Source organism: Gymnodraco acuticeps, unplaced genomic scaffold, assembly GCF_902827175.1.
Source record: "Gymnodraco acuticeps unplaced genomic scaffold, fGymAcu1.1, whole genome shotgun sequence".
Taxonomy (NCBI): Eukaryota; Metazoa; Chordata; class Actinopteri; order Perciformes; family Bathydraconidae; genus Gymnodraco; species Gymnodraco acuticeps.
In genome coordinates, this window is record NW_022989755.1 from 3,118,863 (window position 1) to 3,190,951 (window position 72,089).

The 72,089-nt window shown below is 39.3% G+C and overlaps 3 protein-coding genes across 3 annotated transcripts; all 3 read left to right on the plus strand.

Moving 5' to 3' along the window:
- Positions 1–1,430: 1,430 nt before the first annotated feature.
- On the plus strand, positions 1,431–7,535 carry six3b (SIX homeobox 3b). Its single transcript, XM_034214198.1, has 3 exons — positions 1,431–1,512; positions 5,296–6,151; positions 6,689–7,535. Exons 2-3 carry the CDS (start codon positions 5,457–5,459, stop codon positions 6,819–6,821), a joined length of 828 nt encoding a protein of 275 aa, XP_034070089.1. The 5' UTR covers positions 1,431–1,512; positions 5,296–5,456; the 3' UTR covers positions 6,822–7,535.
- Positions 7,536–16,517: 8,982 nt separating this feature from the next.
- prkcea (protein kinase C, epsilon a) lies at positions 16,518–52,378 on the plus strand. Its single transcript, XM_034213069.1, has 15 exons — positions 16,518–17,684; positions 35,251–35,314; positions 40,041–40,206; positions 40,297–40,331; positions 41,507–41,595; positions 41,898–42,027; positions 43,075–43,217; positions 44,171–44,273; positions 44,911–45,119; positions 45,921–46,094; positions 46,263–46,417; positions 46,764–46,902; positions 47,448–47,636; positions 48,921–49,067; positions 50,584–52,378. Exons 1-15 carry the CDS (start codon positions 17,340–17,342, stop codon positions 50,731–50,733), a joined length of 2,238 nt encoding a protein of 745 aa, XP_034068960.1. The 5' UTR covers positions 16,518–17,339; the 3' UTR covers positions 50,734–52,378.
- A 155-nt stretch (positions 52,379–52,533) lies between these two features.
- Positions 52,534–58,608, plus strand: epas1a (endothelial PAS domain protein 1a). Its single transcript, XM_034213080.1, has 9 exons — positions 52,534–52,836; positions 53,668–53,834; positions 54,730–54,980; positions 55,080–55,164; positions 55,289–55,389; positions 55,490–55,653; positions 56,392–56,498; positions 56,693–56,861; positions 58,211–58,608. Exons 1-9 carry the CDS (start codon positions 52,811–52,813, stop codon positions 58,263–58,265), a joined length of 1,125 nt encoding a protein of 374 aa, XP_034068971.1. The 5' UTR covers positions 52,534–52,810; the 3' UTR covers positions 58,266–58,608.
- The last annotated feature ends 13,481 nt before the right edge of the window (positions 58,609–72,089 follow it).

The following is a 72,089-nucleotide window of genomic DNA, read 5'->3' on the forward strand; positions in this document are numbered from 1 at the left end:
TTTCCCTCTTTTCTCATTTAAATTGACGGCGCCTTCTGAACGACAAAGCTTTTATTCAGCCCTCCACCTTACCTGGATCTGTCGGGAAAGCTGACAAAAACTCAATTTACAGAGTTTATACATGGTGACACAGAACCTGCCCTGCATTACAGGATCTTTATAATGTATCTGTATGTGACTGTTTAAGCATTCCTCTTGTGAAAGGCAGAGGAAGATGTTCAGTCCTCTTTATATCTTAAGGTCAGCTGACCCTGTTTGACCCCACAGGGGCTGAAGATGATGTGCCAATAGAAAAACCAACAGCTTTGTTAGCAGGATGAGAAACGCTTTTTAACTGCTCCCGTGCTATCCCTTGCGTTCTTCTTCCTCCCACTCCTTCTCTTTCACGGCGAAGGATGTAACCTTGCACAATTGAAATGTCAAACTGGGTGATTTTGCACGAGCATCACATTTCAACCGAGACTCCTTGTGTCTGAATTTGTTATCATGGCTCCAAATGAAAGTTTAAAAGGATTGTAATATCCATACATGATGAAATATAATATACTGATGGACCCCTGAAATATGTGTGTGTGTGTGTGTGTGTGTGTGTGTGTGTGTGTGTGTGTGTGTGTGTGTGTGTGTGTGTGTGTGTGTGTTGTGTTGTGTGTGTGTGTGTTGTGTTGTGTGCATCTCACCATATGATTTTGAGTGGAGTAATTTAGCAGATGAGCGTGTGGCCATTGTTAGAGGGATAATCTGGCTCTTGCTGCTCAGATAGGTTAACATGCAGCAGATTAGACCAGATTACCCCAAACCACACCAGACAGCACAGCTTCCCCCCCCCCCCCCTCCCTCCACTTCCCCTCTGAGCACCCCCCCCTTTTGCTTTCCTCCTCTTTTCACTCTTCATGACCTCGACTTTGCTTCACTTCATCCTCTTGGCTAAATTAAATTCTATATCCTTTCCCTACTTTTCCTCTACCCTTAGTCTTGCTTTTTCCACTTATTATTCCTACATCTTTTTTCTTTTTGTTACAAATATATACACTTCTATTTGTCCAAATCCACGTTTTGGAATCTAATCTTTCAAAGCCAAACAAAACATGCAGGTACAGAACAATCATTTAGGTTGGATTCATTTGGGTGGAAATGCTTTGGATCCGAGATCAGTGACTTTTTACCAAAGTGCAACCTATAATTAACATTTCATATTAAAAGTATTCCTCCTACTTGGGTTTAGTTAGAATTTTTTCTAAAGGCACATTTTTGCCCTTAAAACCTGAAAAAGGGGCATCATTTTGAAAAGGCATGAAAACAAAATGCGTAATAGTGAACTCAAAAAAGGATTTAATATAAAGTAGGATTATATCACAGCCTGGAGTGGACACTCTATAAACGTTACGTTAAATATGAATAATTGTATTTATTTTCTTTCTCTTCCAGATTTATATACCCAGTTTGGATTGAAAAGATTTTAAAATCGGGCTCATTCTCTTCATTTCCTTTTCTTTGGCATGTTTTCCCAACCTGGTGAGTTTTACAGGAATGTGTTTGATTGGAGGATGTTAATGTATGAGAGGCAGTATGTGTTTCCTTGCATCTGTATGTCTCTGCCAGACGTTTGTTCAGGTTCCAGCTGTTTGTATTTTTGGCCGCTTGCATTTGTTTGTCAGGCCGCTGCTGTGTTTGACTCACTTAAGCTACTGAGCGAGATGACACTAACAAAGCACTGGATAATGATGTAATCTCTGCCTTCACATCTGGCCCAGCTGTCATATGAGGAATTATTAGTCAAATTATCTGATTATTTTGTTTATTAATCTATTAGTAAGGTGTTAGTGCTTTAATGTCTCGCCTCCCATCTGCCATGTGTGGATGATTGTTTGTGAGCATCTGTGTGTCTGGTTAGGTGTTTACATGTGTATTTATGTTTCTCTTTATGTAAAAAAATAACATCTCTACTCCAGGGGTTTCAACTCACACAGCTGGAATATGACCTCGCCAATAAAAGCAGCAAGATTAACTTCCAGGTGCTGGGTTACAAATCAATCAGGGAGCAGGATTAGTTGCTCAGGTACAGTTACATGAATACCTGTCTTTCTCAGCTGTCTGTGCAAAGGGCGACATGGGGTCATATGGTGACCACACACACACACACACACACACACACACACACACACACACACACACACACACACACACACACACACACACACACACACACACACACACAACACATCCATCTGTTCGCATATGCCACATTTCATTTGACCAATATCCCATAACCCAAATATATTTTATTTACAGTGTATATAAAGCAACTAATTTTCATGGGGGCTGAAACCAGCATTTTCCTTCATTAATGACTTTAAAACAGCTTGTGTCCTAGTTGTGCCACACTGTACATAATTTCCTTTTTGGGTGGGTGTTATTGAAATAGTTTATGGTGCAGGGTCTTGTGCATTCAACCTGATTGCTGGCCTGTAGAAGAATGCATATGAGGCGTTGTATGAGGAAACATTAAATAATATAAAAATGCATTTGTTGTTGAGTTACTCCTTTAAATGAGAATGTATCATAATTTTACTTTTCTACCATCTACCTTATTGACAAACAGACTATCCGACACTAAATTAACCGTCACTCTTAGTAAAAACCTCCCGCTCTCTCCAAATCTTAATTTTCATCCTCCTTCACCCGCCACAATTTGCCCCCCTCCTTCCTGTTTTTCTGGGTACCATTGTGCACCGAACTCTCCTGGATCCCAGTAAGAGCACAAAAGCACAACAAAGACCCAGGAAGTGATTAGTGGCTTAACGAGGAGGAGGCTTTGCGGAGAGTTACGGGGGCAGCATGGCCTCTTCCATAAGAGGAGGTGAGGGGGTTAAAGTTTCAGGGCTTAAGAGGTCAGTGTTAAGTTTTGGAGGTCAGTGGAGGGGTTAATTAGGAGCAGGGCTTTTGTTTACGGTGGATAAGGAGACGCAGGAGGCGATTCACTGGGTATCCTCGCTGTGCTCCTCCAGCCACCCTGGAAGTGTCATCCAGCCCTGCTCTCCTTCCTCCTCCCTCATTGTCCCGCCACTGAATGGAGATGTAGCTGAATTAACTTAATTGTCACCATTACGACACACTCGCCCCCTCATCACCACAACACACCCATACACACCTCGATTATGTTTGGTTCGTCCTTCCTGCTTCAATTCGAAGAATGCATTTTCAACTTGGAAGAGCCCTGGCCATGACTGTCACTCTGTGTGTGTGTGTTTGTCCATTGTTTTCTGCTGTTTAAACACACACACAGAAACATGCTGCAATCCTCTGGAGACTCAAGCATCTCAAGTAGAGCCGAATGAACCACTCCATGTGAATGTGGTAACAAGAAGGAACTTAACTGACATTGAAACGTCTTCTTGGCTGCAACATTTTCCCATGGCGATCCCCAAAAAATCTCCTCTATCGGATTTACTGTCAGTCTAAGGTGCTAAAACGATTTTAGCACGTGCTCCTGTAACCAAGCATGACCTTTAGTTTAAAGAAAGGATCAACATTCATGCAGCAGAGCTGGAGATAACATATTTTTTATTTCATACATTCGTTGTCCAAACCTGGCACTATGTAACCCACAATGCAACTCAACCATCAAAGGTTTGGTTGGATATTCCGATGTGTGATGCGGCTAATGTAGCTTCGAGATGCTAGCCACAAGTAAAAATGAGGAGCGATCTTTTTAACCCCAGATTTTTTCCATTTTCAGATACTTAAACTGTTTGCGTTGGGCTGTTATTATTTTTAATTAATGTAAAGCCTATTTGATTATATTTAATGAAGGAGAGAGATTACCATGCATCATGGGGTAAAAACTGGCACACGTCTCCTCACTCCGCCATGCAGGGACATCTGTCTGTTGGAGTAATTGGCATTAACCCTTTAAAGCTGGGCGACCCCCTTTTTCACGCCCAACACATCTCCACTGGACCTCCCATTGGAGTTTTCATGTTTGTGACGACAACATTTAATGAGATGGTGCACAACGTATAAAAGCGTGTGTTTTGGTTTACTAAGGCCCTAAAAGAATCACCTTTTTATTCATATTTCACACTCATAGACGCAGTACATCTGCACTAAGGGTGCCACGCTCCAAAGCATATGGCCCAGGCCAACCCGATATGTGTTAATGCTGATTGAATATGCGGCTCTATTAGACTAATGTTAGCAGGCCCCATGCTAATCCAAGGTAAGAGAATGGAGCTGTGGCTTATCTCTGAATTTATGGATATTAGAGAATAGAAAAGTGATTAGAAAGTAATTAGAGTGGACGGAGACCACTTAGAGAAACGTATGCTTTCAGCTCAGGGTGAGAATTTCAATCACACTGTCCACATTATTGCTATTAATGGTGAGAGAGGCTTACCGCCAAAACCATAGAGGTTATGAGATTTAGACAATAGCAGACAGAGTTGTCAGCCTGTCTTCTTTTTTTTAACATGTCATACCACAATATATTTGTCTATGTTTAAAGGGCCTTCTTGTTTATTTATTTATTATTATTATTATTATTATTATAAAATATTCTCTAAAAGCTATTCAAGGTCAATATTCGTCTTGTGGTTGTCTTCACACAGGATTTACTGTTATGTTAGTCATTGCACTGCAAAACAGATGAAATATAAAATGTATTTAAATTTAAGAAGAAAAAAAACGACAGCAGTGTGGGTTTATTTAATAAATACATTTAAAAAAAAGCTTTTCATAATTCTTTGCACTTTTCAAAACAAGTTTCCAAATTCTTTACATGGATTAAAATAATTCAGGACGGAAAAAAGGCTATAATAAAATCAATAATGTGAGATATACAATACTAATAATAATAATTATAATAATAATTATAATAATAAAATACATGATTGAAATAAGATAGTGTGCTAACATACATTTATATTTTTGAGATAAAATAACAAAGAAAGTTTTAATATTTAACAAACACATTTGTTGAACAGACCTTGTTTTTAAAGTAAATACTATTCACTTATAGATGATATGAAGGCATGTGGATATCTTATCTCAAATATATCACTGCGACGGAATTTCATATATTTTTAAAATGTTTTTATGATGCCGTTTTACGTCCAATGGCACTGATTTTACTGACTGACTGACATGACTCGTTTTAATCTCCTTTAGAGTTCTGGAAAAAGCTAATAAGTGTTCGGTTTCCTGTTGAAATAGGTCACAATGAGAGTCAATTCAGAATAGACTCTATGTCCAGCTTGTGCTTAACAAGAGGGAGATAAATCCTCTGTGTTTGATTGACAGGGCTGCCATGACAACCCCGCATCAGCTCTAGGGTGTCCAATCAGGAGTCAGATCCAGGGTCCCTCCCTGACTCCCAGGTGAGCTAAAGAGTCAGACTTCAGCAGATTTCTGTCAGACTCTTTCCGAGACGCACTGCTCTCTGGTTTCATTCTGTCATCCAGATGGTGTTCAGGTCGCCACTCGACTTTTTCTCAGCCTCCCGGATCCTCCTGCCACACTTTGCAGATGGGCCACCTACCCTGGCCCGCTCCCGGTCCCCGGAGGACCCTCCCTCCGCCTGTCCTCCCCTGGCTCTCCCGGGAATGTGTTTCTCCGCGGCGCAGATCGCCAGCGTCTGCGAGACTCTGGAGGAGACCGGAGACATTGAGCGGCTGGCCCGCTTCCTCTGGTCCCTCCCGGTGACCGCAGACGGGCGCGACTCCATCTCTGAGCACGAGTCCGTGCAGCGGGCTCGCGCCGTGGTGGCCTACCACACGGGGAGTTTCGTCGAGCTTTATCACATCCTGGAGACGCACCGCTTTACGCGCGCATCGCACGGAAAACTTCAGGCGATGTGGCTTGAGGCTCACTACCGGGAGGCAGAGAAGCTCCGGGGGAGACCGCTTGGACCTGTTGACAAGTACCGCGTGAGAAAGAAGTTTCCGTTACCGAGGACAATCTGGGATGGTGAGCAAAAGACGCACTGTTTCAAAGAGCGCACACGGGGGCTGCTAAGAGAGTGGTACCTGCAGGACCCCTACCCAAACCCGGGGAAGAAGCGGGAGCTGGCCCATGCGACCGGACTCACACCGACTCAGGTTGGAAACTGGTTCAAGAACCGGAGACAGAGGGACCGGGCGGCAGCCGCCAAAAACAGGTCAGTGACTTTGACTTCTAATAAGTAACAGTTAGAGAAAACATATTGGGCTGAAAATCCACGCCATAGCAGCCAGAATAAAGTGTTACTAATGATTGTGTTGGTATAGGATTGAAATACTATTAAAGTCAAAGCAACTTTAATTTCCCCAAAAGCAGCCTCTTTATTGATTACTCTTACTCATTCTCTTGTTGAGGCAATTTCGTCTCCACAGGCAGCCAATGTTGTGCGTAAAAGAGGGCCATTCATGCGTAAACACGCACAGCCATTCAGCTTGTAGGTTTTTGTGTTCCTTCTGTCAGTCTGACCTGGACGATCTTTCCTCTTTCTGTCTCTCACTATAATTGGCTTCAGGATCAGTGTGTGGGTCATCCTGTTGATGAAGACAAAATGTTCACTAATGGGTGCAGATTGCCTGACATACATGCACTAATTTAGTTGGACAATGGCTTCATTTCTAACATTTCTATCAATTTTAACAATGTTATCACAAGCAGAGTTTCCCACTTTTGACACATCTTTATCACATGTTTTTAGGTTGCAGCATCACCGGATGTGTCCAGATGGTGTTCGGTCGCTCAGCGGAGGAGAGTGCAGTCCAGATGAAGAGCGAGCAGATGGAGAAACTCTTCTCTCAGTAACAGACAGTGACTCTGACTTGGATGTTTAAGACTTGAATGTACAATGGACCTTCGAGGGGCCTGTGATGGTCAGTTGTGGATTACCAGAGAGCGGAGGATGTGGACAAAAGGCTCTTCACGGTTTGGGTTGCAATAAATGTTCAGGGCTTATCCCCAGCCCATCAAACAGGTGATGTAACAAGTTGCATGAAGTTTCTTTTGTTTCCTGACAATGTGAAAAATGTTTCTCTATGCTGCTGGGTTTAAGTTTGTTTGATCACCAGACCCACATTTTAGATTTTTTAACTTCATCCATGCATGGATGGTGCATCTGTTGACCCAGCTTACCGTCACCCTGATTAAACAGACATCAAGCCGTGGACCCCCGTTGGACTTTAACCCATGGACCCCCCACTTGGGAGGACCTTTACAGACTGCCAGGGAGATAATCACTCTTATTTTCTCTAATTATGTGTCATTATGTTTTTTTTTGTTTTTTTTGAATGAAACGAGTTGTTTCTCTAAAAGACTCCAGGATGTCATGCTGTAGACAATCAATACGCACTAAAGCCTTACCTTCCTGTCTGGCTGTTTCTATGTTAATTAACTTTTATTTCTTCCTTTACCTTCACTTCTATTTAAAGTTCACAGAGTTCACTGTGCAGTCTGTGTGTGATACTATGTCAAACCTAATGTTACATTTTATGCTGAATAAATGTTTTTGGTATTTTATATAAATAAAAGTATTTAATATATCACTGTTATTGTGCCCAACACTCTTCTTTGATAACACCATCACTGTCAACAATTGTAAATGTTTTTTAAGTTACATTCATGTATAGACAATCAAAGTCAATACATAATAAGTACAAATATATGAATACAATGCAAAATGAAATTAATAATAATAATTGCCTAAAACAATGGTCTATACATCTATTTGTTAATAAAGGTTAATAATAGTTTTGGTAAATTATGTTTGTTAATCTGTCATATCTAAATTTGTTAAATAAAAAACTGAATAGAAGCATATGGTAATCATAAATAAAAAAGGTAACAAATATTTTTAAAACATCTCAATATGAAGCAAGCTATTAATACAAGTTGAAATGTCCATGCATTCTTGGTATTAACGGCAATCCATATGGCCATTCAGCTGTTTTTTTCTATTACCAAATTTGTTTATTTTTTTACAGATACCTACAATTTATGGATAGCTTTTTACTGCACTACATGTATTATATACCTTAAATAACCTTTAAGATGCAGATTAATAATGTAGAATACATCAAACATATGTGTTATAAATTAATGTATTATTATATGTTTTCCTAACATAAGACATTATTGTTTCCTTGGGGTGATTTTACAAGCCAGTGGAATTTAAACTAGTTAAAACCACCGTCACATCCTTATCGCTATTAATAATCCAGTTATATCATTATAAAATGGGCCATTCTGCATAATATACTTTATTGATGCTAACACTTAAATGTTTTTACATAAGGAACACTTTGAATGCAGGGCCTTTACTGTGGTTGTATTGCTAAACTGTATTGCTACTTTTAAAATAATACTTTCTCCACTGCTGTCTGATGGTTTCAATTACTTTCAAGCTTTCTCTGTTAAATTGTTAAAACGTTGCAATAGTTTCTAATATGTCTGCACTCAGAAGGCTCCCACATTAGGATATCCCACATTTTTTTCTTGCCATATTTTGATTGTCAAGTAAAAATTCACAAGACTACCCTCCATTGTTGGAAAAAAGAAATACAGATAAAAGAAACCGTATGAGTGGAAACACAGTCAGTCACTTTCATCAGGGCTGCCAACCCTCACGCATTGAGCGTGAGAGTCACGCAATCAACCCATATCTCACGCACTCACGCCACACATGTCTTTCCTCACGCTAAATTTGCGTCCAAAATAAATGTATATTATAAAAATAAAGTGAAGGAACAGCAAACCGAGCGGTCTACGAAATGAGACGGTCAACTGTCTTAGTTCAGTAAAGTTGGAACGATATTGGGAGATTCGGATTTCACGGATCAATAACTTGTGAACAAAACGTTATTCAGACACAAATGACGTCTCCTAAGTACCGTGGTAAGGTTGACAACGAACTACAATCACATTTTGATAAAAAAATAAAGCCAGTACGCGCCGTCCTCCGAGCTGGACACATCTCTATCCGCAGCCGGAGAAGAAACGAGTGCTCAGGGACCGTCTACAAAGTGCAACTCCGAAAAAAGATAATAGAATCATATTCAATCATTATACAGCTTATTACTACCAAACTCACTACACACATCAATAGTATCCTGTGTGTCATACTACAGCAAGGAGTTTGGAAGAATATGCTTTTGAATAATATTGGGGAATATTTATAATGTAAAATCTTCAATAAATATGGCATCATCTTAAATAACTTTACTATTATACAGTATATTTCTACCAAACTCACTACATTTGCATTATTGTTGTTAGGGTCTGGTTAGCTAGCTGCGCTAACGGATATTAGAAGCTGTTTCTAAAACAAGGAGAGGGAGAGCTCTCTCCTGTCAGACTGAGAGGCTCAGTGAGGTAAGGCCAGGGACTCTCTGAGTGTTTAGATAGTTAACTTTAGTCTAGTTATCTCAGTGGGTCTCAAACGTTTTGGTCACCATTTATGAGAATAAATGAAAAACAGTTATGAAATACTATATGACAGTAAAACAAGAATACAGTTTAAAAGGTGAGTGATTTGTAAAATATCCATAAAGAAAAATAAAATCTGTTTACAGTTCTGTTTCATATGGGTGTTGAGAGATGTATCGATCAATTAATTTTCCTCTCAAAATGCATGGTTAATGCATTTAACTTCAATATTTAAAAAACAAATCTGCTGAAAGCCCTGCTTTAATTAATCTGCTCAGCGGCTGACCAACACAGTGGCGCCCCCCCCGTGGTTAAAGTAAACACAGTCAAATAAAGATGTTAGCTTTTATTCATGAAATAAACAGTTCTAAATTACACTGAATTTGAATAGTGCACTCAACAGGTCAGATAGATTTTTTTTAACTTAAACGATGATATTAAACAGCGTTACATTCTCTTCAGATTCTTTATTTAACACTGTCCTTAGGATTTTACAGAATAAAATATTACTTAGTCCTTAGCAGCCTACCATAAGGTGATTGAAGGGCCTTCAGGGCATATAGTTAAATAGGACAGAAAAGCTTGACAGGGTTTATTTTCTTGTGAGTTAAAACTTTTTTTGCTGAGCTCCAAATCTTTCAAATAACTCAAGCTTGTGGGTGGGGCCAGCTTCAAACAGGAAGTTGAGCAACATCGCATGGAGGTCAGATGGAGGTGAGGACAGTAACATTTATGGGTTTTTGCTAGTTTTTGTCACAAGATCGTACAATTATTATACTGCACACACCTGTAATCGAAGCAAAACAGTCATGTACTACTGAAACCAAACCAGAAAAACTAAAAAAGGAACGATTTTCTTACTTTGGGAATGTTTTTCAAAGGCTTTGTAATGAAGATGTCGACCTTGCAATAGAGAACAGTTGAGTATATGATACACTACTTTTAATTTCTCCTTCTTTGCAGACCCCTAATCAACCGCAAAAATGTTCACAAACCAACACTAATGGTGCATTAACCTCCTAACCCTTCCCTTACTATGCCTGATTACTCTATAGCAGAGTAGGCCTACAAATAACAAATACCCAAGTCAAGGTTACTTGGTCAGGGCCTGGTATGCGCCAAATGAAATTCGGGAATTATACCTACACTAGCTCAAACCAATGATAAAATGTTTGGTCCCAATCACCTAAATGTTACAACAAATGATTTAGAGGGCAGTTTACTCAACAGTCTGTGCCACGCCTCCCTGGAATATGATGTAGGCCTACTCTTCTTTTACTTGAATGAAAAGCAAAACAACTTCAGTATTACTGAGATGTATCACTTGTTGTGTGGAAAAACTTACACAAGGCAGATATTCTAAAATGTTTACCTTTTTGCCACTGACTTATATTGTTACACAATGTCCTTCATTTTTTACAGAATGTAGCCAAATAATATACTTGGGTCTTTCTCGCTGCAGGGTGCCTTTTGGTGTCCTGTACATCGTCAAGTTGCTCAAAAAGGAAATATAAAAGTTGTTTGTCATATTAGTCTTACATTTCTATATTTACTAAAATGCCTTACTTGGCTCTTTAGACACATTTTCTAGATTTTTTTCATTTTTGTATCATTTGTATGCTATTTTGCTATGTCCCAAGCACCACCTATTAAATCAGTAAAATTATTCAAATCTTTAAGAAAAAGAATGTCTTCAAATGATTATTTTTGCTAATTAAGATATTACTCAACTTGAGTGCATTGATCATTTGGTGATAACAATCATATTTTGTTTATCAAAAGTTTCTTCTCTCTTCATTAGTAGGAAACTCAAAATCTAAAGTAAGTGAGTACCGGATTTTCTTTGGATAAATTAGATAACATGCTTTTCCTAAGCTGAAGATGTCCACCCTGTCGGCATAGAATATGCTGTAAGACATGTAAGTTTAACACTAAATTGTCTATAAAAACCAGAGTCAGCTAGTTGGAACCAACATGCTAACTGAAGGTCAAAATGTCCACCCTGTCGTTGTACCAAAATATCCAACCTTTCAACTCTGAGTAGTCAACAGGTTTCATGGTCTGTTTGAAAGGATGTCCAAGAGTTCTTACAGTAATGTTCAGAATTTAAGCTAGCCCCCCAAATGAAAACCAGTATGTTTCTTAAATCAGCCTGTCGTGAAAATGTCCAGCCCGTCGTTGTGTTTTTCAAGTTTTATGAAAATAAATAATCTATTTTTACAAGTTAGAAAAATAAGTTTTTGTTGGATTTCTATATAAACAAATGAGGACTTTATTTGTCGACATTTTGACCAGATAGTATTAGTTGCTGGATTTTATTTAGAAAAGTAAGTTAAACTTTTGCATATTTTAAAGAAAAACAAATGTTTTGCACTAAATTCATTATTACCAAAACACTTTTCCTATTATTTAACATCAATTGTTAAGAAAGGGATAACATATCTTTCTGAAAATGTCTCACTGTTTAATGAAAATGTATAATCTGTCCATGACAGGTTGGACATATTTTGGAAGTGCTCCTATATTGTCTGCTTACAGTTCATTAATGAAAAGCGCAGGAGCTTGGGAAACATGCATTTCTAACAGCCTGATATCTACATAATACAATGATTATGAAGTTAAAGGGAACATCTTCACAAATAATGAAGTCTCAAAGGCACCATACAGCGACAATGACCAACTGAGGTTTCATAATTTTGTTTAAATATTTAAATGTGTATACTTCTGAAAACTTAAACTCCACCATGCATGTTACAGGTATGAATATTCAAATGTCTTTCTACTGCTCAAATTGTATATGACAGATAACGATTTTAATTACAAAATATTATGCATTTTAGAGAAAAAATTATTGCACAACATCTTTAAAATGTTACATGTTATGTTACCCTATGTCAGGGGTGCCCAACCTTTTTTTAACCGAGAGCTACTTTTAAAGTTAGCCGAGATCTACCAGTCCAAATAGAGAGGCGTAGCCATTACTGACAGCCTACTACCAGGTAAATACACACTTCTACTTGTATAAAACTGACCTTTGTACGATTAATACTTCATAAAATACTGCAGATCCTTTATCTTACCTCTTTCTAATCTACACACATACAAGTATTTAAATGAAGTTACACAACAGTGTTGTTGATACAGAGTTAGAGTTTATTCACACGTCACTACAATGGTCATGTTTTCAAGAAACATTGAACAGTGCTGCCACATATGACACAGGGAAAAAGAAAAGACTCTGAACCCTTTCTTTGCCATTATATAAAAATAGTGTGGCTACAAAAGTATAAATTAAGCTTACTAATAAGACAACTCAGATCTGAAGCTACACAGGAATCTGCTGCCAAAGTGCAATACAAAAGAAAAAATTAATAGAATCAAACCCTTTTTTGTTGCATTTTAGTAGAGTATAAAAATAAATGCCTTTAAAATAGGATGCAAGCAACACTAGCTTCTTAACCTGAATTGATAATAGACTATAATCAATTTAAGTTTGAATTCTTATACCATGTTGTACAATATAATTATAATGAATAAGTTCAAACAGCTTACAGCTGATTAATAACGGTATCTAACTTGAGTTTTTATTATATCAAAAACCTGTTGAAATGCTTCTGTTATTTTTACTGTCCCCAAAAAGCGCGTCGCAGCCTCCAGGAATGCTTCTTTCACAACTTCGCCGTCTTTGAAAGACTTCATGTGTTTCTCAAGGACGTGACTGACACGATAAGATGCTATGGTAGCAGCCTTGCTCTTGTTGTTGGGCCTGGTGAAAATGGACTGCTGTGCATTTAGCTGTCCTTTCAGGCCCCTCCCCTTTTGGAGCGTAGGGCAGAATTAGGAGGGTAGCGTTTGCACTGTTTTGAAATGCCGCTCCTAAATGACCCTTCTTCGATAAAGCCACGCTCGCATCGCAGATGAGACAGATGGACTTTGAATTGGAATAGATACAAAAATAATCATCCTCCCACTCGGAGTGAAAATTATATATTTTGGGCTTTTTTGCTTCTGCCATAATTGCGGTCTTGTGTGTGTGCCGACTGTCACTCCTGTTGACACGGACAACGTTAGCGAAATAGTGCACTGCCCACCAGCCACGCCCCGACACATGGGGTGAGGCCGGCCAATCACAAAGCTTTGATGCGTTCAAATGCATTATTCTAGCAAAGGAAGATTATATAGGACGTTAACGATAAAACAGAATATTGTTGTTCTATTTTTAGACACATCTGGTGATCGACTGGGAATCTCCCCGCGATCGACCGGTCGATCGCGATCGACTGGTTGGGCACCCCTGCCCTATGTCTCTATTTATATCTATCCGCTTTTACATATATATATAAATACTCAAGTGTAGTGGAACTTTAAAAAAGTTTTCACTGTAGTTCCACCAAAAAAACATTTCCCCAGAAAACTTCTCAGACATTTTTATTTAAGTAATTGCTTTTGGTTTTGATACTCTAATTACATTTGGCTTATAACACTTGTGTAGGATTTTAATGCAAAAAATATTAACTTTTTTTGCAAAGATGTATTGGTACTATTACCAACTCTAATTAAAGGATTTTTGTGTCACAGAATTGATCACAGTCGAAACATGGAGCTACGAGTAGCACTTGAATACGGCGTACCGTGACGTCACGTCCTGGGAGCATCATCATCTCGGCGATACCACACACGAGCCAGCAGGGGGCGCCGCTGGACAGGCCTGATGTGCAGGTAGGATGTTCAATGTCTTTGTCGAATGTCCCCAACAAAAACGGTTTTATTAAGTGAGCACAAAGAAATATATGTTATATTTCATTTTATTATAAGATTATTATTTACTTATTGTTATTTTACTTATTACTAGTTGTAATAAAATACCCATTTTACTAATAATGACTATTATTTCTAATATTAACATTACTATTACTACTATAACATTACACTCCTAATACTTTATCTTACCTCATAATATCATGTACAATGTTAATATGCTATGCGATCTTGCCACATCATTTTATTATATTTCTATGTTATATTTCTACTTTGCTTAAACAGACAGCCCCTAACATCGTTATTTAATCCTATTATTTTATCTTATCTTTTCTAAAACACAGACATATGCAAGTACAGTATACGTTTTAAAGAAAAAAATGTTTTACTCCTGCATTAAGGTTTCTTTTAATCGCGACATTTACTGTAAGTGAGCAGGAAGATGTTCTGTTCTGTGATTGGTGTGTGAGTGAAACATCTGAGGGCAGTCCATGATAGAGAGTGACAGTTGCCATGGCAGCTCATTAATCACTCAATGTGACCAATCAACTGAAGCAACAAGACAACATTAGGGTGATTAGTGGCATGGATGTGATGTTTATGTTTGCAAGAACCATGTGATACTGAACTTAAACCATGACCTAGCTCTAAGTCTAAATACAGAATATAGTTTTTATAATAACAATAGCAAAAAAAGATAATCATTTGTAATGCATGTTTCAAGAATCATAATATTAAGCACTTCGCATGAGGGGAAATTGACCATAATTGTTATTTAAAGGTCCCATGACATGGCCATCTCTACTGATCATAATTCCATTGTTGGGGTATAGATTTACATTGTTCAATGTTCCAAAATCACATTGGTTTCTCATACAGCATCTCTGTAAAGTATACATGTGTATTCACTCTCTGTCCTACACACCTTGTTGGAGCTCCTTTCTGCAGTTTGGTGCTGAGCAGGTAGTATAAAGAAAATGTTTACAGCTCTTTATATAAACACAGTAGCCTGCTATAGCCAAATAATGACACTATGAGACTGGTGATGGCCTAACCACTAAACAATTAGCTAAAACTCACAATAGAGCTCTGTTAAAAGTAAAACAGACGGGAGCTTCAGATATTTCTCTGTAGGATCATACTATGAGTCACTGTTGTAAAGTGTTCTTACTTTGTCATTTGATGTGTTGTTATTATTATAAAATATAAATTAAAGCTGCTTTAAGTTCATGTTAAAAGACCCAATCTGATAAGTCCTTGGGGATATTATGGAAATACAGAGTAATACAAGGCATGACGTTATTTAATAATATAAAATATACATATATTCTTTTATTCTACCTTACCACCTGCTTTACAAACAAAAGTGGGTGTCATATTTAAGCTCGTTTTTTTAATCCTCACCAAAATGTCATCTGTAAAGCAACGCTCTTTCCATCAACAATGGGCCAAATGACTTTGTGTAATGTGGCAAAGAAGCTCCTTATAGTGACGAACCCAGATCATTTTCACTGAAAGCTCTATGAAGTGTTTTCAGCAGCTTTCCGCTCATACTTCAGGTTTTTTTATTGCTCACAACAACTTAAATGTTTTGCCTAACCGTAGCAGATAAAGAGCCAGATTATTTCCCCAAGAGTTAAAGCAACCAAACCAGCGCGAAAAAAAGGAGCCAATATCAGACTTACCTCTGTCAGGTGTGAAGAAACACATCTGTGTGTGTGTGTGTGTGTGTGTGTGTGTGTGTGTGTGTGTGTGTGTGTGTGTGTGTGTGGTGTGTGGTGTGTGTGTGTGTGTGTGTGTGTGTGTGTGTGTAGTGGTGTGTGTGTGTGATGTGTGTGTGTTGTGTGTGTGTGTGTGTGTGTGGTGTGATGTGTAGTGTGTAGTGTGGTGTGTGGTGTGTGATGTGTCGTGGTGTGTGTGTAGGTGTGTGTGTGTGTGTGTGTGTGTGTGTGTGTGTGGTGTGTGGTGTGTGTGTGTGTGTGGGTGATGTGTGTGTGTGTGTGTGTGTGCTGTGTGTGTGTGTTGTGTGTGTGTTGTGTGTGTTGTGTGTGTGTAGTGTGGTGTGTGTGTGTGTGTTGTGTGTGTGTGTGTGTGTGTGTGTGTGTGTGTGTGTGTGTGTGTGTGTGTGTGTGTGTGTGTGTGTGTGTGTGTGTGTGTGTGTGTGTGTGTGTGTGTGTGTATGCATGTGGGTGAATTCCACCCCCCTCTTCGTCTGTTTCGTTTAGAAAACACCTCTTCTTTCCACACACACACACACACACACACACATTCTCTCTTGCTCTCTCTTTTCCCTCTCTCTCTCTCTCTCTCTTTTCCTCTCTCTCTCTCTTTTCCTCTTATCCGGCGCAAGAGCCCGGCAGCGGGGGTGACGCGTTTTGCGCATTTCCTGCAGCTCGCGCTCACTCACGGATTCATGAGAGAGAGGCGACGGGAAACAGGGGGCGCGCGCAGGCACTGAAGAGAGGAAAAAACGAACGCGAGCAGAGCACCGTGATGTATTTGGGGTGCTCGTGAGCCCGACAAAATACTGCATTGAGGGGGCAATAAGGCATTGTTTTCCGAGAGTACGCGCAAATATCGCGGTACCGTCAGGTCGAAGCAAGAAGATTATCCCAGAGAAGAGCGAGCGAGGGGCTGGAGGACGGAGCACCAATCCCGGATGGCTAGGCGCGGCTGCTCGCGCTCTCTCCCACCCTGACCCGGGAGAGACACACGGACTCGGGGGCTTCACGTGAACCCAACCGGAGCTCGTTAACCCGCATTCGCCCTTTCTGTCGTTTTATATATCGGCCTGTTTCCGCTGTGAATGTTGTGTGGCGCACGGGACCGACCATAAACAAACAAGGCAGCTGCTCGGGTGGGAGAGTGTTCAGCAAGCGACCTCTGAAGGGTGTGTGTCTGCGTTGTTACTGCGTTATTCAGCCCATTAGAGATCAGCTGGACTGTAAGTGTTTGTGTGTGGATAAAACAGGTCTGGGATGTGGCTGTACTAGAGAGTCCAAGGAACCAGCGGCATTATGGGATGTAGCAGGACTGTGCAGTGACCCCGCTTATTGGAAGGAAACACTCTGTGTACAGGAACAGGCACACTAGCCTGAACACACGCACACGCATCCTCTTATATATATATATATATATATATATATACTACGCATACACACATCCCAGCAGCCATGCCTGTCTTCAGTGGCCTGTTGAAGGTGCGAGTGTGTGAGGCAGTGGATCTGAAGCCCACACCTTGGGCCCTGCGTCACGCTGTGGGGAAGAGCGGCTCCTTCCTGCTGGATCCTTACCTGGCCCTGAATCTGGACCATACCCGGCTGGGCCAGACCGCCACTAGGACCAAGACCAACAGCCCCGCCTGGCACCAGGAGTTCTGCACTGAGGTCCGTGAGGGAAGGAGTCTGGAGCTGTCTGTCTTCCATGATGCACCCATCGGATATGATGACTTTGTGGCCAATTGCACCATCCAGTTGGAAGACCTGCTGCAGAACGGGACTAGGCACTACGAGGACTGGGTATGTGTTAGATGTTTGACTCAGTTACCCACACAGCATTGCTGAAGTAGTCTTCAGGGTCCCGAAAGCCACAGGTTTGCATGTAGGTAAATGTGTGCTTGTTTAGGTGAAACCAAATTTGATAACTGCCTATCAGTCGTTTGGTCCTAGTCGATTCTATTTCTTTAAACAATTAATCATTTCCTAATGCATTTTTCATGCTGAATTATTTATTTCAAAACACTTATTAGCACATCTCTGGTGAACACAATAATTAACATGTTGCTTTGGTATGTTCATTTGTGGTGAACCTCAAGTATACTCATCTGACGTTTGAATCATTTAATTTGGCTACATAATCATATGAGTAGAAGTCGATCGGAATTTCTTTAGGCAAGGACACCCCTAACAGACCCCAGACCCTCAACCTACAGGAGCCGCAGTTTGAAAAACCTTCATATTCTCTGAAACATGAATTATTTTGTTTGCATTGCACTTGTGATGTGGTGCTTGTGGTTACTTGAAGGCATCGGGCAGAAAATGCAAACTGTAGGCTACAGTTTGCCGTGTGGCCCTTTCGCCACAGGATTCACACGTTTTCATCAGCCAAGTTCTATAACCTATTCATCCAGTAAATTGTCTACTTTGTTCATTTGCTGCTTCACAAAACACATTCATCTACACACACCCCACCAGAGCCTCCTAGAATAACTACTCCAGGCCAGTGAGCACCTTTGGGGGGGGGGGGGGGCTGCTGCACTGATGCACTGATCTAACTTTTGTCTTTTCCGGTAAATATACTGATCCTTCATCTCAGGTCTACATCTCGATCAAAGATACCATTACTTTTTTTTTACCCAAATGTAGGGTAGGACAGATACTCCACTGCATGGAACTAATAATAATACTAATAAACAAATCATCTGTTGATTATTTGAAAGATTCATTGATTATTTATCTGGTGTGTCAAATGTCAACAGAATAGTGAACATTCTGGTTTCTCAGAAGGTGATGTCTTCAATTGACATGTTTTGAAAGTAACAAACCTCCAAATAATATTTGAACATATTACATACATAAAAGCAGCATTTCCTGCCATTATTGCATGACAATTACCTTTTGGATTAAACAATAATAAAAAGAGTTGTCAACACTGATCGTTTGGTTGACTTATCGTTGCCGCTCTTCAGGTCAGGCCATCAAGTCATAGAAACGGCTCACATTACCTTTAATCAAAGATGTTCTCTAACTCTCTTACATCTTTGTCGGATTTCTCTTGGCACTTTCTTTGGCAGCAGCAGTGTGTTCTTAGACAAAGTCATAGTCCAATTTTTCCTCTGCGGAGCTATGGCGGAGTTACTTTGGGTTTACATTACTTATAATTTGCAGCTCGCTCTCTAGAGGGGGAAATTATTTTTGAATCATTACGGTTTCTTGTCAGTTATCTCGTTTGCATCGGGGACTGTGATGTTGAACTGCCACATGTAGATCTGTATGTAAGGGAGATAAAGAGCTGTTTGTTTGGGGTCTGCCAGATTTGTTTCCAGTTAAACATGTGATCTTGTTCCACTTCTACACTTTGTTTTTATCTCGTCTCGCTTTCGGTTAGATGAAAGGCTGATGAAGGACAAGCATTCTGGGAGCTGAGTTCACACAATTTAAACAACTGAATTTGTTGTTTTGCTTTTAGCTCAATACCTACAAAATACATACACAACTATTTTCACCAAAGTTAGTTGTTCCTTTTTTCAGGCAGCCAATTTGTTGTATATATATAATAGTGTTTGTATAGCTGTACTTATTACAGATCTGCATTATTGCTATTTATTTTTGTCAAAATTGAATGTTTTCAGCACATTTTTTGTTGAAAAGTCTTAGTTTTGTTTTCTCAGCTAAATAACCATGACGTAATTTGAATCATCAATTTCACATTTGATTCCTTGGGTAGCATATTTACATTCTGCAATACTGTGTAAAGTTAATACGCTATTATAATGAATAAGTATAGACAATATGGATCATTAGGAGGGGTTACATTGATTTCAAGTTATGTAATGCTTCACTCTATTGGTATACATTGGCATATAAATAGACGCACACATACACGCACACTCTCTCTCCGCCATCAGAGTAAGGTCAGAGCATATGGATCACTCTGGTGATTGACCACATCCCATTAATCAGCTGCCGGCTCGCCAATACATCTGCCTCACAGCGACACAGCCCCTCCCACATCCCCTGTGTCCTCCCTTCATTACTCCATTACTTCTGTTCCTCATCCTCCCCTCTCAAACAGAGATTCCCCTCTCATCGTCCTTTCACCCCCCTCTTCCTGTTTCATCGGCTCCCTCCTGATGATCCTAATGCCATTCACTCTTCGGTACTCTCCGGGGACAGATGTTAAGTTAAGACTCAACTGAAAAACGGTGACAAAAGGTATTCGGTTGTCTGAGTCGTATAGTTTTTCTCCTAATTATTTTAAATATTTGTCAAAATAAGATTTGAAGATAAAAAGAGACTATTGCTGGCATCGAAACATGTTAAGCTTTTACCACCCAGTGTCCCTCTCACGGGACTTTAGGGCTATGTACACCAACATACATAAGTTGCATGTATATGAAATGTATGAATCGATCAGTAAGAGTCTTACTAGTTATTAGGGTCATTTTCAAAATGAAAGACCTGTTGTATAAATAATCCAGGTAATGTGTATAGTCATGAATAGACACATACCATTAATTGAATGTGACCTAACAAATGTACAAAATAAATACAACGAATAGTATACAAATATTATTATACATTGTAATACTAAAATACAATTATATAAATATGTATGAAATGTATACAAAAAATATGAAGAAAAAATATATACACACAAACACACTAGAACTAAGAAAGGAATGTGGTCCGTATTGCACCAAATGTATTATTAGAGTGATTTTTGAAAAATAGAATACAATTCCTCAGTATGATGCCATAAACTCATATTAGATAACACACTTCCTGCCTTTTAAGATGAACACCGTAGCTTGTGTGCCTCAGCTCCATCTTTCTCACTTCCTCTGCCCTTCTGCTGCTTCACTCATCTGAGCCTCCCTCTCGTCTCAGCACTCTGCTTCCTGCTCTCTTTTGTCTTCCACCACATCTCCATGATACATCTCCTGTGGACCCGAGCGCTGTGGGCCAGGCTGCCGCCCTGTGCCGCCGGTGAAATATTAACCAGGCTTTGGTGCTTATTAATTGTCCCATTCAGTAATTGAGATGCTCTGTGGAGCCCATCCCCATGGCGACAATGACAGCCCGTCCCCTTGGTGACAGCCTCTCACCCACAGAAACACTAGCGAAAGCGAGATGGGTAGGTGAGAGTTGGGGGAGATGGGCAGGGGTAAGAAAAGGGAAAACGGAGTAGAAAAGTGCTTTGTTTTTTGAGAAAGCAGACTTTTAAAAAACAAATCATGGCATTTAAAGTTGGATTCTTTGTGCTGCATGTAGTGCTGGGCTTTATGGCTTAAACGTAATATCTAGATATTTTAAGGCCATATTGCAATACACAATATTTTTCGTGATATTTTGAAATCCCTTTCCATACCTTTCACACCGGTAAATGGACTTTTTTTTAATAACTCTAGAGCTTGTCACGATGCCCAGGTCTAACCCCAGCACTAATGTGTGTCTATATTAAATATAGGGATTATAGAATAGTTACCATTATACTGGAATTATTTACCTCTTACAATATCAAAACTTTACTTTCACATCTTTTCATTATCCAAACGTTTCCATGATTTTCAAAGTGGCATTTTCAAATACCATTTCATTCAAATCTAGCTACTAAATAAAAAATAACTACATTGTATGTCACTCAATACACATTATTCTGCACCATTGTGGCCAAAATTATCATTATTAGTATGTTGATCATGATTATTACAATTATTTATTAATGTAAGTGACAGAACAATTGTATTGCTCTTTCACATTGAAATGAACAGAGCACTGCTTTCACTTCCATGTGGGGCTACAACCCCTCTAGCCCTCACACAGCACACCTTCTATGTAAGTTATGACTTTAATCCACACACTAGCTGTAGTATGTACTCCACCTTTCGTAAAAAGCACATTGACTTCACTTGTAGTGAAATGTTTTATATATATAAGATTGCCTTTCATCAGCTAGGCTAGAGGTGAGCCGCATACCGCTGTAAACAAAACCAAGCGTGTGCATTCCTGAGGTAACTATGGTATGGCTGTGGCAGAGAGATGCAAAGGATGATTACACTATTATGGATTTTACTTTTCATTTCTAAACAAGCTGTTTAGATAAAAAGGTTATATATGGCCGCTGTCACACACAAGCTTACGTTCACAATGCAGCCAATTACTTAAATGTGGTATTATGACCAAATGGGATGTGAACTATTGTGTGTTAAATAAATCTATATATATATAGCATGAAAAATCCACAATTAAGTTATCTTGGCAAACATTTTTTTTAATAGTTTTTCATAGGATATGATCTTAAAAATGAGGGGAAGTGAAATTATATTTGATATAAAATTAAAGCATGACATCTTTGGGACAGAACTGTTATTAGGTTTGTTGCTCCTACTCTTAAAACGTTTACATTATTGTTGTTTTAATGTTCTGTTAGCAACTGAATCATCTCCACAATGTGGACCAAATTCTATTCGAAAATCTTCACAACCATACACCATGATACAAGAGTAAGTATCCCTCTTCCCATATCATCTGCTGTTTATTCTAATATGTGCATCTGAGTAATACAAATATAATGCTGGTATGTCTTATATACAAGACATACTTGTTGCTATCTACTATCAAGATTTCCCAGAGATACATTTGAATGTGTTAAATAGCAGGATAAAAACATTTTGAAAGCTTGTTAGCTATTTATTATCTAGTCATTCACTTTTATTGTTGTGATAACACAAAGTAGACAATTATTTATCTACAATTATGATTTTTCACAGAAACATTACGTTTCTCCAGCATTGTAGTTGGACTGTTATTACACAACTGCAAAGTGTATGCTGAATGCTACCTCAAAACAGGATTAGTGTTATAATATACTAAACATTTTGGTTCAATTAATACATTATTATTAGCTGATAAAATTGAAAACTGGCTGTTTTCTTCTCTATTTCTGGTTTAAAAACCATTAAAACTATTCCAGGTAGCTTTATAAAAGTGTAAAAGTCTTCAACCAAGTAAAATACAGAGATATAATAGCAGGAAAATGGTGATGAAGGAGAGAAAGTAGAAGAGGAGGTGAGGAAATAGTTGGTGTGTACATGTACATATATCAAGCTGGAGGCTGCCAGGAGCTTCTAAGACAAGATGACCACACAGTGTAACGTTTCCTCACCGGGACACGGACCACGTCAGATGTCAGCCAGCCTGTTTGAATCTTGGCATCAACACACACTCACATGCTCATACTTACAGCCGCCAGGATTAATAAATGAAGGACTACAAGAAGAGACCAGTCACCATTCCTATTTTTAAAACGGTTCACACTGTTCAATGTTTTAATGTAATTGTCTGAGCCTACAGTGAAAGCCTTCCAGTTGTCATTGCAGATCTGAGGCCTATATTTTTATTTCAATCTTTGAGATGTGTTAATAAGTGACAGTATCAAAAAGTGTAACGCCCCTTAACGAAAATAGCTAAATCTATGTCTGTGTTAATCGCTTTGCAGCACTTCTCCCAATATTTCTTGACACCTACAGTACGTCGTTTTTCTTTGCATTACATATTGTAGCTATCAAAAATCCTGACTCTGAATATATCCAGGAAGTTGACATGATTTGTTCCCCCATTGGCTGCAATATGACAGTATGATATGACGTTAATTTCAGGGGTGCAGAGTAAAAATGCACACATTTTTGCATCAAGTTAATCTTTGGAAGAAAGTAACATATCTTATAGCTTTGTGATCGAGCCTGTCAGAGTATAAACTGCTACACAATAGAGTTTTGCTCTGCAGGCAGTAATGAGACGGTAGACAATGGTATGACTGTTTCTTTGTATATACTGAGCTCATTGTCCAGTTACGTCTGTCATTAATGAACTCAAAGGGTTTTTTATAACTCTTCAAATGATTTGAACAAGTACTAGTAAGTACCGAGAAAATATTGTGACTGACTAGCTAAATACCGGATTGCTAGTGTGTTAGCTGTTGTTAGCCCACCAGCTACAGTCTCAAAGCTTTTTGCCAATATGGGTGGATGAAATTAACTACTTTCTCATTTCACAGAGACTTTACCTTATTTTTGGCATGGAAAGTTAATAATGTCATCCATTACGGCATTTTACCATTGTACCTTTGTGTGAGTGGTGGCCGTGAGTTGCCATCCTCTCCCAAGACATGTCCCTGTTCATTGAGGTCACAGCCATATTGTCATCAGCCCTCTCTCTTTTTCCCTTAGCATGGCAGGTCGTATGACATCACAGGCTCCACCCATCACTGACCTGCTGGTTAAGTAGGACACACTGGATTTAAGATGCACTGTTGCCACTGTGACAATATGGGCAGAAGTGTGTGTGTTTGTGGATGTTTAATGCATGTGGAAGGGTAGGAATTGGAGGATATTTGAGAGTTTTGTGACAGCAGGTCCTACTGTGACCCCATGAGTGTGTCTATTTTTAAATGTCCAGAAAGATACATTTATGAATAAGATGAGATGTTATCCATGGAGTTGTCGCTAACGAAAGATACAGCATCGTTGCTTGAGTCTTGAGGAGTTGTAGCAATTATCCCCCAACAAAGAAACTATACACACACCTCACTGAAACACACAGCTCCAGTATAATGTTACTGCTACTCACTGTCACACACACCCTCGGTCTCCCTCTCTGGATTGACCGCACTCTCGTCACATGACACCACTCGCACCGCTTGTTAACACCGCTAGTACTGTTTGAATTTTTCGCAAGAGGTGCGCCTGGAAAAAAAACATGTGCCATGGGATTCTTCTAAATAAAAGCATATCTGATGATGGAATGTTATCACTTTTCATCGAGATAATGATTGTTGATCATTAAATATATGCTTTGATTCAGGTTGTTCGATCATCACACCCCAGCCCTAGAGATTAATTTATTATAAAAAGTTTTGCAATTGGTTCACTGTATGCTTAGAAACAGGGATTTCTCCTGCGACTTGAGTCTTCAGGAGGAATATTTTCATTTAGACGATTACAAAAACGTCGACTGTCTGATCCACAGAGGCTACTCAACAAGCCGTCTGCCAGTCCATCTGGATATCACACACTCGTGTTGGATGTGTGTGAGCTCTAAGACGTCTGAGCACAGACAGCGTGATTTCATCGGGAAAGTCCATTCTCCTAAATCAAATTATCCTTCTGTCCATTGGACCAGTCACTCACAGAAGGAGGGAGGCCTTTGTGGAATCTCCCCCATTCTCCCCCCTTTACTCCCACCTCCTAGCTCAGCTCCTCTTACATTATTAGCTGTCTGTGATGTTACATTAAAGATGCATGACTCTCATGCTGTCTCACTCTGTGTGTGTGTGTGTGTGTGTGTGTGTGTGTGTGTGTGTGTGTGTGTGTGTGTGGTGTGTGTGTGTGTGTGTGTGTGTGTGTGTGTGTGTGTGTGTGTGTGGTGTGTGTGTGTGTGGTGTGTGTGGTGTGTGTGTGTGTGTGTGTGTGTGTGTGTGTGTGTGTGTGTGTGTGTGTGTGTGTGTGGTGTGTGTGTGTGTGTGTGTGTGGTGTGTGTGTGTGTGTGTGTGTGTGTGTGTGTGTGTGTGTGTGTGTGTGTGTGTGTGTGTGTGTGTGTGTGTGTGTGTGTGTGTGTGGTGTGTGTGTGTGTGTGTGGATATGGCACACACTCTCCATGCCTGTGGGTGAATTCCACCCCCCTCTTCGTCTGTTTTGTTTAGAAAGAAGAGGTGTGTGTGTGTGCCGACACGCTTGCGCACTGCTGAGTTATCGAATGAAGGGCAAACACAAACACACAGTTTTTTTGTGTGAATTTGGTCGAGCTCTCTCAAAGCCGAAATGTGTTATTTGACAGATGGATGTGGGAGGCTGTCACTGAGACTAAACGCTCCTGAGAGAGAGACAGAGAGAGCTGTCTGCTTGGACAGAGATAGCGAGCTGGCTGGACGGAGAGTGGGAGGGGGTTAGCTCCACAGTATTGATATAATGCAAGATTTGAGTGCCCTGTCTGCTTGGTTGAGTGCTTCTCTGTGCTGCTGCATATGGTGTGTGTGTGTTTGAACGTGTGACAATGGGACCAACACAAGACGGTTAAGCCTGTATGTGTGTTTAATGCTAACCTCCCTTTGAAGTCCATTTTAAAATCCTCAGGCTCACTCAGCTTCCAGTATGTGTGTGTGAGAGATTGTTTGTGAAGTGATCAGTCTCTCTGGCTGTTACAGTGTCCTAATTGGACTAACTGGATTAATGAGGTGAACTAGATGCTGCAGCTTTTTCTCCTCCCATCTTTTTGTTGTCTGGGCAGGGAAAGTGCATGTGTGTGTCTGTACAGCAGGTTAAATCCAAGTCACGTTATAGTTCATTTAAGGGTGCTGATTTGGATAGAATCTTCTATCGTTGTCATTCTGTTATTGCTAGGTTTGCTATCCTGGCTCCAAAATGGTGGAATGAGCTCCCCCTTGACATAAGGACAGCAGATAGCCTACACATCTTCCGGCGCAGACTGAAAACTCATCTCTTTCGACTCCACTTCGAGCAATACAATTACTATCAAAGCTCTTAAACACTAATAAAGGACTGGCTTATCTAAAGCCAGTTGAGTAGCACTTGAAATGTTTTAGCTCTATGAAACCTGATGTACTTATATGATTCTGTTTTCTTCAAGTTTGTATCTTCTTGGTCGAATGCACTTATTGTAAGTCGCTTTGGTTAAAAGCGTCAGCTAAATGTAATGTCTAATTCTATAAGAGATTTAATCCATTATTCTGTGATAGACCATACAGTATATCCTTAATATTAAGGATTAGATATTGTTTTTTAGCCACTTATCAAGCAAAATGGTCTAGCTTCTCAGTTTTATGTCATTTTAAATTAGATCGATTTTGGTCTCTGGGCAATTGTGTCTCATTGTAAACAGTTTAATATACATATTATACAACCCAGTCTCACGGCATTTCATGTTCACCAACACGATTTTTAATCTATTGATTCGTGTTCACCAACACGATTTGCCCCTTTTTTTCGTGTTGCATAGCACGATTTTAAAAGCAATGTATTTCTACTGCCTGCAGCACGTCTTTTTCTCCGGTCGGGTCGAGGAAGACCGGAAGCTGTGTGGTTCATAAAAACATGTTCTTACTCAATATCAAGCCACAATTATTGCTTTTATTTGAAATCGTATAATTTTGGACTTTTGTTGCCGTCTGTGAGGAAAATAACTGGGGCTCAGAGCCTCAGGATACGGAAATCTGTATATTTTTTAAATCTTTTTTTCCTTCTAATTTGTTATTCTTTTCAAAATAACACACTGTTATTTACTCACCAATAACACACAATTATCCTTGCTTTTATTTATTAGTTTAATTCCATAATCTCTGGCTTTTTTGGCTTCCGTCAGGAACTAAATTTCAAAATAAAAATAACCGGAAACAGACGTAGGCATTTCGAGCGATTACCCAAGATCCTCAGCTATGGTTTTAAGCTCGCTTATTGGATGTTTTAGCCGCAATGCATGCTGGGATTTGGTGTTTATATGATATGAAATCCGGAAAACATTTTAAAAGAATAAAATAATACTTCATTCCGAGCGCTCTTGCTTTTCTCTTTGACAGTCATCACATAACGGCATTGTAATACACGGTTCGGCTGCATTGTATATTACAGATCTGCCGTAGTTCTTTATTTATAGAGCCCTGATGAGAAGACCTTTGGAAAAACTGAGAAAATGCCGCCGAAACTGAATACTTGACGTGGATCATAAATATATTCAACAATTAAACAACATCTTCAATTTCTCTTCACACAATACGTCTCCTTGCAGTATCAACACTAATTCGGCTGACTTTTACATTTGATCTAATTCACAGATAGGTTATATTTACACCATAACGGTGCACAGCTGATATAAAAGGACTGTAGTTTTTAAAGATATTACTGATTTTCTTTGAATGTAAGAATGTAAATACTGAGTCTGAAATAGTATAGCAATATGCTGTAAAATTATGTGAAAGCATGCATAAAACTACACATCTTCAGATGTTGTACGAAAACATAAGTGTCCTACACTAATAATACAAAGTTATTATGGCTGTGTGTACCTTGTGTGCACCTCCTAGTGGTTAAAGCACGTTATTGAATTATTGTGTTTTATTTGATTAAAAAAATATTAAGAGTACATACTTTCATAGGGGGAAAGTATAAATATAGAATATAAAAAATCAAGAAGATACTATAAGTGATCTCTACAATAAAACAGTTTAGTGCAGAATGTACAAAGATATTAATAGGAGGAGGTGCAAAACAGAAAAACGAATTAACCTTTATTTAAACATTAAATAACAGATTAAGGTCTTCTTTTAAATAAGAAAAAAACTTTGGGGGTATCTATCTACAGATAAATATTAAGCCTGACAAAATACTTAACGTCTAATATATTGCTTTCCTGCAATGTTAACTATGTTGAAGCACTTATTTTAACTGATATTATACATATGAATTATACTCTTATGTATGTAGATAGAATAAGAAATGTGCAGAATATGACAGTTTAATGGTGGAGGTACACACATATTGATAGATGTCTTGTAATGCATTGTTGAGGAACCTGTGACCCAAGGGTTTCATTCATTGCATAACTACACCGTAGTTGTGTATATGATATGTCAATAAACCTTTGAAAATCTTGAAAGGGATGTGCAAAATAGCCATAATATACAGTCTTTAATTAACTATTAGTAAAGAATAACGAGTAATGAATATACTTTATTACTCGTTTCCATTCATGTCAATTGCAGATACATGTTTAGTCTTCTCAAGCACCAACTATCAAATATCTCTCCTGATTGTTGGCACTTGACAATCACCTTACCTGAATTTTACTCAGGTGTAACTAAAGTCTGATTTAAGGGTTGTTTATATTTCACATAATTAATCAGAATCTGCAAAGTAACTCAAATAAATGCAGTGGAGTAAAAATACCAGGTTAACCTCTGAATTGTAGTGGAGTAGAATTACAAAGTAACAATGAGCTGTCATGTGGGTATTAATGCTGCGCATTATGGACACAAGCGATTTTCACCCATTTATTAATTATATGTTTTACATTTGATAACACCAATGTGTTTAATACTGGCAACTTCTAATTGTGGGAAAAACGAAAACGTTCAGTAGAGACGTCCCATAGAACATTTTGCGAAACACAATAGCCAGCATGTGTAGTTCTGGGGGGGCGTTCGATTCCAGTTTTGGATAGTCTGGCGTGGTTTCGTTCCATTTCACACAGCTGTTTGACGCTCTGCGTAACCTTACGGGGACTGTAGTCCTAAACGATAGCTGGGGATTATGGGTAGTGTAGTGTCTTCGGCCATCCTAAACTCAGAAATGTTAACAATCGCAATGATGCTCGAAATGTCCCTTATAGGCCTACGTCTGTTTCCGGTTATTTTTATCTTGAAATTCAGTTCCTGACGGACGCCAAAAAAGCCCGAGATTATGGAATTAAACCAATAAATAAAAGCAAGGATAATTGTGTGTTATTGGTGAGTAAATAACAGTGTGTTATTTTGAAAAGAATAACGAATTAGAAGGAAAAAAATATTTAAAATACAGATTTCCGTATTCTGAGGCTCTGAGCCCCATTTATTTTCCTCACAGACGGCAACAAAAGTCCAAAATTATACGATTTAAAATAAAAGCAATAATTGTGGCTTGATATTGAGTAAGAATATGTTTTTATGAACCACACAGCTTCCGGTCTCCCACGACCCGACCGGAGAAAAAGACGTGCTGCAGGCAGTAGAAATACATTGCTTTTAAAATCGTGCTGTGCAACACGAAAAAAAGGGGCAAATCCTGTTGGTGAACACGAATCAATAGATTAAAAATCGTGTTGGTGAACACGAAATGCCGTGAGACTGGGTTGTATTATAATTTACCACGTCAGTGGTGGGTTTTCTGTGGAATTATAAACCTTACAAATCAAGGTTTTTCCTCACATCAATGCTATTTTAATCCAATATTATCAGATCACCAATGTTGTCCAAAGTTGCCAGCCAACTGTAAGCCAACAGTTGACTTTCATTTACTTATACAGAAACATTATCAATTGATGAATAGAAGTCAAATATTTACTTTTCTTTTAGATCTGTTTTTAGTCTCCACCAACTTATGAAGAAATATCTGGCTCTTTAGCTGCTAAATGCAGCGTTAAGCTAACCAGTTGTATCTGTCTGGTTCAGGGCAGGCAGGGTACAATGGGTTTTAGTGCTTTTTCATAAAAAAAACATACAATAGCAGAAAAGGGGGAAAAACAAAACATGAGTTAAAAGGTGCTAAAACGTTGGGCATAGCTGAGGGGAACTGAAGAGTCAAGTTATGATTCTTCTGGTTCATCACAAAAAGCTTCCTTTTGCATATCAATTATAACAGTCATTTGATTTATTATTAATAAATAGTCAAGTGCAGCAATACGGAATAGCAATGTAATGTCTCATTGCCCAACTAGTAATTATTCAACTTTTAAAATTGTATTATCTCATCCTATAATTAAACTAATTGATGCCCCAGTACAACCCATTGTTGACTTTATTACATTAAAATGCCTGAGGGAGGTTCATTCAAAATACTACATATGTATTAGTGTTTGCTTTATCCTGAATTACCGGCTGAAGGGTTCGGTTTATGTAGTTAAATGGTTTGTGAATGATCAAACCGAGACAGATGAGCTTACAATCTCAGAAATCTGAGACCGTAGAGCTTTCTCACGGCAGACATGGTGACTTTTCAGAGCAGGAACAGCACAGGTGTGACTTATAATGTTAACGATGGTTCCATTGAGCCAGAACGTACAATGCTGGAACCAGAACAACTAAAACAGGTTTCAATTGAGGTGGCCAGTAAAATAACAGTTTATATTGAATTTTTGCTCCCTGGTTCGGCTTTTCAAGACACAAACATGGAAAGAAACCATCATTAGTGTAACTAGCACTCTCTGTGCTTCTTCTTCTATACGTTTCAGTTCTTTAGATGGTGTAAACCCCATGTTGAGATGCTAATGAGAAGCCACCCTGTCTCTATAGTTGTAATTTATGTTAGTAAGTGTTAACCTTCTTTAAAGTTTGACAGCAGCACTCTTCTAGTTTTTTACCACAAAATACTTCAATTTTCTCCTGTAGATTTAGCCAGTTCCTCTTACAATTAAATATTAAATAATACAAATAAATATGTACCAGCCATTTCTAATTCATTGAACACTCCCTTGTACGCTTGTACTTTACTTTTGAGCAGTTCTGTTATGAGCTACAGTATTTTACTAGCTCCCACCAAAACAAGGCAGCAGTGCAACCGTAGGACTGTCTGTTGCTAGGATACATACACTGAACAAAAATATAAACGCAACACTTTTGTTTTTGCTCCCATTTTTCATGAGATGAACTCAAAGATCTAAAACATTTTCTATATACACAAAATAACCATTTCTCTCAAATATTGTTCACAAATCTGAATAAATCTGTGATAGTGAGCACTTCTCCTTTGCCGAGATAATCCATCCCACCTCACAGGTGTGGCATATCAAGATGCTGATTAGACAGCATTATTATTGCACAGGTGTGCCTTAGGCTGGCCACAATAAAAGGCCACTCTGAAACGTGCATTTTTGCTTTATTGGGGGGGTCTGGGGGGGTCCGAAAACCAGTCAGTATCTGGTGTGAGGGGTAGGGTTAGGGTAATGTTGTGAATCGAGTGGCCCATGGTGGTGGTGGGGTTATGGTATGGGCAGGCGTATGTTATGGACGACGAACACAGGCCACTCGATTCACAACATTACCCTAACCCTACCCCTCACACCAGATACTGACTGGTTTTCGGACCCCCCCAGACCCCCCAATAAAGCAAAAATGCACGTTTCAGAGTGGCCTTTTATTGTGGCCAGCCTAAGGCACACCTGTGCAATCAGCATCTTGATATGCCACACCTGTGAGGTGGGATGGATTATCTCGGCAAAGGAGAAGTGCTCACTATCACAGATTTTTTCAGATTTGTGAACAATATTTGAGAGAAATGGTTATTTTGTGTATATAGAAAATGTTTTAGATCTTTGAGTTCATCTCATGAAAAATGGGAGCAAAAACAAAAGTGTTGCATTTATATTTTTGTTCAGTGTAGTTATACTGTAGTAGAACGGTTTCCATAGAAATATCTGCATAGCTAAAATCAGTGTCAGATATTTGTCACATAGATTTATTTCACATTTCATTTCTGAAATTACTTACACTTCAACAGCCTGTAAATGCAGTAGAAAATATCCCATTCTGCCAAAAATGTAAATGTAACTCTGGCAAGGCCTAATACAACTTTTAATACACATATCTGTGGAGTAGTAGTAGTTATTGATTTGGATAGAAAATACAAGCTTGAAGGCCCCACACCGGCCTGTTGCCCAGACACGAGTGATGTGAGAACAGTTCAGTTATTGGCTGGCATGCCACCGCGGGATCCCGAGCTCTAAATCAATGATGGTGTTGTCCATTTGCTCCACTCTGTTCCAAATCACTCTGAGTCTATCTTTCAGCTGAAATCCCCGCTGAGATGCACTGTTATGCAAGAGGTTACATTTGGGGATTAGCACATCATTTTCAAGGGTAGACATCAAGAATGCAACAGCATTTATAGGTCACAAATCCCATGCTGTTGTCATGTTTTATACATGCAACAAAAGGTTGATACAGCGCTTATGCTCATATGTGCTATATACTCTTTCTTCGACTTTATTTAACTATATCAAGCTCAAAGTCATGATTTCAAATACAAATATATTGTACTTTGTGTAGCACACCACAGTCATGTTGAATCCCCTGTTGCTGTGCTGCATTTCAATCAGTCCTTGATATTTTTCAGGGACCCACAAGTATTCAATCAAAAGATTACTGTCATTTCTAAACACATTCACAGCATAGTTTTTCTCAACCTGCAGATAGTCAGTGTTTTAGAGATAACTGCTGAAATGCAATATGATCTACCAGATGATTCCCGGGTTGTGCTGATCTTAATTCCTCTCCTATGAGTTTGTGTCTTTGCTGCTGTTTCTACATGAGCTGTATGCAGTGTGCGTGATATAACATGGCCACAGCCGTCATCTAAATCACCACTTTCAGCTTCTGCCTCAGGGCTAAGGTACAGAATCACCCGTGTGATGGAAAAACATCCATTGCAAAAATTGCAATTGCCTCCAAATATCTCGATCAGTAAGAACTGCCAGTTAAAACATTTAAAGCTGGCTTGATACAACACTTTAAATATATTTATTACACCTTGATCTCACCATATAGTACCTGCGACTCCTTTAAATGTGACTTATGTTGTGTATGGCTTTCATATGTAATTGATTTGATATTATGTGTTTCAGTAGCTTTTGCATACAGATTTACTGTGTAGACGATAAGTATTTATATTCTATTGTTATAGTTCCTATGCGGTGTTTGTGTCTCATTCTCAGCAATGCATGGACATGTATGTGTGTGTGCTGCTTCCTGTGTGTGTCCGTTGCATAAGAGGATCTGCTGCTGTCCCAGAGCTTAACGAAGGATTTAAACCTCTCTTTCTCACTCTCTCTTGCACTCTCTCCTCCTGTGTCGTATGTCTCTCCAGCGCTCTCTGTTGCACTCTATCTAATCTCTGTACTTGCGTATTGAAGGGAGGGTGATGTCATTGTTTGTTGAATAAGTCTTGTGCGTATACAGATTGAATGTTTGCTTATCTCGAAATGTCTGAGCAGGAAAATGTATTTATTTTCGATGGCACCTGCTCAAACACACAGAACTCATTCCGACGGGTAATTTATTATGTTTGCTAATGAATATCTTCAAACTTTAATGATTGACACACATAAATATGGTGACTTCATTTGCTTTCATTAATTGGTAATTAATGGCATGTTTAATGAGGAATATTTGATTATAACGCAGGTATTCCCTCCTTAGTCATCCTCCAACAACTAGTCTTTGTTGTTGTTGGCTACTCTGAACACCCCCATGAGTATAACACAAAAAATCAATTCTTACCATTTTACAGTCGGCTGACAGAGAGGCTGGGCTCGCTGGTGATCTAAAAAAAAAAACTCATCTCAGCACAACGACATTTTGTCTAAAAAGCTGCTTTGACTGTTGGGAATATGATATTTTTAAATGTATTTACTATTTTTCATTGTATTTTACGACCCTTAACTTGTTTTATTGTTGCTGTTTAATATGTTCACCATATCCACAATGATAACAGCAGAAGGTTAATGTTACACTTGATTAATCTGTAAGGAAATGACTGCAACATACACTAAATCAGCTGTGGCCTTATCAGTTTAATTGACATACTCATATTCCACTTTCTAAAGATAAGACCTCATACTTTAAATAATACGTATTGAATTCTAAATTATTTGTTTTTTTGTCTCTGCTTTCAATATTTAAAAGGTGGGTTTGAACAAAGGGCCAATGTTAGCTCTGTATTCTTTCTATCAGACCTCTATCCTACTGTAGGTCCCTCACTATAGATGAGTGTCTGTGGCTTCCATCAAAATATGATTTAATTAAACAGACAGCATTCTTATTAAAAGACACACCAAGCATGTTACACTAGAGATTCACCATTTATTTAGAATTTTCTGGGCGATTCAGAAACGGTCAATTCAATTGTATGCTTCTAAAGCATTGACTATTAAATAACTTACATTTTCTCTCTACATGTATATCAAAAACACAATTGCCCCAGGTAAATCACATCAAGAGTAAAATGGTTCATTAAATCTATATAACAACACACTTTGTGTCTATTCCTCCACAGCTTATTTTGGACGTGCAGGGGGTAAAAATGGACATGTGTGTCAATTTGACCGGAAAGACATCTGATAAATGTTGGTTCGCTTGCCATCCATCATTGGTGCCCCTGTAAGCCTCCTAACATTGCCTCTTTCTGCGTCCTGACAAACCCTTCATCAGCAAAATAAAACCAGTTGAACCGCTTCAGCAGCAAGTCATATTTGTTGTTAAGTCTGCCAGCTCCACCTACAGTACCTAACGTTTCGCATCGAGATCAAAGGGGCAGATTCCAGTCAAGAATGCTTGAAAACACCAGGTGCAAAGCCCTGTTATAAGAAGTCATTTATATAAAAATATCAGTTACAAATATCAGATACATTTAATGGTGATGATGTTAAGGTTAGAAATGAAAATAGTAATGAAGATTCTGACAGTGAGTGGTGGGGATGAGTGTAATGGTATTGAAGATAATGACCTCTTGTGTTTGTTTGTGCTGGAGGAAAGCCCCCTGCTGCACTCTCTGTTCAGCTGGGTTACTTCTCACTGATTTACATTGTGTTTCTCTGTCTGTTGCAGATTGACTTGGAGCCGGAGGGGAAGGTGTACGTGGTCATTGATCTGTCCGGATCCTCCACTGAAGGTAAAACCACCACAAGACCTTTTTTTCTTCTACTAAAACTGAGGGAATCTCACTTTCAAACACATGCAGACACGGTGGTATGTGATAGTTCAGTTTTAAGCAAACTAGATATGGAAAACGTCTGCCTCAATCTGCTGCGGAAAGCTGCTGAAAACACTTCATAGAGCTTTCAGTGAAAATGATCTGGGTTCGTCACTATAAGGAGCTTCTTTGCCACATTACACAAAGTCATTTGGCCCATTGTTGATGGAAAGAGCGTTGCTTTACAGATGACATTTTGGTGAGGATTAAAAAAACGAGCTTAAATATGACACTGTTAATAAACTGTTAATAAACTTTTCAATCAATCACACCCACTTTTGTTTGTCTATCAGGTGCAAGCAGGTGGTAAGGTAGAATAAAAGAATATATGTATATTTCATATTATTAAATAACGTCATGCCTTGTATTACTCTGTATTTCCATAATATCCCCAAGGACTTATCAGATTGGGTCTTTTAACATGAACTTAAAGCAGCTTTAACTTATATTTTATAATAATAACAACACATCAAATGACAAAGTAAGAACACTTTATAACAGTGACTCATAGTATGATCCTACAGAGAAATATCTGAAGCTCCCGTCTGTTTTAACGGAGCTCTATTGTAAGTTTTAGCTAATTGTTTAGTGGTTAGGCCATCACCAGTCTCATAGTGTCATTCTTTGGCTATAGCAGGCTACTGTGTTTATATAAAGAGCTGTAAACATTTTCTTTATACTACCTGCTCAGCACCAAACTGCAGAAAAACACAGAAGGTGACAAGCTTGTGAACATCTTGGAACATTTTGCAGCTAAAACCGTCAGATATTCCTCTGAAGTGTTGGTAGAGACCTCAGGCAGTGCTAAAAGTAAGACAGACTTATATTCATCAGGTGGACAAAACATGACTCCAAATGAATGATAATGTCTCTCTGTAACTGCTGGATGTGTAAATGTCCAATTTAAAGGGTATACATATGTTAATGTTGTGTTCACTCCTTGTTTTCGCTGCCCCTTAGTTGAAAAACACAAACAGTTTTTGCCGGTTTAGCATAATTTAGTGCGCACACATCCTCTGCAATCACTGCCAGTTTACTGCATTAAACCTAGAGGCCATAGAGAGCGATGGAAAGATAACTTCCTGTTTTCTCCGAAAGTTACTCAACAGAATTCAAAGAACTTTCTCCTTCACTCTGTTCTTCTCCATTTCCTTATCCTCTATTTGTTTGATTTCATTAACCATGAAAACATTTAGAATATATCCCTCTCACACCTTTTCTGCATACATACACTCTGCTGCCTGATAAGAGAGGTTTTCACCTGCACCTGGATACGTTCACACCTGGTTATAAATAGAAACTGTTCTTTGCCTTCCAGTGAAAGTGTGCATGTATATTCAGAATGTATATATATATATGTGTGTGTGTGTGTGTGTGTCTGAGGTTGCAGCAGTAGAGGGCAGAGAGAGAGAGGGAGTAGATTCTTAAAATAGTAGGTGAGATTGAGCCATGGATTACACACACACACACACCATGTGCAGACTCAAGTGTCAGTGTCTTGCCCTCCTCATCGATGATTGGGTACTCTGTGATTACCTCACGACCCATTCCCCGCCCACTCCTGAACTTCCTCCCTGAGTTCAGCTGGCATGAGTGCTCATGATGTTAATGTATGCTGATAAAAAGTGTGTGGTTGTGTGTGTGTGTGTGTGTGTGTGGTGTGTGTGGGTGTGTGTGTGTGTGTGTGTGTGTGTGTGTGTGTGTGTGTGTGTGTGTGTGTGTGTGTGTGTGTGTGTGGTGTGTGTGTGTGTGTGTGTGTGTGTGTGTGTGTGTGTGTGTGTGTGTGTGTGTGTGGTGTGTGTGTGTGTGTGTGTGTGTGTGTGTGTGTGTGTGTGGGTGTGTGTGTGTGTGTGTGTGTGTGTGTGGTGTGTGTGTGTGTGTGTGTGTGTGTGTTGTGTGTGTGTGTGTGTGTGTGTGTGTGTGTGTGTGTGTGTGTGTGTGTGTGTGTTGTGTGTGTGTGTGTGTGTGTTGGTGTGTGTGTGTGTGTGTGTGTGTGTGTGTGTGTGTGTGTGTGTGTTGTGTGTGTGTGTGTGTGTGTGTGTGTGTGTGGTGTGTGTGTTTGTGTGTGTGTGTGTGTGTTGTGTGTGTGTGTGTGTGTGTGTGTGTGTGTGTGTGTGCTGATAGGAGGGATGGATAGTTTGAGGGTGAGAACTAGAGGATGAGGTGGTATTTTTAGCAGATTTATTTTCCTTTTTTCCCTGGGTGCAATCTGTTCTCTCTGCAGCTTCAGAGGCTGGAAGGAGTCGTTCCTCTCCTCTTTCCTCCTCTCCTCTTTCCTCCTCTCCTCTCCTTGTACATCTGTTGGTCTCAGGAAGCAAATCAGAACAGTAATCTGACCTAATCTCACCATCTGCGATTTCTCCCTCTCTTTTTCTTCATCCTTTTCGCTTCCCTTATAAATATTTTATTCACATCCCCCCAAGATTAAAAGATAACCTTCATGACTGAAGACTTTTAATAACAAGACTAATGTTTAATTCATTTTATTTTTACGACAAAACTATACTTTTTAAAAGTCTACTTTTTATATCTTGATCCAAATAAATAACGCGTTGGCACTGTTTTGGGGAAATGAATGACATAGATTCAGTGCATCATTTAAATTCCCACAATTTGGCATAACATTATAATAATACCATGTCATCTTTGTCATCTTTATGCCACTTTAAAAACAAGTTTTCAAAGTTCTTAACAGTAGAAATAACAGAGCAAAAGCAAAATGACTGTTTATCAAAAGGGCTTTATGATCAAGAGTATGGTGAAATAATTCTCCAGTTAAAACAGTCAGAAACAAACACATATCAACACATGATTTTCTCAAATCACCCTTAATGCTTATTATGTATCTACATACTAAATTATACCTCAGCCTATTGTTAAGGCAGTTTTACCTACATTTGTTTTTATTTTGTCGTATAATCTTTGGTTTACATGAACGCCATCATTCATCATTTAACCTCTAATAGTGCTGTGTCATAAGCCATACAAGTTAATGTAACCTCTTTAAGAAAATAATATAGCATTTACAAAACTAATGTCACAAAACAAGCCAAAAGTGTTTCAATCTTAAGGTGACTTTGTTCAGATGTATCCAAAGTCTTATAAACCTTATAAGAGAAATCCAAAATATGAAGAAAAAAAATCTCAACTGCTTAAATTTGAGTAAAACTGTCCTCAGCCTATTCAAAATGTTGTTTTATTAAATCCTGAAAGATTGTTTGAGGAGCTGCTACAATCCCAATACCTCAAATGACTGCAACTTAATTGAATATTGCATAATATCTATTGTTTTGTCTAGTTATCTTGTCTTTTGATTCCTTTAGAATATTAACCATATTCTAGATGTTTGTATACATGTATCTACAACTATTATTGGGGAAGCAGATGGATTACTGCCACGCTTGTATTGTTATTCATTTTTCTGTCATATTTGTTTGTATCACCATCTGCAGTTCAGCTTTCCCTCTTCTCTGTCCCCGCTGCCTGCTGCTCGTCTACATGTCTATCTTCTGTCCGTCAATATGTGTGCGTTTATTGGACGGCCTTCTCCCAGTTGGTCATTCATCTGAACCAGAGCACGTCTGTCTCCACGACGATCGCTCTTAACTGTTGTTATGCCTCCTTGTCAGCATGCCTGTGTGTGTCAGTGTGTGTGTGTGTCCAGGACAGATGGATGATGTATTATGTAAAACAAAGTGATCCCAGTAATGGCCTGCTAAGCTGTCTCCCCCCTCACATCAACACCACCATCCACACACACACACACACACACACACACACACACACACACACACACACACACACACACACACACACACACACACACACACACACACACACACACACACAGAGTCCCTCGGCAGCTTGTCTGTAATCGAACTCAGCAGTAACCACATCTATAACGGACCCGGGAGAGAGATGGAGGGAGTGTGAAAGAAAGGCGAACTAGGACAGAAGCGCAGAGAGAGGAGTGTGTGTGGGAGTGAGAGTGGAGGTGGTTCTCTTGTCTTAAGGTTACCCTCGGAAACCATTTATCTTTTTCCGGGAAGATGCAGAGAGGAAGGGAACGGCTGGTTGGATGCTGCTCGCTGAGGAGGAGTATTTTAATATGCTGTCCTTCGTTTTAGTGCCCACACATGAAAGTATAAATAGCATGCACACGCACGTATGCATACATAGGCCTCTGGTAGGTGTGGGATGTTTGTGAGGAAGAGGAAGGGAGGAAAGGGGGGGGGGGGGTTGAGAGGCCGTTGAATGATTAAACATCTCAAGCAACATGATGCAAAATGATCCTTATTTGTACAAAGCATCTCAGTAAGTAACATCGATGGGCCTTAACAAAGAATAGGTGAAACAAAATGTAAAAAGTAACAAAAAAAAGTGTGTAAATTAAAGAAAATGTTGGTGTGAGACTTTTAACATGACCATCTTCCTCTGTGTCTTTATCATTCTCTTTTCATATTCCTCAAAAGCTTAAAGAAAAGCTAAAGCACTTAAAATGACCAGAGTCATGTTTCTTTTCTTATTTTTCCAGTGCAATAGCTTTACTGTGTAACCTTAAAGCACTGTATGTTTTGAAAGTAATATTCAAGAATCAGTGATACATTTAGATTCATACCCATTAACATGTGTGCTCACTCCACAGCCACGGGGACCAATGAGAATGAGGAGCGGGTGTTTCGAGAGAGGATTGGCCCTCGCCGGCGACAGGGCGCCGTCCGAAGACGCGTCCATCAAGTCAACGGACACAAGTTCATGGCCACATACCTGAGGCAACCAACCTACTGCTCACATTGCAGAGATTTCATCTGGTAAGGCAACACAAACACATATCAGCCTGATCTGATGTACCTGCTGCTGAGTTTCATTAAAACCAACCTCCTGTGTGTGGGATCCAACAGGGGCGTGCTGGGGAAGCAGGGATACCAGTGTCAGGGTGAGTACTTTTCTGCAGGAATCCAATTTCGATCATTTATTATTTAAGCAGGAGAACACAAGTGGGATTACATGTTGCTGAAGGACAGCTGTGATTTGGTCTCAAGCCACCTCCGCCCAGAGCCACAGATGGCCTGCATTTCTCCAACAGCATCCACTTTAAAAATGCTAATGAGCATTCACTTTTTTAATACATATGTTCTGCAAACATCCTTAAAACTTTAGCTGGGAGTGTGAATCAACTCATATATTTGATACTTAATCTTTGCTCGGACGAGGTTCACAAGGAATTACAATCATATATTAATAATTAATTGTAACTGTTAGATATTGTAGAAATAATTAAATATGTTTTCATTGAAAGTGATGCAGGGTTTCACTGGATTGTCCAAAATGATGAATATTAATCTGATATCTGATATCATTTTCTTCAGTTTAAACTGTGTATACTAGAGAAGCACAGATTTATATGCCGAACAAAGGTATCAATATTTGCCTTGTTGACTGCCATCGACCTATAGGCATATAGAGAATGACATTCACTGGCAAATGTTCCTCTGTTGGTTTGGAGTAACTTTGCGATGGCTAAACGTTGTTTAAATTATTTGCGATCAGGGTCCAACAACAGTAGTTAGCATGCTGCTATGGCAGCTGCTGATTCAGAGAAGAAGCCACTGGCTGCACACAACACTGGCAAGTCAATTGTCTTTGTAAACACTTAACTTTTTCAAATTTAAGTTTCATAAACATCATATTTGTTGGGCTATGAAAATACATTTAAATAACATTCCTCTCATAACTGAAATCCTGTTTCAAAGGATGAATAAATAACACATAGAAAACCTAATAAACAACAAAAAACGTGGTTGTCAGCATGGGCATTTGACCACATTTTTTAAAACATTGGTATCGGCCAAGTATTTCACAATCGGTGTATCCCTACTGTTAGCAACACTTTGTTGAGGCTTTGTAAAATCAAATGAAACAGTTTAAGAAGTTATGAGATTCTATTATTTAAATTGTTTTAATCAAATGTAATGTGGTTCAGTTAAGTCTGGGTGGTATTAAATCAGCGTAAAACAAAATTCTACCAGGTCAAAGTAGTGGACACGTACACTTTATTTGACCTAATTTAAGAAAATGTGTTTACGTGTGATGCTGATGCTGTGCTTCCAGTGTGCACGTGTGTCGTCCACAAGCGCTGCCATGAGCTCATCATCACCAAGTGTGCCGGGATGAAGAAGCAGGAGGACACACCTGAGGAGGTACAGGCAAACATCATAGTACACAGAGAGTATGTTGGTAATACATGAAAAGACTTGAAAATGAATTGTTTGTTAATAAAGAGTTTATTACCTATCCAACACACACAAAGTGAATCAGAAAAACAGAATATGGACAGAAGCACTCAGGCCTTTTGTGAATAAATCTTCTACTTAAGTTAACATGTGTACACTGTGTACTAACACTCCAGCCGAAATGCATTATTCCTCCGATAATGCGACAATTACCTCTTTGTAACACCGTCTGTGTGTTTGCGTGTGTCTGTGTGTGTCTCCCTCTGTAGGTGGGTTCACAGCGGTTCAGTGTTAACATGCCCCATAAGTTCAGTATTCACAACTACAAGGTGCCCACCTTCTGTGACCACTGTGGCTCCCTGCTGTGGGGCCTCATGAGGCAGGGCCTGCAATGCAAAGGTTAGTTCCGGTGCAGTGGGGAATTTACACCATCGGCTCACATGCGATGCATTTGAGTGTCAATGTGCTGAAGTCAAAGACTGGATAAAAAAGACGAATGTTTATTTTTTTATGAAAGCACTTAAGAAATTAAAAGTTCAATTTTCATGACAGGTAAATAATAAATACCAACACATGCCTTTGTATCCCTGCCAAGAAGTGTTTCATCCTGCTTGTTTCCTAGTGAGTTGAAAAACAATGGTTAAATGTTGGCTCATAGGCCAGAGAACAAGGGAATTCGTTTTTGGAGCACATCCAGGATTTTGTATTACATTTAGAAAAAATCTGCTTTGTACAAGTGTTGCTCAAAATCAGGTATGATCAGGTATCATCCTATGAGTATCTGTCTGCTTGTATACATATTTGTTCTATACTAAGACATGTTTTTAGTAGTCAATTTAAATGTTTAGTCAAGTTACATTTGAAACATTTGATGATTCTAGGGACCTGCTGCCTTTCAAATGTTTAAAGTAAAATCAATAATAATACTGTTTAATGTTATATTTTGAGTTGTGTACTGTTGTTTGGACCAAGCAAGCTATTATAAGAGGCCACCTTGGCTTTCAGATTTTTTTTAACCCCAACAAATGTATTAAGAAAAACATTTTTTAAAAGATGAATGGATAATGACAATTGATAGATGCAATTCTATATACAGTAAATTCAGCATCTAAAGAGGTAAGACATGCTGCAACGTGTGAGGTTTTCACTCTCACAGCTGTTTCCAAAACACCATTCTAGTGTTTTACTGGCTGAAGTTAAGTTATCATAAATAATTTAAATCTTTGATATATTAACTTAACTTTATATTTCCAAAGGTAAAACCCATGGGTACACAGGTACAGTATGATTTATAAGTCTATGGTAATTGAATGAACACCAATTTGCTCTTGATTGCATTTGCCAGTGGAGTTTGATGTCTTTAACTAAAAGGCAACATTTGTATTAAAAGGCCAGTATTTCCTGGGTTAAACTGAACCATTTCCATGTGTTTCTGTTGTCCTGCAGTGTGTAAGATGAATGTGCACAGGCGGTGTGAGTCCAATGTAGCTCCTAACTGCGGTGTGGATGCCCGAGGAATCGCCAAGGTCCTGGCTGACCTCGGAGTCACGCCTGACAAGATCTCCAACACCGCACTGCGCAGAAGGAAGGTAACAAGTCGTTCTCACAAATACAAATATTTCCATTGATATTTACAGGTTTTATTTCAACATTTGAAACATATTTTGTAGTTTATACCAATCATTTAGTTATTTTTGATTTCTAAATAAATTGTACCCTTTCTAAATAAATCCCTTGTTAAATATTGAAAAAATAAAAACCTGTTTCCCTGCTGGTACTTGCCCAGATTTGGCAACAAATTCGGGGTCTCATTTAAAAAGCAATCAGTAATGACAGATAGCAATCACATGTGTACAACGGCGAATTAAGGACATTTTAAAAAAAAGAATAGAAGCTATATAAGGGATTTACGGGCTAAAATCACAATTTGTTTTGCTAAAAATGAGTTCAAATCATAATTTGATAAGGTCTGCGGCATGATAAGGTTGACCCAACCTTGCAAAATAGAGCAACGTGCTTCCTTGAAAAACAAAAACACAACATTTCCAATTATCTATGTGTTATCCATTAGGATTTTGTGCGTTACATACATACATATTCCAACATATTTTGGATGAACTGATTATATTTCGGTTGTCTCATGTTAAGGTCACTGGGACTTCACTAAACACATGTGTGTCTATTATCACTGAAGCATTTCAATGCTAATAATGACAATTTAACAAAAATATAAAATACAATAAAATTACGTGATGACATTTTGGAAAGACATAGATGCAAACTGTGACCGGACTGGTTGGCGGAGGCATGTAGCTGGAAGGCTGTAACTACAAACTCTGAGATTAAGTTATTTTTGTACAATTATGAGTTTTTTCTTAATATACCATTTAAACGTAAATGTATGGCTTTGTAAAAAAAATTGTTTATCCTGCTTCAGTGTATTTTTTGGAGATGCAAAGTAACTCCCTTTAGCTGAGATGCTGAGATTGATCTCCCTGACTCATGTAAAGGATTTGAAGATGTTGTGTTCCCCTCTCTCCAGTTGACTCCAGGGCAGGACCCTCCCCAGTCTCCTCCTGAGCTCTCCCAGACTGAGGACAACAGCTTCAGCCAGACAGCTGTCCCCACCTCCCCCTCACAGCAGGGTAACGCTGAACACAACACACACTCAGTAAAACAAAACACAGCTTTGTCATAAACAGGCATTTCAAAGCTCTTTGGGGTGCATTCTTAGCAGCATGTGGTTTTAACGTGTTCATTTGACCTGTAAGAGGTAGTGTTTCCATTTCAGAAATAATGTTGATTCTCTCTTTAAGAACTCAGTGGTTGAATGTGGTGTTGTCCTTGTAAATATATACTTACATTATCAAAGAATTATGCCCCACCGCCTACAACCATTTGTTTGTCACAGTTAGTCATCGTCCTCTCACACTTTACAAACCGTGAAATAAAAGTTTACTTTGTCTATTGTGGAAGATATCCAATTTTTTATTTTCGTTAATGCAGCCTAATGTTGAGGAACAAAAACACAACGCACTGCTGCTGTTTGACCACCCTGATCAGGTTAACTGTAACTGAGTCATCCCAGGTTTCAACATAGGGTTAGGGTTAATTAGGGTTGATCATTATTAATCTAATCATCTTAATTATAATGAAATGTTAGATTTGAACAATAAGCAGCATCTTTTTAAAAACACATTGCACAACGGGCTGACTGTAGAAAAGACACTCCGCCTGTTTTCGCTGATGTCTTATTATATGCTTTTCCGTTGACACCCACAGACTTGGCACAGTTAGTGCGCCTGCAGGACGCGCTGTCGCTCGACCAGCAGGGACCCCAACACACCTCCTCCTCCTCCTCCTCTTCCTCCTCCTCCACCACCTCCTCCTCTTCCTCCTCCTCGGCAGGCAGGGAGAACGGACAGATCCAGAGAAGGACCCTCAAGGACTTCAACTTCATCAAGGTTCTCGGCAAAGGCAGCTTCGGCAAGGTGCGGCCACACGGAGAAGGCGTTTGAGGGGGATGTTTGTTTGTTTACTGCTTATTATGTTCATAATTGAAACAGTGTTTTTTTAACCGCCTGTTCATAATTATTCATAATAGGCATCAGGGACCAGAATAGAACAATACACGTCAATTATGTTGTACGGAGGCAGATGTCTTTACACGTTACATTTCACTGCATACCAAACCAAACAGCAAACCACGCTTTTAAAGCTTTACAACTTTAGTTTATAACACTGCATTTATCAATATTTCTATATTAACAACTAATAAAATGACTAAACGCAACTCTGCAGTTCCTCTATAAAGTGTTTTAGCACCCATTGGTTTGTTTTATTTTCTGTTTTAGTCCACTCTAACCACTTTTATTATGCTTCTTTCTAGCAGAACGCAACTGTTTTTAGCAAAAAAACAATGTAAACTAGCAGCAAACAGCTGGTGAAGAGCTAAAGACTAAAGTGGACACCAACAACGTCCGTTCTCTAAATGGCTGTAAATGCATGCTAAAGTGTCTGTTGGTTGTGTAAATAAATAGTCAACCATGTTCTATCTTTGTATTTACACCTTGATGTCCTTGAACACAATCAGTACTTGAATCTTTCAAGAACACCTATTTTTATCCTTCATGTCCTATTTTCCATAAACTGAATGGAGCATTTTATCAGATGTTTATCAGGGCAAACTGTTTTTACCGTGCAGCCTTCGTTTCCAACTATCATCAGTTTTAAACAGTTCAGATTCAACTGAACCTCCTGACTTGACATCTCCTTATTTCTTTTTTTTCCAGGTGATGCTGGCGGAGCTGAAGGGGACAGAGGAAGTTTTCGCTGTCAAGGTCTTGAAGAAAGACGTGATCCTGCAGGACGATGACGTGGACTGCACCATGACCGAGAAGCGCATCCTGGCCCTTGCCCGCCGACACCCCTACCTCACCCAGCTGTACTGCTGCTTCCAGACACGGGTAGGAGCGCCCGGCAGGCACACACACACACACACACACACACACACACACACACACACACACACACACACACACACACACACACACACACACACACACACACACACACACACACAGATGGGATAGTTTGATCATTTTCTCTGTCTCATACTTTGTCTTTATCTGCAGGACCGTTTGTTTTTTGTTATGGAATATGTGAACGGAGGCGACCTGATGTTCCAGATTCAGCGATCCAGGAAGTTCGATGAGCCTCGCTCTCGTTTCTACGCCGCAGAAGTCACCTCAGCCCTCATGTTCCTGCACCGTAACGGGGTCATCTACAGGTAAACACCCCCAACACCACCTTCCTCTTTTTCATCCCAAGACAAGTCTTTGTGAAGCTTGAAATAACTAATAGATTCTTCATAGTACTCACATTCGGTCTGGTGTTAGAGGTCAATCCTCATTGGTAAGTTCAGAAAAGTTACAAATATTTGAAGGCTATAAAAAAAATTGCGAATAGTTCTTATCTTCTCAGGAGCATACCAGAAGGGGCATGACAACATGGTTCACACTTACATTACGTGGTGATTCTCAAGTTTTTTTCACATTGCTTGCTCACTTCTCCCTGAGAGTCCAACTATAAACCAGATGGTGCTCATTCTCTCTCTTTGTGTCTTCCTCTCCCAGGGATCTGAAGCTGGATAACATCCTGTTGGACGCAGAGGGACACTGTAAGCTGGCAGACTTCGGCATGTGCAAGGAGGGCATCAAGAACGGCGTGACCACCACCACCTTCTGTGGCACGCCTGACTACATCGCCCCTGAGGTGAGCTGAGCTTTTCACAGGACGCTGAACGTTATATTTCTGTTGTCTTAGTACATTTACGCAGTTGAATGTCACTGGTACAGCTGAAGCTCAGAGTTATTTCCTTATCTATTAATCTGCCAATGTTTTTGAAATTTAAGCGATCTTTTTTCTAACTTTGTTCCTATTCCGTTTTTTTGTCTTTCCTTTCCTTGATTTTATCATTCCTTCATTCTGCCTTTTCTTTTCTCAAATTGGAGCCGAAATAACTACAGTTTTAGTTTTTACTTTAAATAGTTTTACTGGTAACTTTTACAAACATGTGTAAAGTAGTTATTTTACCAACCTGATGTGGCTCCTTCCTTTTTTCTGCCATTGAAGCTATACATTATGTTTTATTTTGTCCCTCTTGTTGTTTTCCTTCTTTAAATGACCTAGTTCAGCTACAACAAATGTGATAAACATTAGAAGTTATTCAGTTGCAATGCCAGCGTCTGTAGAGTATCTGCGTTGTAGTATTTTGTATTTGCTGTCCTCCATGTTGACCCTTGTGTTGCTGGCCTCAGATCCTTCAGGAGCTGGAGTACGGAGCCTCGGTGGACTGGTGGGCTCTGGGCGTGCTGATGTACGAGATGATGGCCGGGCAGCCTCCGTTTGAAGCTGATAATGAAGATGACTTGTTCGAGTCGATTCTCCATGACGACGTCCTCTACCCCGTGTGGCTCAGCAAAGAAGCAGTTTCTATCCTCAGAGCGGTAAGAGTCTTTTCGCCGTGACACACCACTTCCAACTTTTTCTTTACAGGATTAAAGTTTTTAGTTAAAGGCCAATTAAATTACCTCCAAGAGTGCATATCCTCTCCTGCAGCAGGACCTCGAAGGCACATTTTAAATAATTTAGATCAGTAGATTTTCCCAATCAGATTATCTACTGTAGGGAAATGCCCTGTTTGGAACTTGTTTCTAATCCCATTACTTTGAAGACTTTTCAATACCAAGACAGCATGGATACAAAGTGGCAGTTTTTGGACATGTTGGGTTAATGAACTGTCACTTTTTTACTCTCAAATACAACCATCCAACTGAGTAGAAGAGCTTAAGTTAGTCAAAAAACACATTTCGGGATTTCTTTTTCGTTCTGAGAAGGTCTTTCGACAATAATTTGATCTCTTTTTAAATATTTTCGGGAATCATAAAGAACTCGTCTATAGTTCTAGATTAAAAAAAAACGTATTGTAAATAAAAAAATGTATATGCCCTTTTTATATAGCACACAAAATAAATAATATATTTATATAAATATATAAATATTTGGTTCAAATGAATTAAAGCATTTTGTCATTCCAGGTATCTTTGTCTAGAAAAAAGAACCAATTCAACATATTTTTTCATCCAGGTGTTTAAAAGTGTTTTTTAGGTGTTTTTCTACTGTACATACCAAATGTTTATTTCCTTCTGAAAATCAGATGCTCCAATATTTGACCTGAAATTAATGCTAATACATAGGAGGCGCTTGCTAGGTTACATATTTTTTTATTTGACACACTTTCAAAGGCTAGATGTTTTGTATTGTCCTTTTTCATATTCATATGTCTATCCTCAGAGCTGCACACGCTCAGATCAGACTCATTCAAAATGCACTCAACGCAGTGGTGTTACGATCCTCTGTGCTCTGATACCGAGGAGAATAAAAAAGTCAGTCAAAGAGGTGAAGGTAGTAACAATGTGATCATAAAATCATAGATCCTGAAGTGCTCTTACAATACTGAACAGACTACAGAACAAAACAGACACAGCTCTCAGTCACAGTAAATAAATAACACCAGCACTCTGCTGACCTGTTTCATCTCTGTTTGTGCCGCGGAGCCATTAATGCCTCGGCTCTATTATTAGCACTGAAATGCTTTTTGCTCAACCCCATCGTTCTGCTTCTGCCCTCATCATTTTATGCAGGAAACCACGGCTCAAGCAGGGTTGGTTTTTTCAGAAGATATATTTGGAAATCAAAAGTGTGTATTGTGTTTGTTTGTTTGTTTTTAGTTCATGACTAAGAACCCGGCCAAGCGTCTGGGCTGTGTGGTGACGCAGGGCTGCGAGGAGGCTATCAAAACCCACGCCTTCTTCAGAGAGATCGACTGGGTGCTGCTGGAGCAGAGGAAGGTCAAACCACCCTTTAAACCCCGAATTGTAAGTAACATGCACACACACACACACACACACACACACACACACACACACACACACACACACACACATACATACATACCAAGTATACATCACTTCAGGGGACATTACATTGACTTACATGCATTTCCTGGAGACTTATCCTAACCTTAACCATAACCAACACATGCCTAACCCTAACCCTTACCCCTTACCCTAATCCTAAACCTAACCAAGTCTTCACCCTAAAATTAATGATTCCCCTCATGGGGACCTCCAATTTGTCCCCATAAGGGAGGCGAGTCCCCACACGTGACTGTGTAAACAGATGTAGGTCCCCACAAGTATAGTAATGCTAGGCCACACACACACACACACACACACACACACACACACACACACACAGTTTTATTAACTTTAAATCTAATACAACTCTGACAATCTATTGGTTTCCATATGGATGCATGTATTTTACATGTAAGGCAATCATTTAGATTTCTTTCTGATTCTAACAAAAAAAATAACTCCAAGATTTAAATATTTTTGGAAAATGCAGAATGTAAAGATTCTATTCTCTACACATCAAAAAGTATTGTGTGTCCTGCGGCCTGAACACGCAGCTTGCCGTAAAACACGGTGAGAACATCTCACAAAATGTCCTCAAAAGAGAGGAAATGCAAATAAGCCACTGCGTATGTCTCCTGTCCTCAAATCACACTTATTCTCATTTATTTTTGATTTTATTAAATTAATATAGGGCTGTTTTGTGTAAGGAAAAAGTTCACCTCTGTTGCATTCAAATAGCTTGTCTTATTTTACATAAAAATCCTTCCAGGAAAGAAAGTATTGTTGTTATGGTATCACGTTGTCTCGGAGCGGCTATGGAAATATCTCCAATCAAAATATTGATGTATGAGGAAGTAAGAAAGAAAATTAATAAAAATAAATAACTACAATCTGTTATGCAGTACAAATACATTCCCATCCTGTTGGTCATTGTATTGGCCCTTTAATGATACATTCACAAAGAGCAAGCTGGTCATTTCAGAGTTTTATTTTAATACATAAATGTCACATTAGCAAATACGCTCTCCCAGTTAGCTGGGATGAGAGAAATACTGAATAAAAGATCAAGATAAAGAACCTTATATCTTTTATTTCCCCCCCTTAAACAGAGTTTAGTCTACATACATAACCTCATATATCGAGGGTCTCTTTCGGCCGCTGCTGCAAATTGATAGTTGAAAGCTGATTTTCAGGCAGAAAAAGACAAACTCAAAGGCAGATAAGCCTAATATAACACTTAAAGGCCTCATATAGGATAACCATAAATGAGTAGGGTTAAACTGGGATTTTAATCCCCTCATAGATTTATCTCCTGTTTTATAGTAGTGCCACACATGTAACAATGTCTTCACACAAAGGTAATGAGTGAAAGTCGTCAGAAGGTGTCGCTCTAATGTAACTTTTAAACACAAAAAGCTTGGTGAAGTTTCTTTCTCTGACGTCCTTCTCTCTCTGTGTGTGTGTCTCTCTGCAGAAGACAAAGCGAGATGTGAATAACTTTGACCAGGACTTCACCAAGGAAGACCCCGTGTTGACGCCCACGGACGAGGCCATCATCAGACAGATCAACCAGGAGGAGTTCAAAGACTTCTCCTACTGCGCCCCCGAAGAGGCACAGACCTAACGCACACACACACACACACGCACACACACATGCACACACACACACGCACGTACACACACACACACTCACACACACACACAAACATACACTCACACACACACTGATCCAAGAAAACAAAATCCTACACGCACGTATGCACACTTTGCTGACACTTATACATGTGTAGAACCATAAATCCCTTTACAAAACACACACACACAGTCCTTTACTTTTAAGCTATTGGTTGTTGTTACTTTTTGGAATATTCTTTACTTGCATTGTGTTGTACTTGTTGCCTGGGTTTATGAATATAAATATGACTATGAATATACACATCCACACATGCTCTCACACACACACTTTAAATGCTGATTTACACACAAACCAACACTACAATCTTGAACTTTACTCTAACACGCTCACTGCACATGCTCAGACAACCCAAACACACACACACGCAGACACACACGCGCACACATACACACACTCTTACACTGCTTCTCTCCCCGGCACCAGGACTGTGCAGTGGGTGCTGGGCAGAGGCCTGTATATAGCCTGTGTTGAGTGGCTGTATTGTGTTGGTATCGTCTGCTAGTAAAAGAGAGTCGTGGCGCATGGACAAGCACCCTACCTGTGTTAATACTGTCCTTATTGTGGACCAGTTAGGGCCAAATACCCTTGTGCAATACCCTGACTTTCAATATATTTTATTTGTTGTGATATTTTTGTCTTTTTTTTCTCCTCAAAATGTGCAGTATGATTGAACTGTTGCGCTCATCATCCTCCTGTCTCGTGTGTATAAAGTGAATGTCGAGCTTACAAGTTACAGGCTATTCAACTAATTATGTGGAGCAGAGTGTTACAGGCGGCCTGTGTAGCAGCGTAACGCCCGATTTCCAGCTCTGTCATCCATCTGCTACTCAGAGTGCGTGTCTGCCCGTGGGCGTTTTCTTTTTTTTTTGTCGTGAATGTACATTTTCGTACGTGTGAATGCGTGATTTTTTTTTTTCTTGCTCCTTGTTGGTGTGTGACTTTTTGTCCTCAACATTTCTGTTTCTATAGTTACCATCAGTGTTTTCAGCCCCCCCTCCCTTTCCTTCCCTTCCCTTTCCTGCCTCCATCAGCCATCTCACTCAGCCAACACCACTCTGACATTTTCATTTTCAAGAATGGCTTTTCTTTCTTATTGCTATCTTTCTTTTTTTATTATAGTTATTATTATTATTATTATTGTAAAGTGTATCTGGAGGAAATATTTGTCTATAATACTATAACTATACTATCATAGGTCTGTTACAGCCGGGCGAAAATAAATGTGGAAAACCAGCAGCTGAATTACCTCTCATTTCAATCACACACATAGACAAAAGCACCACATACAGACTCTCTCCTTCGCCTGCTCCTTCTTCTTCTTCTTCTTCTCACTCTTTCTTACAAACACACATGCACACACAGAGGAGGACTGTTGGCGCGCGTACTGTACAGTGATCTGAAGGCGAGCTGGTGGCTCTGTGTGCAGTAGAGTCGGTGTGTAGTGAAGCTTTGTGCACCCAGGGGTAGGGCTGTTCCTGGTCACACTATCTTACTCTGTGCCAAAATGTAGTGCAACAGCCAGGCTAGTCCTGTCTGGTTGGATTCCAATAAAAACACTGAGCTGTCTACATCACTCCACCGTGTCGTCTTTCCTTCCTCGTTTTTCAAAAATTGATTTCTCTGCATGCTAGAGGCAGATCTGTTCTGTGTGGGATGCTTCAAAGTTTGTGTGAGAGCAGAAGAAAGGGGAGGGGGGAAGTTGAGAGAGGGAGGGGAGGCTGATGCTTTTCCTGGCCAGCTGACCTATCATCATGCTCGCCTTTGGGGGTTCCTGTAGGTGATGCACATGCTGAGGGGAGAGGAGGCACTCGCTGCTGAAGTCATCTGTGCTGCGGGGATCACTTGCCTCGTGACATTTGGCAGCACTAATTGCCTTTCTGAGTAATTAGACTACCTGTGATGGTGTAAAGTTGTAGCGAGGAGATTCCCTGCTGTGCTGTGAACTCCTACAGCCTCCATCTCGCTGAGCCACCATGGCCCCGGATAGAGACGCCTGTTGGACACGATGACAACCGACAAGGAGAAGAGAAGGTCAGTGTTGCATCTTTACAGTATGTTCTGAAATGCTTTTGAAAAACATTCCTATTTATTTATTTTGCTTTAGTTTAATTATTTTGTGCAAGTTATGTCGGTGAATGAGGTGATGAGGTCAGCCCAAAAACGGTGTGGCCACGGGGGCATCTGAATCATGACCACAATGCACTGCTGAACTTCCCTCTCTGTTCATCAGAGGAACTATTCACCTCCTTTAAAGACAAGTAAAAGTAACAACAGCACATTGGAAAAATACATGTAAAACTATGAAGTACAACTTTGAAAATAAGCTTTACTGTAGCTGTAAAAACCTAATCTATAAAACGTCAAAGTAATTATGCTTCTGGAAACCAAAATGTTTTGATTTTGAAGTCTCCAGCGTCATCTTCGTTGAAGTATACCGTGTTTCCATTTATGTGGAGAAATTCTCTTCAGTCATGCGATAATGTTACTGAGAAGTTGTATCAGTTTAGAGATCATGCTGAAGTTAGAATCTGAATCTGCAAAGTTGCAGTTCGTGGTAAGCCAAACTTTTAGTAAAAAGTAAATGAAAGTACTTTTTGAAATTTAGTGAAGTAAAAAACCGAGTCCCTCATAGAGTGTTACAGTAAATGAACCTTGCTTGGCAATTCTAACTTAGACTCATTGAAAGTATAAACATCTATGAATTCATACAAATAGCTGTAACAAAACACAAACAAAGAAGACATTTCTGTTGTACTCTGTAATTACAACGTTTTTTAACAGTTAATCTATGTTATAATGCAGTGAGTTTTATCAACATGACTTTAGTTTTGAGAGTTTGTTCTCGCCTTCTGTCCTCTGCAGGGCGATCAGCCGGGAGGCGGCCAGACGGAGGCGACGGGTGGAATCTGAGGTGTTTGAAGATTTGTCTCGCCTCCTGCCGCTCCAACAGTCTGTCCGAGATCACCTTGACAAGCCCTCAGTGATCCGCCTCACTCTCAGCTACATCCGCATGCACACACTGCTCACAGGTACAAACGGGCCTCACACAAGCATCACACGTGTTGAAGATTTTACAATAACGGCGTAAACATCTAAGACCTAATCATAAGACGGGTTTCTAAATCATACAAAAGCTAGCAAGAATATATATTTACGCATTTATTTATTATCAGTTTATACTTAAATAAATACTGCAGTATATTTTCGCATTATTAAGATAAAAGGTTATAGAGAGGGCAAAGAATGCCTACTTTCTGCCTCACAGTTCAGTTCCTTAAAATCAATCGTCATAGATCACTTAGGTTAATTATTTTGAAAAAATATATTTCCATTACTAATTTAAAGATGCATTATTATTAAAAAATATATAATCCCAACCAAAAACCTTTTTGTACTTTAAATACAAATAGAAATGAAGTAAGTTATGAAACAAGATAACACCAAGGGGGATCAATCCATGAAGAGTCACATTCAAATCTCAAATCAATATTTGATAAGTTCCTTCAGGTTTGCAGAACATTTGGGAACTTGTACAGATCCTTTCAATGTATTACATTTGAATGGTGAAATTGTGTGCACCTCTAATAAGTATTCTGATTTATAATTGAAATGTAACAATATGTTCTGCTGTGGAAAAAAAACACTTGTGATAACCTGTGGTCACAGACCGGCGGGTTTGAGCGAGTGTTAGACTGAGGAAGTCCTCAGCATGACACACACACACACACACACACACACACACACACACACACACACACACACACAATATGCCACATAATTTGTTCGTAGCTCCAATGAATGTTGCACGCACTAAACATGTATATTGAGGTAATTTTTCAAGAAAGGGACTCATTGACAACAATTCATAAATAAATCAGACAGCACTATAATTCATAAATCCCTTCCTTTCTCTCGCTGTTTCAGGGAAGACAGGGACCAAAGCAGAGGCTAGTCACAAAGTAAAATGTGGACAGGTGACAGATGGTCAAATGATTCGGCATGAGTTCAACGGAGGATATGGCGAGGAAGAGGAAAAAGAAAGGTATGATGCAGACGCCTCGGAAGAGACAAACATGTACCTGAGGATCCTGGAGGGATTTCTGATGGTCTTGTCCACAGAGGGAGACATGATCTACCTGTCTGAGAACGTCAGCAAGTACATGGGCTTGACACAGGTACACACCCACACACATTTCTACACAAGATAGTATACGTAATGGTACATTTAGGATGCAGGATTTGCATTTAAATATGTACTTTAAATCTTCTGACAGGCTGAGCTGATGGGACACAATATTTTTGAGTTTTCCCACCCCTGTGACCACGAAGAACTCAGAAATAATCTACGTGTAACAGCAGGTGTGTGTTGAGAATGTGACAAGAATTGATGCTCAGTTTTGGTTGTACTGTGTGTTTTTTTAAGGGGAACATACATATTTAAGCAGGTTTATCTCTTCAACTTTTTGAATTGCTTGTTTTTAAGAGGAAGTTTGGAGCGGTGAAAAGAGGGACTTTGTCATGAGGATAAAAAGCACTCTGACACACAAAGGAAGAAGCGCCAACCTCAAGTCAGCTACGTGGAAGGTTAGTGAGAAAACAATACCACACAAAAACCTGAAGCACCACACAGATTCTCATCTCTTTTTTTGTCTGAGTTTAAATCCCTCTCTCTCTGTTTGCTTAGGTTCTCCACTGTCAGGGCCGATCCAAGGTGTGTGTCGCCCCGTCTTCAGTTTCCTGCCTTCTGCTGACCTGCCAGCCTCTGCCCCTCTCGCACACACTCCTCAGCACACAGACCTTCACCAGCCAGCACAGCATGGACATGAGGTTCACATACTGTGACCAGAGGTGATTTACACAAATAAATACACACAATTATTTAAATATGCAGCTTTTATGCAGCTACCTACTGTCTTGTACGTGTTTGTACGTGTCTGTACCTCTTAGTACGTAACCACTTAGATGTAGTGTTACCCTGCTCATGTTCTACTTTACCACAGTGGTGTAAAAATGTGTTTAAAACGTGGAATCAATATGACTTTTATTTGTAAGGAGGGAAGAATTTAGATTGTATTTTGAAATGTAGGTTGTGAAATGATCACCAATCTGGGGTGAACCTTGGTATTTGAGCCTTTGCAGAACATTTAAATGCACAATAACCTATATGACACACTACAGGAAAAGGAAAACCCCAACAAGCATAATAGAATTTTGGGAGAAATGTATTAAATGATGCACAAGACACGTAGAATATTTCCATTCCATGGATTGAGATTGAATATTTCTAAATGTTTTATAGTCATAACGCTTTCTTGAAGATCCGAAACAAACTGATACAGAATATACATGTCTATGGAATCTTGATTTTAAGGGGTTAATTTAGCGTGACAATAGAAATTAAGAGAAATATAACTTCTCCTTTTACCTTCTCCTTTTTGTTATTTTAGACCTACAATTGCATAATATCAGTGAGCGTTAATCCTATCTGTGGCTGCTGCTGAATAAAAAGGACATTTTAAAGATGAGCTTATCAGGCAGAATATTTGTAAAACAAATTCACAGTGTTGCTTCTTCATGTGTTTGCAGAATGACTCTGCTTCTAGGTTACAGCACTGAGGAGCTGCTTGGCCGCTCCATCTATGATCTCTGCCACACACGGGACACAAACTGTTTGACCAAAAATCATTTCAACTGTAAGTAGAGATGCACAGACACATTAGACCCCTGTAAATACCTGATTTCACCTCTCTCTCTCTCTCACTCTCTCTCTCTCTCTCGCTCTCTCGCTCTCGCTCTCTCTCTCTCTCTCTCTCTCTCTCTCTCTCTCTCTCTTCTCTCTCTCTCTCTCTCTCTCTCTCTCTCTCTCTCTCTCTCTCTCTCTCTGCAGTGTGTTTTAAGAGTCAGTCGGTCAGCGGTCGGTACAGGATGCTGGTGAGAGGTGGAGGTTATGTCTGGGTGGAGAGTCACAGTGCCGTCATCCCCAACGCTCACTCCTCCAAGTCCAGGCCCGGCGCCAACCAGCCACTGTGCATCCTCTGTGTCACCTATGTCCTCAGGTGTGTGTGTGGCCTCTGGTTTAAAGCTACTTTCACAGTTTCAACTCACTTTATAGAGCTATATCTATCTAAATAAACATTTTGTCACCTTCATTTATAGCCATGTTAGTGGTGTGGCTCTTGGGATGGAAATGCTGTTCAATCTACGTCTTAGGTCCAGATAGAAAAATATTTTTGATGGATTGAATTTTGATCATTGAAACAGAAGGATGAATCCTGCTCACATTTGTGTTTCTGTGTCAGATTTCTAATCAAATATTGGTAAAAGTTTCCCTTTGTCCAATACATTGTATTGCCTAACAAATACTCCCATAAGCCTCAGCTGTATTTTGTGTTAAGTGGTTATTATCAGCATGCTTACAGGCTAAATTATTGTAGTGAATATGATGAACACATCTGCTTAACACTGCCTTGTTTGCAATTATCTCGATGCATCAATGCATTGTGCTTATTGTGCACTAAAACATATTAAATTCAGCTGCAAAACAACAACATGCTTAAGATAAGAAAAATGCTTAATTTATGCTATCCTTCTTCAAGACTGATGGTCTAAACATCACCAAACATCAACTTTGACATCATTTAACTCTTTTATATACATACCACGTGAAGGAACATACATGCAGCTCCCTTACACAACTAATAAAAACATTATAAGACTGAAAATGTGATAAAAACACACGCCCCAGGAACCCTGTGGGCTGGACCAAGCACCAATAGGCAACGAGGAGCATTGCATTACAATTACAGGAGAAAAAGGAATCACAGCCACACACTCACAGTATCCTCTTCTGCCCCATTGATACAGACTGTAGACAACTACCTAATTTTCCAACAGTGATTTGAAACCGTTTATGAAGGCACTGAAAAATGCTGGCAGGGGCTTTATCTGTTTGTCTTTGCCAAAAGGCTCTTTGCTTTTGTTTTAAAAGATTTGTGCCCATACAATGTTGCTCTTTGGCCTTTATTACCATGCAACAGGTCAAGGATTCACGTCACTGCAAATTGATTTTCATTACATGATGAGATTAAAGGCAATCGTGTTTTCAGTAAACTGGAGCATATGAAGCTAACTAGTCATGGTTGGATTTAGTCTCTATAATGTAAGATAATTGTCAAACTCCCCCCCCCCCCCCCAAACCCTAAAGATATTGGATTTACAATTATATCAAACAGAAATGACCGGCAACTTCGCAGATTTGAGACGTTAGAGCTGGAAAATGTTGAACATTTTTGATATACAACTTTACCTAATAGATTTGAAGGAGTGTTTGCTATTAGTTTGAACTGTTTTTGTCAGAGATCTGTTATTTTAAATAGATCAATGCTATATTAATATGTGTCCACAGTGGAGTGGAGGAGCCGTCCTTGCAGCTCTCTTTGGACCAGACTGTCCATATCTGAGCTGAGTCTCCAGTCTGAAGAAACAACACCTCTTTACTTTTGTCTGCGAATCCTTATCAGTTATTTTAATTGATCTAACTTTTATTAAATATGAGACCTTGTATTTCAAAAAAACTTGCTGTGTGTGGTTTTGCCATACTTATCTGTGTGGTATTTGGAAACATCTTTGAATATTTGAAACATGAACTACAGTTTAACCATATACATTTTAAGCAGTTTTTTTTTTACATCAGATACATTTTGATAGTTTAGGCAGGCTACATTTCAGTTAGGTCGTATTAGTTGCAAAAGCACAACTTCTGTCCTCCTTAAAAGAAAACCGAAAGCTTTAGGTGTAGACTGTGGTTGACAGACAGTTGACGGGGCGTAGTGAGAGACATTTGCCGACGAAAGCAGGCAGTTTGACTTTTCCCTGACCTCTCTGGGCCTGACCCTACTTCCTGTATGGTTTCCGTCTGGGCCACCTGACACGTGGGGCAACATCTGAGTGTCAAACATAATGCGCAACACACACACACACACACACACACACACGTATATATAGAGATATGCATTGTGCTGATGAGGAGATGTGAACAGACGCAAGCAAAGCCACAACTTCCTGAATAGAGACATTCGATTGGAAAGTTCTCGTGGGAACCTTTTAAACTTTTTACCTTTCGGCCTCTAAATTCACACACACACACACACACACACTAAAACACACACTATGTCAAGTTTCACTTCAGCTGGCTTGACTGGTGTTGAAAGGAATTGGAGTAAAACAATAAGAAAAAAAGGGAAACGTTATAATAAAAAGGTTTGGAAACTACAGCACAACATTTATGCCACAATCAAAAAGGAAAAAGGCCATTAATCCGTTCAGGAATGTAGCTACAGAGAGGTTGGAATATCTGTTTTTGCCAGCACTTAAAAACAATGCAGGTCAATGTTGGTTACTGTGAATAATCCAGAGAGAGCAGAGTTCTGAGGAAACTGGGGAAATAAATCCAACCTATCTGCACGGCACAATAACTTACACATGTAGCTTTCAATTGTTTTAATTACGTTTTTTTGGGTGCCTCTGTTGGTATGAAGGCTTTGGACATCCATGGATTTATATTCTCATCTTCATGCAGTGCACTAAAGAATGAAGGGAAAGACTCTTGCTCCATCTAGTGTTTAACTGTCCTCAGTGAAACAAAACATACAGTCTGCATGGCGGCCATATTCCTTATACGACAGTGTCATGTACACAACTTTCCTGAATATTCCTAAGGGGATAAAACTGTTATTTCAGGGGGCAAATTTGACCTAAAAAAACAAGCTGGTACAAAGTGTGTTCACATTCAAAGGTCAGAACTAGCAGCTGTCCCATCTAAAATAAAACCAACTTTTTACATGGATTTAGAGTTCCCGTAGCAATCGATAGCTTTGTTATAGTTATAGTGTGAATAAAAGTGAGACAACAAACATAATACTTATGGAATAGAATAGTATCCGTAACATACCTATAAACAGAAAAACCTGAAAATGCGATTTTTGGGTAAAAATACTTCCAACAGCTGTTTTAACTCGTACAGGAATGTGAAAAATGTGGAGCAAAAATAGCCCATGAGTCAGCGTGTCTGCTGACAGGTGAAGGCCAACAGTTAAGAAAAGCTCTCTACATCTTTAAATCTACATACTGTCACTTCTAATCCTAAAATAATGTAGTCTTTTTGCTTTTCATACGTATTTTACAATTGTTTGACTTTCTAATTCCAGGTGTGTATCGTAAAAACAAATCACAGAGAATCTTAAAAATATATACATTTATGAAAGTTGGGGATCCAAGGAGTGTTAGAACCAGGCGTGAGAATGTATTCAAGGAAGAAGTTGTTTGATTTTTTCAAAGTCAAAATGTTGAAAATAAGAAGAGCAAATATGGAAAGTGTTTAATTTTCTAAAATGCTAAATACATATAATACAAATGTGTGCACCTGTTCCCCTGATGTCTGGCCTTTTTTTAAATGTATTTATTTTTTTACATATAATCGGTTAGTTAAGCTTTGTCCTTGAGTCCATTCTTCAATCCTCAACCTCTTCTGATCATTTACACAAACAGCCCTTAATGGTTAACTCCCTGCTCTGTCTCTTTTTGATAAAAGGAAATCAAAAGAATAATCTTTTTATCCAACCCCATGACCGTCTGCACTTTCATTCACAACGTCATAGGAGATTTTGAGATTTGACTTGGCTTAGGAAAATAAAATAAAAAAACACAGATAGAGCTTTGTTTGTCCGAAGTATTTCTTCATTAACTTGTTTCTAGGACATATTTTTGAACAACTTAGATTCGTTTTCTGAACAGACCTGTTCTGGCTGGTTGTGACATTACCAGTTCTCAAGGTGACCCTGGCAGGTGTTGAGGAACTTTGTCCCTGCCTTTTGTTTCAGAAGCCTTCAGGATGTAAGGCACAGGAACAAGGAGATACGAGGTGGAGGACGTCATGGTGAGGGTCTGGAGTTTTAATGTCATACTATCATGATCAAAAGAAGTAAACACAGACACAAAACACATGAAAGAAGTCAGCCTGTTCCTCCAAGCTCTCATGCTACTGAAAACACCACGTGACCTGACTGGACCTTGTTTACGCGATCTCCCATCCACCCCCTCTTCTTTTTACACTTCTCTCCTCCCCCTATCACACCTCCCCCTCCCCCTATCACACCCCTATGGTTGGGTGGGTGTTGTCAGGCTGTCAGCCAATGACATGTCATTGCTCACACTTTGAAACACAGTCATGATAAATCAGTGCAGGGAGGAATATACAGAGAGGCGGAGAAATTATGAATGGGTGAATGATATGATGATTACAATAACCAACAGAAACGTGTGCAAAGACATTGTGATTGGGTGAGGAAGGAGAGTTTGTGGATACTCAGTGGTGGAATGTCACTAAGTACATTTACTCGAGTACCGTACTTAAATATAAATTGGAAGTAATTGTGCTTAACTAGAGTATTTTCTATTTTGTATGCAACTTTATAAATATTGTACTTTTTACTTCACTTATTGTGTAAAAGCTTTAGTTATAGGTACTTTTATTTCCAGTGAAAAATCAAATGCTTTATAATAACTGAAGGATGAAACATACAATATGCTATGTGTCTCCTGCTTATCAAAGTAAGTCATTAAACTACCAAACCGTATTTAAAAGACTTACAATTATTGTCACTTTAAACATCGACTGCAGTAATACTAATCCAAAATAGTAAATAATCCAAAATAGCAAATAATTGGCAGGCAACATTTGAATACACAATGACTTTTACTTAACAATATGATCATAATAAGTGTAGCCTACTGTGTATAATAGAAAGCAATCAAATAGTTGTTTAGCATGTATATTTTATTATTACTGTCTTTTATTGCTAATTGTTTTATTGTATGAAAAGGATATCTAGATAACGAAAATGTAAGTGACCTCTGGTGCAAAGATCAGAGTTCTTCAAATGGATCTTGTGTTTGAGATCAAGTTTAACCCTTAGATGCACGAGTGACTGGACCACACTCTTCCATACGGCCTACATACATAAATAAACCAGCGACTGTATTCGCCATGACACAGACAGTCTGTGGTTTGTTCTTGTTTAACTTTTGTACAGTTTCTGAACAGATATGAGGAGCTGTGATCTCTGTGTGCTAACTGCTAACAGCTAATGGCTGATGTTTTCTGGTTGAACGTCAGTGACGGCAGGCTAAGATCCTCACCGCTGATTGGCTTCCGCGAGAACGCGTCACGTGAATTTGACGCCCCAGTTGAAAAAATGGCACTCTCGCGTTTGACGCGGCCCCCTTCAATCGCCTCAATCGTGTGATTTAATGAAAATGAAGAATGCAGAATCGCTGTGTGGTTTAAATCTCCTTAGTTACAATGTTGTCCATTTTAGACAAAGGCTTATTATATTTACAGCCCTAATAACATTCATTTTCTGGGCTCAATATGTGTCTTGGCTCTTTTCGTTGTGATCGCTAAATTCAGCTTGTTCAAACACTGACCCAGATCGCTGGATCGCTAGAAACACCGCTGTTATCAGGCTGGCAAGGGCTGTTCCATGCTCTGCTCAACCTCCCGGCGGGAGGCTCCCGCCTTCCCCAATGGACTCAGTAGCGCCCCCTGCTGCCGTGGAGCCTGTGCCAGCCACGGCGGAATATTACTGCCAAAAGTCACGTGAGAAGAAAACGTTTTGTAGTTGTAAAAACAAGTTTTATACTTGTAAAAAAAAGTGTTGTAGTTGTAAAAAAAAGTGTTGTAGTTGTAAAAAAAGTTGTGTACTTGTAAAACCTATGCTGAATTTGTCTCTGAAAATGTTATGTGTTTGTTTGATAGATACGTTTTTTCTTTGCAAAACTAAATGCATTAGTTTGTAGATGGTGTTTTGTATTTGCAAACCACATTGTGTTTGTTAGTGAATCATGAGGCATTTGTAAAACCTGTTTAGTTTGTTTGTGGAGTTATGGCAGGAAATTAGCTCCATACATTCGCGCTGCGTCCACCGCTTCATGCGCGCCGTCGGAGCGAATTCGCGTCTGATCGTGTCTCTGCATTGACTTTACATGTAATCGCGCCGCCCCCAAACGTCGCATCGCGTCCGGTGTGAACGTAGCATAAGTGGGTCTAAAAGGACCCGTATTAGAATAATATGTGTTTTTATGCCATTTTTGTCATTTTGGTTAAGAGAAATCTTTTGGTTCACATTAGAAATATTTTATATTTAATTTTTCACAATTTATAATTTTATAATTTTTTTTTTTTTACATTTACTCTTTATATGCCTATGGTCACTACCCAATCCGTCCCCCTGTCCGATCGGTACTGCGCATGGATGTATAATAAGAACTGGATACAGCGTGGGAGGCGGGGCCTCATTCATTCCTTCCTATGAGAGTTGCTCATACAGCTGCTGTTGTACGTGTCCTGACTTGTAGTGGTTCTCTCCTCTATCTACACTTCTTGCCATCTTTGTAAAACGATATCAGACTGGTCATTGACAGCCATGACTTCTAGTTAAATTCAGTGTGGCTAAAATGAAAAGCTTTGTTAAAATATGCAAGCACGCGGAAGTCAAAGTCAGCTTTATTGTCAAAAATTCTACATGTGTTATACATCCAGAAATATCGTTTCCCACAGTGTGACATGTATACATAAAACAAAACAAAAAGGGCCTAGATAAACGTGGTATACATTAAACAAACAAAAAAAGGGCCTAGATAACCGGGGTATACAGTTTAAAATGTTAATAATATATTTAAAGTGTTCAAAGTGCAGTTTCAGTGCAAGTCAGTTGAAACGATCTTAAGTTGGCGTGACGTGGAAGTCGTGCGACCCTGCTGCTGTACTAGCTTGTAGTTAGTTTATAGCATAACGTTAGCATTTTGCTTCTGGCGACTAGATTTATGATTCAAAAATTATAAAAGTAGGGTTGACATGTGGAGATTATCCGGCTGAACAAAACGTGATCCCTCTCTTTAATGTGTGTCAACCACAGACCTTATTTCGAGCTATTTTCCAAAATTCTATGGAGAAATTGCATTGCGTTTTTGACGAAGGAACCGGAAGAAGTTTACTTCCGGGTTTTAGGACGCGTCACTGCGGTTCTCTATTAGCGTAGGATGATAAAATGGCCCAACTTTTGACAGAGTGAAACGTCACAGATTACCCGGTATGCCTGAGAAGTACCCGTATTGGCGTTTATAGTGCATGCGCAACTTTAACCAAAATGCTCGTTCACATCAAGCACGTCAATTTGTGTACACGTAAGTTACAGAACCGCGCGTTCATGACAGCATGGTAATGATTTGTTATTATGATGGATTTGATATTAACGAGGCGGCAGTTAGCAGCTAGCTAGTCATTATGCTAATGTACACATCAATCGCAGTGGCGGTTCTAGAACATTTTACATGGGGGGGCAAAGGGGAGGCAAGAGGTCATGCCAGGGTGGCATAGGAGGGCGGACAGTACGTGGTATTTTATACTGTATATAACCTATTTATTGTTAATTCATGCCCTAACACAAGTGTTCTTAATGCACAAGAGAAACAAGGTGTTCAGACAAACAATCGGGTGCCCTTTGAGTCCCCCAAGCTTACTTCAATAATTTTAAATGAAAGGAAACTACAAAATGTATTTTAAAGCAATGAATTAATGGAACAGGTTGTTTTGCATTACAATGTAAAATTAAATATATATTTTGTTTTTTTAAAAATTGGTTGTCTTAGACAGACATATTTGCATGTCCTCACTAAGCATTATTACATATTAATTTAATATTAAACAAATCAAAATGGCCAATTATCCCAAAATGTTGCTGCTAATATAATCATATGCTTGTCAACTTTAACTGATCAAAAATCAATTCTGAAAAAATACTTGAATTATCTATGAAATTGCAATATTGTCCCTCAGTTTGTTTCAACCCCGTCACGCAATATAATTTACCCTCCTATTAAAATAATGGATCAGTCCATGTGTGATCTGCATTGATGGAATTACATCACAAAAGTGTCAGTTTCTTCTCTTACCTATATTTCAGTTTTTGTATTTTCAGATTAAGATTGACAAGCTCAACATTTCAACTCTGTTATATGAATTAATAATAGTAAATAATTGTTTATTACAAAAATAAACAATAGTTTTGCAAAATATTACAATTTTGTAATGTCCTTGACTTCCATGTGGTGCCATATCTTAGCTAAACAAGGTCTCATGCCTACTTTTTGTCAAAAACTTCAACCCTATTTTTTCAAGGAAATTCCTAGTAATTATTTATATTTTGTGCCTGAGGTGGGAAAATGTAAGTAGTCCACTACCAGATGTTATGACCAAACATTTCGGTTTCATTTTTCAAAGATATAAAGACCCAAAAGGCACCCGATTCAGAGAATACTCAGAATTCTGCATACTGTAAGTACTTAATTATAATTAAGTACACAAATGACATCACCCATCTCTTCAGAGAGCTACAGGTGACCTGTGCAGCAACACATTTCAATCAATATTTGTCAATACTAAGAGCTGCTAGATTGTGCTGCTGTAATGGAATATGTAAGGAGAATAAGAACATACCATGTGGTCCAGCTGGAGTCTCCTCTGCCTCCTGATCCCTGCCTCTGGCCCTCTTTCTGATACTTCATCTTTATTCCTCACATATATTTCTTCTTCTTCACTAATGTCTTCATCTCCTCCTCTTCCTCCTGCTCTGACCCTCCTGGTCTCTTCATCTCCTCCTCTTCCTCCTGCTCTGACCCTCCTGGTCTCTTCATCTCCTCCTCTTCCTCCTGCTCTGACCCTCCTGGTCTCTTCATCTCTCTTTTCCTTTTCCTCTTTCTGTTCGTCCTGATCACTTCTCATATGTCTTTTTGTTGTTGTTGAATCACTCCTATACTCTGGCCTGCAAGAGTCTACTTGTGAAAAGCACTGGTACAAATGCTTGTATAACTTTACACGTTAGGGCCATGTAGCCTAGCTAATATGTAGCATATCATAAATATAACATCAGAAAGTATTGATCAAGCGCACACAGGCAGCTGTGTTTGGATCCAGTTTTTACGGTAAAGGATGTATCCTGGTTTCATTGATCTGGCCTCATGGCTGTGATGTGTAGTTTACGTGGATTTAATAGTAGGCTACCGCGTAGTTTAGAAAAGTGATCGATCTCCCAGCTAACGCTGTCTGCGTATTTTGTAACGTAACGCCCCAAACAGCGCCCGTCTGTTAAACGCTATCGATTCAAACGGCAGCGTTTTATTAATATTTAGTTTCAAGCTCTCGTCCTTAGTAAAAACAAAACTAGTGGAAAGGGAAATGCTCCCAGGGGAAGCTGATCCATAGGTGCTGGGACAGCTCGCTCCCTCTCTGCAGCTGTGTGAGCTGCGGTCTGTGTGAACGCCGCTCCGCAGTTTAATGCAGGGCCGTAGCTGCGTTTTTAACGGGCCTAAAATGATATTTAAAATGATTCAATTTTAACTAATGTAATGCTTGTTTTGTTGCTTGAGAAGCTTGTGGAAATAGTGTAGGTTTGTCTTAGTACAGTTTTAGGGAAACAAAAGTTAGGGGGGCAGCTGGGGGGGCAAGGCTCTACAGTGGGGGGCAGCTGCCCCCCCTTGCCCCCCGTAGATCCGCCCCTGATCAATCGTTATGTACTTATATTACGCTGTAACGGGATCTAGTGATATCCAAGCAACAGAGCTTCATTAGCATGAAATAATGATTGCACTGTATATATACTTATAATAATAAGTAATATTAACTTTATTTAATACAACATTTACGGTACAAGATTTAATCATACAGCCCATGTAGTATGATAATGAATTATAGCAAACATGTGCAATATATCCATTATTACAGCTCCGTGGGATGGCAGTAAGACGATATGGGTCCGTTCTTATTGTGCATCCATGGGTAAAGATAAACGCAACTCACATTGGTTTCTCAAACAGCATCTCTGTAAACTACGTGTATTCACTGAATTTCACTCTGCCTTTAACAGCTCGTTGTAGCTCCAATAGCTCCAGCCCCCACCCTACCTGTGAGCACAGTGTGCTCTGATTGGTCGGGAGTCGGCCACTATGGCTCGACAGTGAAGTCAGAGTTCAACTAACGCCTGCACCAAATAAGGGCAAAGAGGCGGAGCCGAGGCGGGACCTGCTGCCACCGAGCTGGAAGTTCCAGAGCTAGCTGAAGCTACCAAGCTAAGCTAACATGCTCCCCATCTGCACACTGCCGTCGCATTTTACGTTTCTAAGGTAAGCGGACATGAAACTATTCAGAAAAACTATAAATACTATAATACTTCAGAATCTTAAAACCCCTTAACGTTTGTATGCAATTGTGCTACATTCAACACTGGAATCAAGCAAATATTAATATGTTTGCATGACATTAGTTATTTATATTTTGATATCACTTAACTATACGTTTAATACATTTAAGTCAAGCTAAGGTACATGTGATGGTAGCTAGTTAGTGCTCTTACCTGTGAGGCCTCCTCCAAACAGCATAATAACCAGACTGTATCATTAAAACTAAGTACCAGTTCTAGATCCTTGACTTTAGACAAACAATTCAAAAGGCAAAATGTATTTAAAGACCAATCTTTATTTGAATGTGCCTCTTAACCTGAGATATTAGTTATACAGTAATAGTATTGACAATCTAAAAAAACTGAGCAACTCAACTTTATGTTTCTTATTGTCTAAAGCATTTATTATTTTCATTTTCCCCTCTCATATTCAGTGTGGACGGATTGAGACAGCGTGGTGTCCAGAGAGCAGCAGAGACTTCAGGGAGAAACCTCCGTGTGATGGACGTCCAGTCTGTTGGTTTGGAGAGGACTGAGGGTCTTCCCTCTGCGAGGAGGACTGAGGATCTTTCCTCTGCGAGGAGGACCAGGGCTGATGAAAGAGACCATGCTGGGCACAGCTGATACCAACTGCACAGGCCTAGTCTGTCACTTTATTTGACTAAATGTGTTTACTTATACATTTAATAGGTTTACACCTTCTGTCCATATGTGCTTTTTATTTAAAACATGTTTGATTAACTTTTGGTTCACATTTCAATAAATTGTATTTGTATTTGCACTCCTTTTGTCCATTATTCTTACTGAAAATGTTAGATTACACATTCACATCTGACTGAAGATTGGCCGCATTTATTTGTGACGTTGCAAACTCTGCGGTACAAGGCACAAGTGATGTGAAGCTCATAAAGTGAGGCACATAGAAATAATCAGCTGATGGAGTGTAGATGTGGAAATAGCTGCATTCGATCAGCTGACTGTTTTTACAATAAAAGTAGTTTCTTAGTGAATGTCCTGTACTGTTCTTAAAATCTCATAGCATCAGCTTTTAATGTTCCTCTTGGATGTTCTTCTTGACCCTCAGAGAAGGAGAAAATGTTGTGTCTTTCAGGCATGTCCTTTCCTAACAAAAATGACAGGAAACATAAAACTATTATTGCAGAACAAGTGTGTTATAGGCTGTTTGTGGCTGTAGATATAATTATTTTGTAATTGTAATGTTTTTTTTTTATTTTAACAGTGAGCTACAAAGACAATCAGATTATGAATGAACAGTATGAAGTTCATCAACATTGAAATATATGTTATTATTAGGGCCGGGACTCGATTAAAAAAATTAATCTAATTAGAGGCTTTGTAATTAATTAATCGAAATTAATCGCATTTTTAATCACATATACATATTTGATCTAAGAACAGTGAGAAGCAATTTTTTTCACATGGATTTTAGTATACCATTAGGCGCATTCACACCGCAGTACTTTTCCCACAAAGGTTCATGAGAATTTAGTTCATGAGAACTCTTTGAACCTGGGGGAGGTTTAGGCAAATGAAGCCGCTGACGTCACTTCTTCTTCTTCTGCTTTGGGTTTACTGGCAGGCCGCAAACCACTTCACGGCGTATACTGCCGCCCAAAGTCCCCGGCCGGAAGTCCCCGGAGTTGGGGACTGGCTTCAGTAGAAGCTGCTGGGAGTCCCAGCAGCCTTCCGAGTAAATCGCCAGAACGCCGACACCTCCTCATCTCCACCGCTCCCATGTTTTATTTTGTGTTGCCATAAGTTAGTCTCTCTGCGTTTCTGCGCTGGGCTAATGCTAATAATGCTAATGCGAGGATAATAAAATGGCGGCTTCACAAATTTTTTTGGGAGTTTTACGGGGCGTGGTTTGCAATCCGCCCAGCCAATCAGAAATATAGCTCTTTTCTCACAAGAGAGCCGTACGAAAGTCCCTGCTCTCTAGCAGCTCTCTGCTCTCTAGCAGGGACTTTCGTGGGGGTAAAAAGGTTCTCATGAACTAATTTTAGTACCGGCTCTTTTTGGTGTGAACGCGATAAAAGAGGCTAACGTCCACGCTAGCTTCCACGCTAGCTGCTATATGTTTTGCATTGAGGTGATACTTGAGGCTTGATGTGCTGCGGTGATATGCGAATTCCTTTTTGCATAATTTGCACACAACCGTGCTCTTATCGCTTCCATCCGTCCGTTTTTTAAAACAACATTTCCCACTGTTGTTCACTGTGGTTTGTTGTTGTCTGAAGCCATGAACGTTAGTTGGTGCTCCAGTATAATCGGTACGCCTGAAACTCATCCAGTGAGAAACGTTCCGCGGTGCAAAAATAAGTGCGATTAAAATGCGTTAATTTTTTTAACGCGTTAATTTTTGTGTAATTAATTAATCTTAATTAACGCGTTAAAGTCCCGGCCCTAGTTATTATCAAAATAATATTTAACTGTTATCAAAACGTAGTGCAACTGTAGAAGCTTGCTCTGTTGTCTCACTGAAAGAATAACTTTTACCACGTTTTTTACAGACAATATTGAGAGATAAATAGTAGCAGTTCTCACTATGTGTTAAATATCTTTGCCTTCAATACATTAAATTAGAAAGCTGACAAAGTCATATTGCTAAATATCTAAATGTAACTTTTTGCATGGAAAAAACCCTCAACTTCACTGATGTGTAGGTGATCTAGTATTTAGTATTGTTTAATGGAACGTATATCAGTGTATTCAAGTCAATACTTCATTTATTTAAACCAATATCTTTCTTGATTCTTTGTACAGTATGAAAAAAAGAGTCTTTGTACCTGTGCTGAAGTGCACTGCTGTGAGGAGTCCAGTTCTGTCTCTCACTCTGGTCCAGCCTGTCTGCATCACCTGGACACCTTAAACAAACAGATATATATGTAAAGAACCATGTGTACAAACAATATAACTGATTCTCTTCTGTTGAACATGTTGGATTGTGTATTGTCCGAGTCAGGGTCCTTTTTATTTTACTGTAACTTTGGAAGTTGTGTTACCAATGCTTACTGTTTATTTGATACCCATTTGGTAAAGCAATTCATAAAAACAACAAGGTTTGGGTTCGTTCTTCAGATGACTGTGACGTTAACGTGTAAGCTCAATAATGAACTCCAGCTCAACCAACCATATTGTAATATCTAAGTAATCATCTTGAAATATGACATTAATAATTGTAATATACACACATCTTATTGTGAGGTTGATTTCACATACACTACTTCGACATTAGCTTGCCTACATACTTGAGCATAGCCAATTTAAATTAACCTTAGATGCATACAGTTCCTACCTACATAATAAAATATCTCTCTAAGTTACAAGGATGTAACCTTATTTTATCAACCTCAAACAGAAGCCGTTTGTTCTACAGTATTATCCCACTTAACGCTTAACACTTGTCTATTTCGTTTTAACCTTTATATACAGTCTATGATTTTAACTTGGAGGCTACGATTAGCATCGTTCGCACCGATGTAGCTACCACTAGCTTACATGCTAACCCAAGCCTTACCATTCATTACGTAGCTGATTAAAATCATTAACACATAAATAAAGCACTCGAATTTCACTTACCGCAAAACCGCATTCATGCACCGTCTGTTTTAACCGCAGAGCGAGTCACAATAGTCCGATATATAAGCATGAAGAACAAACAACCACGGCCGGCTACAAGTTGTGTTTCCTGGATGAGCTGAGCAGGCAGAGTCCCTGTAGCTAGCTGCACGGAGCAGGTAGCAGATAGACAAGAAGCTAACAGCGGCGCCGTCACTCAATGTGACCACGCCCTAATTTATGCACAAACTTTAAGACCTAATATAAATAAAAGGGTTGCGTTAGAAAACAATTCACTCACAGATTCATAATCATGAAGGTGGAATCTAACTATACCGATAATAAAAATGTATGGAGCCTGTTGTGGAAATAATTATCATAAGACGCCAATTAGTAACATACAGGACAAACCTCGATGTCTGTTTACCTTCTTTAAGGACACAGGCGGCTTAGCCAATAATGTTATTGTTCCCATTCTGTGACCGGTCAATACTGGGATACAGATGGTCTGTGTTGTGGGTACACTGGGACACTTCCTTCTCTGTATTTGTGGACTCCAAGGTAAAATCTTCGAGGTCATAAGTGTCCGAGGCAAGTAGCTCTGTGTTCCCACACTGTTTAGGCTATCTCCTCAAATATGTTGTTTACTCTCTGCGAAACCAGTTAGATGGGCTGGCAAGAGAGAGGCTCTCCAGAATTGACGTGGCAACTCTACCGTGGAGTCAGAACCTCTGACTCTTGGATTTGTGATGTGAATACTCTGGTACCAACTCCAAATAAATCACAGTGGTTTGACATCAAAGCTCCGACTCTTCCCGTGTCTCCTTCCTGAGTCGGTGACTCCACTGCATGCTACACAGAAGTTTCCTCTACAGAGCCAGGGGTAGAAACATGTTTGTTTCTGCTGTAAAATTGGGCATTTTAACATGGGGGTCTATGGAAATTGCTCCTTTCTGCAGCCATCGCCTATCGGCCAATATATGAACTGCAGTGTGTGGCACTTCCGTATTGGCTTCCCGGCTCTACCCCACAGTTTGCCGCTTGCTCCGAACTCAATAGTATGAAGCTGCAGCGTCGGAGGCTGCAGTCTCAGGACCGCTCTCCCACGACCCTAGTTGTTTTGCGTATTGTGTTGTGTACTTACCATAGACTGTATATATCAAGTAACATATTATATCTTATATTATTAATATAGATATAAATAATTCTGATAAAATGTTATTCCAGCGTCAATAAATGAGTGTTAATCCCAGTGTGTTTAGTGTACAACATCACATGTCATTTCACCTTCAATTCACGGTTTTCAAAACGTTAGCCACATGCTAATGCTAACCGGAAATGAAGAATCTTCAGAATAAACGTGTTAAATTAATAGTTAGTGTGAACTTCCGGGTTTTTCAGAATAAAACTGCT

Coding starts and splice junctions, on each gene's coding strand:
- six3b (XM_034214198.1), top strand. CDS start 5,457: ATGGTGTTCAGGTCGCCACTCGACTTTTTCTCAGCCTCCCGGATCCTC. Junction 6,152..6,688: donor GCGGCAGCCGCCAAAAACAG/GTCAGTGACTTT, acceptor ACATGTTTTTAG/GTTGCAGCATCACCGGATGT.
- prkcea (XM_034213069.1), top strand. CDS start 17,340: ATGCCTGTCTTCAGTGGCCTGTTGAAGGTGCGAGTGTGTGAGGCAGTG. Junction 35,315..40,040: donor GTCCGGATCCTCCACTGAAG/GTAAAACCACCA, acceptor CTCACTCCACAG/CCACGGGGACCAATGAGAAT. Junction 44,274..44,910: donor CACCTCCCCCTCACAGCAGG/GTAACGCTGAAC, acceptor TGACACCCACAG/ACTTGGCACAGTTAGTGCGC.
- epas1a (XM_034213080.1), top strand. CDS start 52,811: ATGACAACCGACAAGGAGAAGAGAAG. Junction 56,499..56,692: donor GACCAAAAATCATTTCAACT/GTAAGTAGAGAT, acceptor CTCTCTCTGCAG/TGTGTTTTAAGAGTCAGTCG. Junction 56,862..58,210: donor TGTGTCACCTATGTCCTCAG/GTGTGTGTGTGG, acceptor ATGTGTCCACAG/TGGAGTGGAGGAGCCGTCCT.